This window comes from Hibiscus syriacus, unplaced genomic scaffold, assembly GCF_006381635.1.
Source record: "Hibiscus syriacus cultivar Baekdansim isolate YM2019G1 unplaced genomic scaffold, ASM638163v2 tig00000773_pilon, whole genome shotgun sequence".
Lineage (NCBI taxonomy): Eukaryota > Viridiplantae > Streptophyta > Magnoliopsida > Malvales > Malvaceae > Hibiscus > Hibiscus syriacus.
Genome location: NW_024061823.1, coordinates 55,734 through 127,822, shown reverse-complemented (window position 1 = coordinate 127,822; position 72,089 = coordinate 55,734). Strand labels below are relative to the sequence as shown.

At 34.0% G+C, this 72,089-nt stretch overlaps 1 protein-coding gene and 2 pseudogenes across 1 annotated transcript; 1 reads left to right on the top strand and 2 right to left on the bottom strand.

The window, feature by feature from the left end:
• The first annotated feature begins 32,953 nt into the window (after window positions 1-32,953).
• LOC120217617 lies at window positions 32,954-37,749 on the top strand. The gene is made up of 7 exons (XM_039214701.1): window positions 32,954-33,133; window positions 33,901-34,250; window positions 34,444-34,520; window positions 34,623-34,659; window positions 35,949-36,108; window positions 36,237-36,570; window positions 37,377-37,749. The coding sequence occupies exons 2-7, from the start codon at window positions 33,911-33,913 to the stop codon at window positions 37,518-37,520; spliced, it is 1,092 nt and encodes a 363-aa protein (XP_039070632.1). The 5' UTR covers window positions 32,954-33,133; window positions 33,901-33,910; the 3' UTR covers window positions 37,521-37,749.
• Window positions 37,750-48,947: 11,198 nt separating this feature from the next.
• On the bottom strand, window positions 48,948-50,961 carry LOC120217901 (annotated as a pseudogene).
• A 1,641-nt stretch (window positions 50,962-52,602) lies between these two features.
• LOC120217607 lies at window positions 52,603-54,632 on the bottom strand (annotated as a pseudogene).
• Between the last annotated feature and the right edge of the window lie 17,457 nt (window positions 54,633-72,089).

Below are 72,089 nucleotides of genomic sequence, written 5' to 3'. Positions count from 1 at the left end.
AAAATTAAGACATGTTCGAGTTTGCAACCGCCAATAATTTTTGCAATATACCCGAACCCGACAGAAGAATATATGGCAAAATATATGTTGGTGTCGGTATACGAGGGTTTTTAATAAATGTCTCTAAAATACGATTATTTTCTAATTAATAAGCATTCCAAAAATTTAAAATTAATATAAATTTATGATAAATTTAAATTAAAAATAATAATAAATATTAACATAATTTTTTTTAAAAATATTACCATATCACTAAAATGTCTGAAGATATGGTTTGCATCTAATCGCAGCAGCATTTTACTTTCCATTATAACTGTAGACAAAAAATATAATTAGCACAAATAATAATTAATTAATTAATTTAAATAAATAATAATTATATAAATATTATTTTAATAAAAAATAATATTTATATAATTATAATAATAAAAAATATAACAACTATTTTAAAAAATACTAACTTAAAATAAATTTCTTACCACTAATAAGAAATTTAAAACTCAAATGAAAGGAGAATTTGAGTTATATAAGATAGGAAGAGATGTTTTGGTGTGAAGAATGAGGGGAGTTGAAGGGGTTTATATAGGGGAGAAGGAGGGTGGTAGGTGAGGAAAAAACGGGTGGGTATTAATGGGATTTAATGGATGGCGCGTCCCCGGGGATGCGCCTTACCCCGTGGCATCCGACTCAGCAAAACCTCTTGAAAGCGCGTCCCCAGGGATGCGCCTTATCTGCGTCACATCCCAGTCACCTAAAACCCAAGTAAAGCGCATCCCCAGAGATGCGCCTTTGTGCCACCTCAGCCGAAAGGGTGTTGTTTTAGGAAATATTGGTCAAACGGTGTTAATTCGGGCATATTAGGTTCAAATGGTGTTAGTTTGGTCAAATCGCCTCATTTGGAAGTGTTTCATGCCATGAATCTTTTTCAACCAAAAATTTCCTTTTCCGTTGATTTCATAAATGAAAATTTGTTTCAAGGATTGGATTTTGTATATAAAACATATACACTAACTGAAATCACATTTTTTTATTTATATTTTTATTATTACATTATTATTATTAGAAAAATACATAAAAAGCCAAAAAGGGGCAAATACAAAAAATAAATTAAAAAAAGGGAAATAATCCCGTAAAATATGTTGCCCATTACTGTTACCCCTGCCCGATCAGCACCAGAACCGCTGGACACAGTCTCCAGCAAGCTTTCATCGCCTCACATGCAAGACAAGAAGACAAAAACATATGGATTAATTTTTTCTCTTTTTCTTGTAAGAGGGTTCTATAAAACCCAAAAAATGATGTAAAGGGGCTATCTGATTCAAAGAAAAAACAATATACAACTTCATTTCCAGCATCTATTTTTCTTTAAATTTTTTTATTTTGCATTCATTCGAACAAAACCAAATATCATAAACAAAAAACCAAAAAAAAAACCCAACAAGCCCTTTTTATTATCTCTACTCGAACCAACACGAAAAATAGAAAAAATACGAAACGAAAAAAGAAAACAAAGAGGAAGAAGTTTACCTCTCGGTCAGAACCCTTTGCCAGCGATCAGGACCTCCATTTGCGGATTCGAACGATCATAAGAGAGGAAAAGGGTTGGTGAACAACATATTGAAGAACGGAGTCGATCTGACAGCGATAGGAGCCTCTAAAGACGAGGGATTCTCGACCTGTTTCACGGCGTTTGGAGTCGCCCTTCACAAAACAGACCTTGAATCTATGTAGTCGGCATCAAGATGATACCCTCCCGAAAATTTATTGTCCAACGACGATCGACACGGTGGCTGACGACGATCGATACGACGGTACCATCACTCGCTTCTGGACGGGTTAGAGAAACGAGATAGTGAATTTTTTTGAGGAGAGAGAAGAATACTGCAATTGAGAAAAAAAATGGCAAAAATAGCCTATTTATAGGCTCCGTAAAACTATGTCATTTTGGCACCTGCTCGAACTCCATAAGACGACGTCGTTCCCCCTGAAGTTGTACGTTTTGGGATCCATGGGGGTAAATCGCGCGTGGTCACTCGAGTTTCCTTCGTGTTCATTTTTGTCACCTGTTTCGCTTTATTTATTTAATTAATTTTAACTTTTGTCCTTATTTTGTTATTTTTCTGTTTTATTTTATATTACTAATTTTTGGTTTATTTGCTTGTAGTTCCCTACACTTTTGTCGTTTTTTTGCATTTTAGTCCATGATTATTTATAATATTTCATGTCTAAATTCATTTTATTTCAATTTAATCTCTATTTTGATTTGCTTATTTTATTATGTTTTAACCCCCAAATATTATGTCAATTTATAATTTAGTCCCTAATCTAAAATTGATTTATTTAATTACAATTTAGTCTTTGATTTTATTTATTTTATTTCAATTTTACCCTTATTTAAAATTAGCTTATTAACTTTAATATTTTATATTTTCCTTTCAGTTATTCAATCAAATTACCGACATTATATCTATTCATTTTTAATTGTTTTAATCTTTTAATTTATTTTATTTCCTTAACTTATTTTCTTTTTAACTATTTATTTTAATTAGATTATTTAATAATTATTTTAACTTTATTTTTTATTTATTTCCAGATCCGAGCATTTAGATAATTTCTCGTCAATTTAAATGTAAATTGCTTTTACTAGTATTTTAATATTTTAACTTCAAGTTGGTCCCTACTTTTATGCCTATGGATTCAAATTGACTTTCCGATTAAAATAGTTAATTCGATTAATAAATAGAATCTTAAATTATGTTTTTATCCCTTTAGGATTAGATTTTTACACTTAGGTCCCTAGACTTTAAATTTTTACACTAAGGCCTTAGACTTTAGATCTTTTACACTTTAGTCCCTAGACTTTAGATTTTTACCATCTTAGTCCTTTAATTAGAGGATGATTCAATTTGAGTTTTCGCAAGAAGATGCATGATTGCTCAAATTGATTATCCAATCCAATAATTGGTTAATAAAATCAACTATGGTTAATATTAGAGACTCATTTTCAAGTTTAGTCCTCTAGTATCCTTAATTTCATAATTTAATACTTTAGATTAGGAGAAGCCTTAATGAATTGACCTATTATAATTAGGATTATTTTAATCGGTTGATCGTCGACATTCATTTTCTCAAACATAAGGTAATGTTAACTTATTAAGGAGTCAATAATATATATCCAACAAGTATGCTCATGGGGTGACTACTGATGATTCACGAAGTATGTCGACATCCTTTTCGAAAATCCTGTCATGTTTCCAAAATTCCAAGGCAATGTTCGATTATTGGGCATAATAATTACTTCCACATTCATGCTATGGGCGAATATTATTGACTTAAATAATCAAACATCATTTTTTGTGCATTATAGTGATTTTTTTATTAAATAAAGTTCAAACTCAAAATTTTTAAATTTCAAAATAGGGTAATCAACTACATACCAATTTCTAGGCGTTGTGGGGTGCTTTCTGAATTTTTCACAGACCTAAAAACTCTGTATTTTAGTAAAATAAAATATTTTATTAAAATCATTTGTTTTTTATAATATTCTAATCACATCTTAAATAGTTGGTGACAAATCCTTACATTTCAAAATCTTTTCAAATAAAAACCCTTAATTCATACTAGTTTTTTTTTCATTGGGACAAAAAACAGTGACAATACTAACATTATATAGGAAGTGGAGATTTAAATACCGATCCACTATTAAAATAAATAGTCGTTATATAATGATAATGATATTATCCGAAATTATTCTTGCATAACAGCTATATTTAAAATTATTGTAATAATACTTGTTATGACTGTAATTAAAACAACGAAATCAAAAAAGTAACAATGACTGATTTAAATCCCGAATGAGAATTATTAATTTCATCGGATAAGGGTTTCACTTTTCACAAGAAATGAATGAAAGTTGAATCTAGCAACCACCCTCTGGATTTCATCAAATGGTGAAAGACAAAAAGAGTTGTGTTTATCAGCTTGCAATGAATTTTAGTCTATTTAATCAACTGCCTTGTCCGATCATCAACTTCACAAATTTTACAGACACACAAATTAATGGAGCCAACAATACTTTCTTTGCTAAACTAATGTCGTCACTGTCTTGTCCAATCATCGACCGGATAAATATATTTTTAATTAGGACCAACCCGAATCATATATCTTATATTCCACCCTTTATGGTCCTTCTCCACCTGCTTCTGGGGCACATGCCAAGTCTTAGTGATTAACATCAACTGCTTTGTCAACATTTAAGACAATAGGTGTTCACATTTAGGCTAGGATGTCATTGTTTAATTGGAACAGCGAGCACTCGAGTGAAACATACAAAAGCTGGCACAACAAGTTTTAGTGATGGGTCTATAAAAAAAATTTAGAGTAGGTACAAGTGCATTAATAATATAATTTTTTTTATCTAAATTGGTACGATAAAATTTGAAGATAAATACGATAAAATTTCATGATGAATGTGATAAAATTTTAGGGCGGGCACACGCATTTGTTAAAGAAAAAAATTGTGTTTAAAGAAGAAAATTTGAATTCTAAAAAAAAATTTAGGGTGTGCATCTTTAATTAGTTATTTATTTTATTGATGGTCTTCCCCTGAAATTTTTCGTGTCTACCTTGAAATCTGAGTTTAGGGGTGTTCAATATTAGGTTTTAACCGACCGAACCGAATTAATTCGATAGGAAAACAATTAATGTTTTCTTTAATATTCAGTTAACGATTAATTCTGCTCGAAATCGGTTAATTAATTGAATTAACCGAAATTATTAAATATGATCACTACAATAGAACTGGTCTATAGTGGCTTTTTTTCCTATAGCAGTGTTTAAAAGCTCCGCTAAAAATACTGTCGGCGTAAAGAAAAAACGCACTAATACAACACCGTAACTATTAATGGCGTTTTCTACTAATAAACGCCGCTAAAAGTCAGGTTATGTAGCGGCTTTTGTATACTAAAACACCGCTAAAGGTCAGGTTATATAGCGGCGTGTTAGTATACAAACGCTGCAACAGGTTCGTCATATAGCGGCTTTTTTTGACACAAACGTCATAATAGGTTTCATATTTATAGGCGTTTTCCCGTATGTTCGCTATATAGATGCATTTTTAGTCACAAACGTCGTAATATATTTGATATTTAGCGGCGTTTCGTGCACCCAGTAATATGTTGGTCATTTAACGATGTTTTTTCTTAAAAATGCCACCAAATATACACTCCTTAGTGACATTTTGCCCCTAAAATGCCACTAATCGAAACTGATTTTCAACATATCTTCTTATTATTTTGTATTACCCAAATTTAACATGTAACAATATCCAATAACCATCTTAAATTTAATTACAATTCGAATTAAGTAATAATAGATAAAAACATAAATAAATCAAAGTTTACAAATATTCAAGTTAATTATAATATAGTTCAATATTTTTCAATAACATAAACAAAACATTAACCTAGGATGATGAATTCTTCGTTTGATTATGCTGCATCATCTGCTTCATAGCTTCAATTTGATTTTGAAGTTCTTCATATTTTTCTGAAATGATGCTTCTCTCGCTGCTCTCTCTGTTTCTCTATTTGCTTCTCTCGGTTTAGCTTCGACTTTCATTTGAGCAATTTTTTCATCAACTTGACTCAGTTGTTGTTTTAATCGATTAACTTCTTGTTGAGAAGACTGGTTTTGTGATGGCATGTATTGAGACAAACTAGATAAAAAATATTTGGTTGGAGTAACGAATGATCCCTGATAACAAACTTGACCATATCTTTCAGGACTGAAAACTTCAGTAATAACTTGATTTTCAATCTCGTACGCATTAATAGAAGCATGGGATGAAGTCGTAGCTTCATACTCTATCTTTTTATTGCTCAATTTTTCCTGATAATCAGTTAAGAATTTAGAACAAATTCAAACATTATTTAAAATAAAAATGTTATACTATAAATATAACATAATGCAAATTTTATATCCAGTAAATATACCATAATTTCTGCAGCTTCAGGAGCTATAGGAGAGCCATCTTTTTTTGTATGTGTTATTTCGATGAGCTTTATTCGTCTAACTCTATTGCCTGACGTGATTTCCTACAACATAGAATATAAAATAATACTTACAAAAAAGTAATAAATAATAGAAAAATGTTAATTATTATATGCTACCAACTTAAAATGACTATATGAATAATCATAATTAAAAAATAATACATGTTCATGAGCTACACGAGCAAAGCTCTTCGATCCAGCAGTGTGAGTAAACTTTTATTGTTGTATGCTAGCAATACCAACATGCTCTCGGTCCTACAATTTGAACTCCACGTGACTTATAAAGTCAATAATATAGTGACATAATATTAATTTTAAAGTGTGTCATACTTCTCCTTTCTTTGAACTCCAAAACTTGAATGTATCTTCCCATTGATATCTGAGCATTCCAGGTGTGACATTTTGCATCTTTCCTTATAGGTTGAGATTGTTCTTAAAATATTTTTTTAAGAAACTCTTGTGATCTCCTCATTTCTTTTCTAACACTTGCTTCAAATATTCATATGAGACCTCTAAAGAAAATTTCTCCTATAAATTAAACAAGTGTTGAAAGTAAAGGTATATTACTATTGAACTACAATGAATTATTTATTACAATGAAATTATTACCTTAATGCATTCCACAACCTGGTTTTTGCTACTATTTGACATCTCAAGCCATGACTCATAATTTATAAGTGGAAGACTTGCATTGCGTGCAATAATGCCTAGGTAACCTAATAGAACACGTGCTTCTGTCCCAATAGGTTGACTGACATCGTTACTTGAAACTCTCATGTGGTCCTCAAGAGGAAGTTGGTACAATTCCTTCATTATTGTACGACATATACTTTTGCGCCTTTGACCATTTTCAGCTACAAAAGAAATAATTTAGTGTAGGTTTTCAAAATCAAGTCAATAAGAAAATCAATCACCATTTAAATAAAGAGTCGAACATTACGTTCAATTTCTATAGTTTCTTCAAATGTATTCAAAACTTCTATGGCTCCAACACCAATCGACTCTTCATTATTTGTTTCTTCATCCTCTTTAGGAGCTCGAACAATCCGCATATCACTTAATTTTCTCCTAGGCAAAATATCTACAATAAACAAACAACAATATTAGTAACAACCGACAATAATACTATTAATATATATATTCAACAACATCAACATATATAAATGATAACATTATAAATTAATAAATTAAACTATAAAATCTAACTACATTGTTATGTCATAACAATTTCATAAATATCTTCATCCATGTCATCCCGAACCCATTGTAATTGTGAACTAGTACCAATAATATGTTCATCTAAATTTTTTGCTACAAAAGACAAAGTTTCTGATCTTGTTTCAATTTCATCTCTACTTTCATTCCCGATGTCTATCAAGTCTCTAGGGGTGTTACGAAGTACAACATACCAACCTTCATCCATTGAACTGTGGCAGTAAAAAACTTGTTTGACTTGTGAAGAAAATACATATGACTCATCCATCAATTGCTGGGCATTGTGAATTAATCGAGAAAAGTTCACTATTGTAAAACCTAATTGATCTCTTTTAATACCTCGAGTAGTATTTACATCAACCCAAACACACCGAAATAACATAACCTTTCGTTTGCCATAATAATCCAACTCAATGATATCTATAAGAATTCCATAATATTTTACATCTCCCTCCGCAGAATGGTTGACTTTAGCACTAGCACAACTTATAGTTCAAGAAAATAAATTGTTGAACTATATTTTAATATAACAATTTAAGGCAAAATATTTTTGTACTTGAATTGAATTTATTCAAAGTTTTCAAAAATAATTCAAAGTTCTTAAAAGTGGATTTGAGCACAAAATGATTTTCACGTACAAAAAGTACTGATACTATTCTTACAGTATCGATACCTCATGAATAGTATTAATATTGTTCATATGGTACCAATATCAAAGGTAAGGGAAGTATCGATACTCACCAGGTAGTACGATACTACCAGCAATGTTCAAATTCCAGAATACAAAAATGGTATCGATACCCAAAGGGGTATTGATACTAATTTGTATAGTAGTATCGATACCATAGGCATAGTATCAATACCATCAAGCCCCAATATACCGATACTCCCTTTAGGAGTACCGATACCCTCTGTACTATGTAGTTTTATTTTGCAGAGAAAATATCCCCAAACGGCTCCAAATCACTCCTAACGACTATAAACGGCTACAACTTTATTCTAACATATAAATACAAGTTGAGGACACTTGAAGAAGGGTTATAACATTTATTCAAGCAATCAAACACAAGAGAAGAGTGTTTCAATCTTATTTTATCTCTCTTGTAAGTATTAGTGTTTAGTGAGCTAAATTTTGTAAACACCCTACCTTTGAGAGGTTTTATTGTTTACTTCTTTTTTACCTTTTTTAAAAGGGGATTGGTTCTATCTTAGCCAATTGAAAAGATAGAGAGTTATAAAGGTTACTTTTGATCCTTAAAGAAGAAAGAATAAATTAGTGAATTTGTTATAAAATCCTTAGTGGGGAGCTAAGGTAGTGGAGGTAGACTTAGTTGAGAAGTCGAACCACTATAAATCCTTGTGTCAATTGACTTATCTTTTACTCTCCTTACTCCCTAAACAAATTTTTATTAATTCACCCCCTTTGCACATTTTTCGGTTATTCGAATTGAGCCTTTTCGATCCTAACAATTGGTATCAGAGCTTGACTCGTTAGAAGGCTTTACATCCTTGAGATGATCCTAGAAAAAGCTCTACCGATTCCCGACGTAACCGATAAAGAGACGGCTTCAACCTTCGGTGCCTATTACATTGAAGATTCACAACCGGGCAACAAGTCACCCCACTTCAATGGAGCAAACTATGCCTATTAGAAGAATAGGATGATGATCTTCATTCAAGAAAATGATCTAGGTGCTTGGAACTTAATCATGAAGGGTTACTCCACTCCACCCGGTGAGATGGATGATTGGTGCGATAGAGAGAAGAAGAAGTTCCATCTAAATGCTAAGGCTATTCATATCCACTTTTGGGCATCAGGCCCGGATAAATATGGAAGAGTCTCCTCTTGTTCCAATGCGAAGGAGATATAGGATAAGCTCCAAGTCACTCATGAAGGAACCGATGAAGTGAATGATACCAAGATAAGTCTTCTCAACCATAGCTACGAGAATTTCAAGATGAAACCCGATGAAGACATTAAAGCCATGACGGATAGATTTTTCGTGATTGTCAACGGTCTAAAAGAATTTGGAGAAGTAATCTCTAATGAGAAGATTATGAGGAAGATGATATACTTTCTTCCAAAGTCTTGGCAATCAAAGAAGACGGCGATTATCAAAACTAAAAACCTAAAGTCTCTCACTCTCGACGAGCTTATTGGTTCTCTTCTCACTCATGAGTTGATTGTGAAGGAAGAGGGAAATGATGAAGAAAAGAAGGATAAGAAGAATGAAGAAAAGAAGAATGAGGTTGACATTGCCTTCAAATCCACTAATGAAAGCTATGAAGATTCAAATGAAGAGGTAGATAAAGACGATGATAAAGAAGAAGAGATGGCCAAGCTCTTCAAAAGATTCAAGAGATTCATGACTTCCAAGGAAGTGAAGCATAAATCGAGCAAGAAGAAGAGTCCCCCGTATGCTTCATTTGTTAAAGAACGGGGCATGTCAAGTATGAATGTCCCCTCCTAAAAAAGAATGGATCATCTAAGAAAAAGGCATTTGTGGCAGCTTGAGTGATGAAGATGACTCCAATAATGAAGATGAAGTAGCCAACCTATGCCTCATGGCCATCGAAGAAGATTCAATGGTATCTTCTAACTCAAATGATTTAAATTCACATTCTTTTGATAGTTACAAGATGCTTATAATGAGTTGTATTTGGAATTTGAGACCATGAATTCCAAATATAAAAAATTAATTTCAGAGCTTAAAGTTGAAAATGATTTGGTTTTGAAAGCAAAAATTGATTTTAAAAAACTAAATGAAATTTTGAAAAATGATTTAGAACTTTCAAAAGTAAAAAATCAATTATTTAGAAAAAGAAAATTTTGATTTAAAAGTTAAGCTTGAGAGCTTAACAAAAGAAAAAGAATTAATTTCTAAAAACAACTCATTATGTTTAAAAATGACAAAATGCTCACATTGCCATTTTCATGGTCACAAGGAACATACTTGTCCTTTAAAGAAAGGAAAACATTTTAAAATTAGACAAGTATGGGTTCCCAAGGGAATAAGGGGCATTGAAACTAACGTTCAAGGATCCAAAGAAATTTGGATACCAAAATCTACTTAAATGTCTATTTTAGGAGTGTGGGAGAAACTGTGATGAAAATGAAGAAATCAAGATGCTCTAGCCACACTAAAAAAGGAATGGGTAACCTCTAAGCTTAAAAAAGCTTTTTAATTTTGCATAATTTGTTGCTCATTTGATTTTTTTTTGCATGCATGAGTTTTGATCTTAAATGGTTAAGTTTTGTTTTGTAGACACCCGTTTTTTCCGGATATTATTATTATTATTATTATTATTATTATTATTATTATTATTATTATTAATATTATTTATTTTTATTTTGTAGCTCCCACGTGCTGGTGTCATCCACGAGTAAACCAAGTCTCAGCCATCAAGCTGTCAGCGTCGCACGCCAATCATGCCACCATTGAAGGCATTTTTATCACATGCGAACAACCCACCAAAAATCATCAACAAAAGTCAAGAAGAAAGGAACCTAATCCCGTCTTAATCTTCAACAACCAACAAGGAAATTAAAGAAAATGACAAGAGACTTTCGATGAAGAAACAGATAAAAGGGGAGAGGAAATTCTTAACGAGGGAACCCGGATGAACAAAACAGAATACACAGAGGTTTTTTTCGTTAGAACCAAAGGGAAGAGAAGAATGTAAAGCTTCTTTCTTTTTCTTAGAATATCCGAAATTAGCCATGTAACAGGGATTTCCCCTACTATTTTTGAAGGAATGCAAAGCTATGTATATGTTCATCTTTTATTTTCCATTTGGATTAAATAGAAAATAGCAATTTCCAAATTTTGTTACTAAAATAGAGTCGAGAGAGAGACGTCCATTTTACCTTGGCGGTTCATCGTGACTGTCCGGAGCTCATCTTCAACGATCAATAAAAGCATTCGAACCAAAAACATCACAACAATGAGTAAATCGAGATCTTTTCGAACACAAAATAAAAAAAACGAAAGAGTGAAAAGAGAAGGGACGTTACCTTTCTCGTACGAAGAGCTATGTCACCATTTGGGGAGCCTCGACTTCTTTGAGTCGACAAGGGTAAGGCTTCGATTTCTAGTTTATTTTCGTTGTTGGTTCGAGGTTAATTTCCAATAGGGGTTAGGTTTCTTTGTAAGGCTCAGGTTTAGGGTCGTTTGGATTTTTATTTTCTTAGAAGAGAAGAGAGGTTGGGTTATCCGGTGGTCTGAAGTTGGTTTAACGCTGTTTTGTGGTGGTTTTGTCAGTTTTGAGGTCTCGATCGAGAAGAAAATTAAATAGGAAATAGAGGGAAGTAAAGATTAAAACATTTATCTTAGGGAATTTGGCCCTTCGTTGGGTTTAGTTGTTGTTCTTTCGCCGGCGTTGAGTGAGCATGGTGGCGTTCGTAGAAGGGATGAACAGAGGAAAGGGTTCCATTGGGTTTCGGCCGAGAGAGGTTGTTAGAGAAGAAAGAATGGAGGCTTGACAGGAAATGTTGAGCGGCTGAGTGTCTAGGTTTAGTTTAAAATTAGGATTTATATATAGCTTTAGGGTAAATTATAGTTAAGCCACAGTGACCTTAGGGTTATTAGCATATTAGGTCCAATAGTTTTTAACTCTGTATCTTGGTCCTCAAATCGAGTTTTTATATATCTAATTTGGCCTTTATATTTTAAGCTTATTTAATTTCAGTCCTAGAGTTATGTTATTTAAATTTTGTCATTTTAGACTTTTGACTTTCATTGTTTTGCATGCTACGTTTTAGTCCTAGAATCAAGTCTTTTACAATTTCAATTTGGTGTTTTTATTTTATGTGCGTTTTATCTTAGTCCTAAATGTTTATTTATTTAATTTCTGATCTTTAGATATTATATCTTTAAATTTTTACATGTTGCATTTTGGTTGTGGGTATGTTTGGGTTTGTTATATTTTTAGTCTATTCTATTAATCATAATTTCATTTCGGTTTCATTATGTAAAGGGGTTTGTTCGTTGTTTTTACCTAGATTGTTATGACTTTTGTAGTTAGGGGAGTAAATTTCTGGAATTCGCACTTCGAAGTTTTTTTTATTTATATTTTAGTCGTACTTATGTATGATTTTTAATACACTTGTATATAGAGTTTATTAATATTAGTTAAAATATGTTTATTTATTTATTTTTATTTGTAAATATTACTTTTTCTTTTCTTTTTTTATTATTGATTAATATGTAAATGTTTACTTTTAATTAATTCTTGCATGATAGCCTCATGTGCATCACCGGACCTAGTTACATAATTGAATTAAGGGTAATACCCTTTTAATTTAAAGTTACTTCAATGGCTTTTCTTAACTCACTAGATAGCATTTTCGACGATTTTAAATTAAAAGTGTATCTTGTCAGTAACACTTAAATAAATTTTAATTCATCACTTTAAAATTTGGAAATGAAAGAAAAAGAAATGTTCGGTTATTTAAATTCATTGAGAAAAGATCGTTAGAACTCACCTAAAGGTTTAGTCTCAATATTTGTAAATAATCGAATATTTGTTATCTTCCTAATGGCTTGGTAATTTTAATTTAACCTATTTTGTTTCTTTTTTAATGTTATAAAATTTGCATTTTTTGTTGTTTTAAGGGATCATAAATCAAACTAAACTCGAACTTGTGAAATTCGTGGCAAAGACATTAATTAATTAATTAGGTATCGATTTTAGGGCGTTGTGGGGGTGCTAATCCTTCCCCACACGTAAACGACTCCCGAACTCGGATTTTGGTAACATTGACCGCAAATTTATCGTTTTAATTAAAATTAATTTTTATTTAAAATGACAATGTTTTTGGGTGCCCAATCACACCCTAATCAAATATTGGTGGCGTCTCCTCAAACCATATGTTTTTATCGTAAAAGAATTTCTAAATTTTCGAAACGAGAGGTTTTCTAAAATCGTATTTTTTAATTAAAAATCAGAAATAAAGAGAATAATTAAAAATGATGTGGTTTTCAAAATCTCGACCCTTAAGAAAAAAACATTTCGACAGCTTGGCGACTCCGCTGGAGACCTTTTTTAGAGAGTCATGCCGATAGTTGATTAATTAATTATCTTTGCAAACGAAAGTTATAAATTCGTCCTAATTTGGTTTTTGATCCCTGGTTTGTTTTAAATTGCTGTTTGAATTTTAATTTGCAATTTGATTAACAAATAAATAGTTGTACTAACGTGTGATCTAAATATTTCAATTTTTCTGACCTTCATTTTGGTTTGTTGTGTTTCTTAGATCGGGACAAAGAATTATGAGTTTTCCCTCACTGTCGCTATAACCTGTTGATATTTAGAACCTTCTAACTATGCTCTGTCCCGTTAGGTAGGGGTGAACGCTATGCTTACATGAGAAAAATTGATTTTCTCCGCATGGGCTTTAGCAAGTAACCTCTGGGGTACATGCCTTACGAGTGGAACATTGAGTTTCCTCGCATGGACATAGAGAAATGTATCCTCTCGAATTGAACTTGACTCGTTTAAGCCTATAATGGGTGAGGGTCGAGGGTCTGGCAAGCTCAAGGGGGCACCAGCAAAGGACAATTCTTGGACTCTTTTAGTGATACCAAAACTCTGTTCGCCTTATGCAGAATCTCTGTCCGCAGACAAAAAGGGGAAACTCATTCTAACATTTTCCTCGAAGTTATTTATTTTTGCAAAAAGTATGAGAGCTAGAAAAACATGCGGTTAGGTTTTATATTTTCGTACAAAGTATGTGAATTTGATACCATACGGTTAGGATTTTTTGTGAATGACAAAGCATATGGGTAGATATCATGTTTGGTAGGATCTATTAAATCATGATTGGGTAGCCAGCATGTGAGGGTAGGTTTTAATTGATGTTTACGGTACCTATTATCTTGTTGTTTATCTTATGTGCACTAACCCATTTTTGTTCTGTGTCCATTTTATTTTGATTTTATTGCATTTGCATCCTCATGTCATCGAGGGGTGTTAATTCACAAGTGATTGACTAATAAGAAGGCTGACCATATTGAGGCAAGAAATTCTCCACCATGTAGTCAAAACCGGGAGATCCATAGATGTTCAAACGATCCATGAAGAAGGGTACCCGATGAATTAAGAGATCTGAAACTAATAGAAGAATTCCTTTGAAGATGCAAAGGCCAAGATGTTGACTCAAGGGATAGAGATAGTCATACCTAGGACGAGAAGACCCTTCATAATGACATGAAGACCACTTCACATTGGAGGAAAGAAAGAAGATTTCAAGATTCAATTTAAGGACATCCGACATCATCAAAGGTGATGAAATACTCCGACAACTTTGGGTGTAATGTTAGATTCCATGAAGAGTACGGCCCAAGGAAATGAAGAGATGAAGAATTACAGATATATTTTGACTACATGGTGTACTTACTGGATTCTTTTTGTCTAAATGAAGGTTGTTCTATAAGTGGTCACTTTCGGAATTAACACCTCGTGCATTTGCATTTGCATTCTTATTTTTGCATTAGCTTATTAATTATTTTGCTATTGTTTCTTTTTGTCATTTTGTTATCCTATTCGCATTAACTTGTTTTTTATGTTATTTTTATTTTTGTCTGCATTGCATGATCATGACATAATCAAAAGGTGTCGATTTGTGAATGGTCAGCATAGTAGAAGGTTTTCATGATGGATAAGGGGTTTCGTGATCAAGCAGACTATAACACAAATGAGAAATGACATTCTAAGAAAGCTTCGAGAATAGTGGAAAGATCTGCACCCGAAGATCGCATGGCTGAGGAAGAGCAAAAGGAGATAAGAGAGATAAAAGAGTAGATGAACAGGATGATGGATAGGATATATACTTTGTCCAAAGGAAGAGAGACTTCTATGACAGAAAAGAAAGAGCTCGACGAAAGCAACCTTGAGGTGTCAAATATGCAAGAGACTACTTTAGAGACTGTTGATCCTAGCCAGTATGAGAAGCCACGCACAATCATTGTTCGTATCAACAAGCTATTTGGAAACGCCAAGAAAGTAGTGGAAACCGTAGAAGTTCAGAAGGATTGAAAGAAGTCATGCAATCAGAACTCCTTGGTGTTTGATAGTCTACTCCCCACATCAGGGGCATTAAAGCGGGAAATTCTAGTCCAACCCAAGTCGAGAGGTGGCTCTCATTTTGATCCTATCCCAATATTATATAAGGAGTTGTATGATGCACTGTTTGAAGCCTGAGAAGTGGCCCCACATTATGTGAAGCCTTTGCAGCCTCCGTATCCAAATTGGTATGACATCAATGTTCGTTGTGAATATCATGTCGGGGTTCAAGGACATTCCATTGAGAATTGCACTGCCTTCAAACATCGAGTCCAATATCCTTTCGATCATGAAGTTTTGGAGTTCAAAATGAAAGGTCGACCGAGTTTGGTGACTGATTGTCCTGTTAAGGTGGAGCCAAAAGTGTTCAAAGGTAAGGGTATCAGTGAGGACATCCGAGATAGAAGCCATGCGGGATATTTTTCAAAGGATCAACCAAGCCTTTAAATTTTTCGGCATAAGAAATATCCCAGAGGAGTGGATAGCAGGGGTCTCTAAATTGAAGAATGATGCTGAACAATGGAAAAAGAATTGCAAGGTGCATGAAGGCTGAGCGGATAAGTTTTCTTATGATTTACAGATTACAGAGAAAATGCGCGATACAACTATAATGATTTGGGTAGATATCAAGCCGAAAATCAGACGCTGAATTTATCCATAGCCAACATGGAAATTTCATATCAATGCCACAGACGGGAGAATGAAGCTGAGCTAGAAGCTACTATAGCCAATAACCAAAAGTTGATGAAGATGTTGGATGATTTTAGTAATCTTATGCAAGATTTTTATAGCCACAACGACTTTCTTACAAGGAAAAATCAACAACAATGTCTGCAGCTCCGAGAATCGGCACTCAAGATAGAGAAAATGGATAAAGTTATGTAGGGAGTTATGACCCAAGCAAGTGGTGTGGCTCACAAATTGGTTGATTTAGCTGGCTTTGCAAGAGAATTGAAGCAGATTGACAACTCAACCCCCGAGCATGAGTGGAAGTTAAAATGGCTTTTGAAGGAGATAGAAAAGCTAGGAGTGGAAGCTGTCCATTATCTGTAAAAGTTTGTTTGATGTACCGAAACCTTTGTGTTCAATTAAAGTTATTTTAAGATGGTCACTCTGAATGACACCTTTTGTATTTGCATTTAGCATTTGCATTGCATGTATTTATTTAAGCATTTTTTATGGATTAATTATGAAAACATGGAAATAACTTATGGGAGGTTATGTGATAGTAATAACAAGATCATTCATTCATACCACTTCCTCTTCATCATGAACAAACAAATAGAAGCAATGGAGAAATCTAATGAGAAATCACAAGATCAGTTGCAAGAACAGTTGGTCGGGTTACAACAAGATACGAGGAATCAAGCATCGGGTTCTCTACAAGGCGCATTGAATCAAATGATTCAGGTATTGGTACCACAAGCGGCTCGTAAAGAGAAAATAGAGGATAAAGGAAATCAATCTCATCAGACTGGTACATTAAGAGCGATAATTTACCCTGGAGCATCTAACTCAAACCCATGAATGAGCCTCGTCAATTTTGAGCAAATTGAAGACGAGTTCAGGTGGTTGAATGAAGCCATTAACGATATGAAGGTCGTTAATGCCTCTCACAAGGAGTTAGAAGCTAGGGAACTCAGTTTGGTCCCTGACTTGGTCATCCTACATGAATTTAGGGTGCCTAATTTTGAGAAAAATGATGGCACTAGTTGTCCCCTAATACATTTGAAGATATTTTGAAGAAAGATGGAAGGGTACTTAAATAATGATAATTTACTGATTCATTTCTTTCAAGATAGTTTTGCTGGTCCTGCTGTAGTATGGTATAATCATTTGAACAAGTAGAAAATCAAGACATGGTTCAACCTAGCTGATGCTTTTCTGGGGCAATATCAATATGTTTAAGGCTTAACCCCAAAACGTCACCACCTTCAAAAGATGAGAATGAAAGTTACTAAGAGTTTTAAAGAATATGCCCTAAGGCGGAGAGGAGTGACAGCACAAGTTGAACCTCCTTTGTTGGAAGAAGAAATATCATGTATATTTCACAATTCTCTCTCAGCTCATTTCTTTAAGTTAATGCTGGAAATTCAACGAATGGCTTTAAGAATCTTATACTGGCTGGAGAGTCAATTGAAGATGCAATCAGCAAGGGAAACTTGAAAGTCACTTCCAAACGCCCAACCGATCAAAAGGAAAAGGCTGATGAGATAAATGAATGTCACATACAGAGCTCCCATAACCGCAAAAGAAAAGGGGTAACAGGTTACTCGAGTCGTCCAAAGAAAGTCCCAAGATCAAAAAATACTTTGAAAGTGCTCCAAATTTCTATCTCGGATCTGTATCCCCATTTGGTTAAAGGTCAATACCTCACATCGAGGCCAGTGAAAGTGAAACCAGACCCTTTTGCTCACAACTATGATCAAGATAGTGCATGTGATTTTCACCTAGGGGCATTGGGGCATTCTACGGGGAATTATAGGCCGCTATTGAAGGAGATAGAGATCCTTGTGGAAAATGGGACATTGACACAAGAATTGGTGAAACAGTAGATGACGATCTCAAGTGGAGCACCAGAGCACAATGTGTAGCACCCGATCGAATCAAACACCACTGTATCAGAAGAATAATGGGGCATCCTGACTGCGCAAAAATCATTTCAATCATCATGAAACTTTATGTTGTGTGCAACATCTTGTTTGAACATGTTTTTTGGGCTTTCTCATCAGTTTTTGTAATGATATTTAAATGAATTCATGTCACTTTAAGGATGGTGAGCATTGAATCGATTTTATGACTTGAACTTCTTTGAATATCAATTGAATTAAAAGCTCTAATGATTAGAGTTATAAATCTTTGACAAAATGACAGGGTTAAAACTTGATAAAACAAAGACCTTGACCTTATCCCCAGAAGATACAATCGAACACTGTACCTTTTATTACAGGGATCGATATAGACTTCTCCTATCATAAAGGAATAGACCATAGGCTAGGTATTCAGGTATGCATAGGAGCGGACAACATGGGGCATCTTTTGTGTATGACATCACAAAATTGTCTAGACCATACTTTTGTTGACGACGTTCGATGATGATATTGATCTTCACGGATAGAATAGTCGAGTAGGTGAATCTAGTTTAGGTCATTTGCTTGGAAATTGAACTCTAACGATGAGATTTTCTGACTTTCAACAACACTAGACTATGACAGGTTCTTCTTGACAAGCTTAAGAAATTGAATCTGCATATCCAACAATATATATATATATATATATATATATATATATATATATATATATATAATATATGTATACAATAAAACTGAGCTATTCCGCTAAGGTAATTGGTTATAGAGGAAACTCGAAAGCCCTGGCTTTATGAATAGATTTTATTCAAACCATGACCTTGATCGGGTAGTTGGTAATTCGGTGTATGCTCCACTGTGATTATCAAGTCAAAGACTTTGTGATGAGATGAATCCTTCAGCTAGCCCAATAAAGGCAAATTACAATAAATCTGATTTCAGCTAGCCAGAAAATAGAAAATTAAATCAATTTTATAAATAAGGAGTTGCGGTAAAAATGGACTAAGGGAGTTAAAGAACACCTGTTATAGTCAATTTCACACGAGCACTCAGAAATTTTATTTTTAGATTGATATTTTTACACTGCCTTGGTTAGAGAAGTCTACGAAGCTTGAACAAATGGAAGATTTCAGAGAACTGAAATGGAAGTATTCTAGAAAGTCTAGTAATGGATTATGCTAGTTGTGTCATTTTGTTCGTATCCGATTAAAATACTAAGCCGAGAAAGAAGGGCATATTATGATGTTTACAATGATCAAGAAAGAAATGACATTTTTGTGGTCAAAACCTTAGAAGATAGGAAGCCAACCCCTCAATTTTGATACTTGTCAAAAAGTTATAACCCTGAAAACATTAAATAGCTATTAATTCTTTTGATATTATGTGAACTCATGTTTATGATTTCATTTGATTACAAGCCTGAATTAAGGGGCAATGTTATAAAATTCTTTCATTCTTTGATCTTTGAAATAAGAGAAATGAAAAAAAAACATTTTCAAACAGGACAGTTTAAATGTAAAAGGTCCTTGAAGCTGGTGAGGCTCATTGTGCCTCTATTGGAGAAGAAGAATAAGCAATGTCAGAATATGAAGCATTCCACAATCCTGATACAGCTGGTCTAAGAAATCAGAATGGATAAATAACCCTTTCTTGGGATGTCATCAGTAACCCATCAAGAAGAAGATGATCTCATTGTTCAGAAGGGGAACATATTACAGCTTGTATAAAATACAAGACATTTGGTTAGAAAAATTGACCACTTCTTAAGTGTTTGTGGCAACATGAAGAGAAGCCCTCAAACTATTTGACAACACTATTGTGTAGTGACATCAGAATGAGAACATTCAAGTTAGGATATGTTGGAGCACAACTGAACCCATATCATGTTGAGATGAAAATATTCAGACCAAGGAGGCATGAAGAATGAGCCTTACAATTTGGGGTGATGGGGCATTTTAAAGGCCCGTACCAGTATAAGACAATGTTGGGGCACGACTGAGCCCACATCATGTTGAGATGACAAAATTCAGACCAAGGAGGCATAAAGAATGAGCCTTACAATTTGAGGTGATGGGGCATTTTGAAGGCCCGTACCAGTATAAGATAATATTGGGGCACGATTGAACCCATATCATGTTGATATGACAAGATTCAGAACAAGAAGGCATTGAGAATGAGCCTTACAATTTGAGGTGTTGGGGCATTTTGAAGGCTCGTACCAATATAAGATAATGTTGTGGCACTAGTGAATGTCTGTTTTAGCTATAGATATTAATGTGGGGCATCTTTGGAAGCCTATGAAGACTTGTGGAAAGATCATTGAATTGAACAAATAATTCCAATGGGATAGAAATGTATGAGTGCTAAAAATGGTGAAACAGTGACAGTGGTGTTTACTGTATATAATCATTTTTTCCATCATCAGTTGCATTACTGTTGTGATTTCCACTACGTTTTGGTATCATTATAATACCATACGAAAACTCTGAAGGCTATTCAAAGAGCTTCTCTGATTAAAAGATATGGGCAGAAGCTGCATGAAAAGATGAATATGTTGTCAAATAATTTAAGAACCAGTAAATATGATGCTGAATCAATGTTGTGATCATGTGTTGTTTATATTACCCAAGTTAAAGGTTGTCTTACGCAACTCCAATGTTAAAATGAGAAATGATTTGGTGACATGAAGAATTGGGGCAGATCCTCCTTGGGATGTGCTGCAAGAGTTAAATCAGAATAGATGATGTTATCCCATTGATCTTTGTGGAGTTTGGCGCAGTCATATACGTAGTCTCCAAAAATGGGGCAACACGATCATGTTTATGACCATAGCAAGAAGTTGAGAGAGAAAACGCTTTATCCGAAATGAAGATAGAAAACATAGACGACCAGAAGATAGAAGAAGATCAGATGGCTCTCCAGAAAATCAATTTGGAAATTATGAGATGATTGCAGGGTACCTAAAGCAAACCCTGGAAAGGAATGATCAAGTAGAAGAAGACTGAGTTCACCACTTCGAAGTCAGACGAAGAAGGAATCAATATTTATGCATTCATGAAAACATCATTTACATAAAAGAAAATGCATTACACTGATACATTGAATTGCATTTGTGTTTCATGCATAAATACATTATTTTGATAGATCTTCTAGTGAAAATGAAAGATGCAAGATGTCAAAATCCCAATGTTTGAAAACGCAAATACATGAAATCGTGCTTAGAGAAGAAAAACCTGAATAACGCAGGGGTCAATCCACAGGGGAAGCGTTACTTTGAAGCAGGGCATGTGGCCCAACCATTAAGTTGTTTTATGAAAGGGAATGAGAAAGATTTCTCATTAAAATTTGAAGATTTGAAATTTTTGAAAAGTAAGAAAGGTTTCTTACCTAGTAAACTATTTCCAAAATTTATAAGTCCTTCGGGCCATCAGTTAGTCTTTCGAGTATGATGCTTAAATCCTTAGGGTCATCTGTAAGCCTTTTGAGCAAGATGAAAAGTCCTTCGGGCCATCCATAAGACCTTCAGGTAGGATGTTTTCAAAGGAATTTGAAAATGAGAAAATGATGTTTTAAAGAGACGAAATTTTTGAAAACTAAGAATGCAATTTCCAAAATTTCACACTTAGTAAGTCCTTCGGGCCATCAGTAAGTCATTCGAGCATGATGATTAAATCTTTAGGGTCATCTGTAAGACTTTTGAGCAAGATGATAAGTCATTCGGGCCATCCATAAGACCTTCAGGTAGGATGTTTTCAAAGGAATTTGAAAATGAGAAAATGATGTTTTAAGAAGATGAAAATTTTGAAAACTATGAATAAATTTCCAAAATTTCACACTTAGTAAGTCCTTTGGGCGATCAATAAGTCTTTTGAACATGATGCTTAAATCCTTCGGGCCATCTGTAAGCCTTTTGAGCAATATGATAAGTCCTTTGGGCCATCCATAAGACCTTTGGGCATGATGTTTTCACAAGTTTATCGAAAAAAGAGAAAGATTTCTCATTAAAATCTGAAGATTTGAAAAGTAAGAAAGATTTCTTACCTAGTAAATTATTTCCAAAATTGGTAAGTCCTTCGGGCCATTAGTAAGTCTTTCGAGCATGATGTTTAAACCCTTCGGGTCATCTGTAAACCTTTCGAGCAAGGTGATAAGTCCTTCTAGCCATTCATAAGACCTTCAGGTAGGATGTTTTCACAATAAGTTGAAAAATGAGAAAGCGATATTTTAAGAAAATCAAATATTTGAAAACTAAAAAGGTGATTTCTAAATTTTCGCACTTAGTAAGTCCTTCGGTCCATCAGTAAGTCTTTCGAGCATGATGATTAAATCCTTCGGGTAATTTGTAACTTCACGAAAGAGTAGTGAAGCAAATCCATCAGTAAGTTTTTCGAGCATGATGATGAAATCATTCGGGACATCAGTAAGTCTTTCGAGCATGATGATTAAATCATTTGGGTCATCTATAAGCGTTTTGAGCAAGATGATAATTCCTTCGGGCCGTCTTAAGCCTTCACCGAAGAGTAGTGAAGCAAATCCATCTTAAGCCTTCACCAAAGAGTAGTGAAGCAATCCATTTTAAGCCTTCACCGAAGAGTAGTGAAGTAAATCCATCTTAAGCCTTCATGGAAGAGTGGTGAAGCAAATCAATCTCGAGTCTGATATCCCCAACAAAAATAATGGAGCAGATCCCTCATCAAGTTTTAAAGCACAGAGTTGGAACTGGACAAAAACTAGTTGTCTTTTTTATCTTTGCCCTATTCTTGTTAACACAAGAATGAGCAAAGAGGGGCAGCTGTAGACACCCGTTTTATCCGGGATATTATTATTATTATTATTATTATTATTATTATTATATTATTATTATTATTATTATTAATATTATTAATACTATTTATTTTTATTTTGTAGCTCCCACGTGCTGGTGTCATCCACGAGCAAACAAAGTCTCAGCCATCAAGCTGCTAGCGCCGCACGCCAATCATGCCACCATTAAAGGCATTTTTATCACCTACGAACAACCCACTGAAAATCATCAACAAAAGTCAAGAAGAAATGAACCTAATCCCGTCTTAATCTTCAACAACCAACAAGGAAATTAAAGAAAATGACAAGAGACTTTCGATGAAGAAACAGATAAAAGGGGAGTGGAAATTCTCAACGAGGGAACCCGGATGAACAAAACAGAATATACAGAGGTTTTTTTCGTTGGAAACAAAGAGAAGAGAAGAATGTAAAGCTTTTTTCTTTTTCTTAGAATATCTGAAATTAGCCATGTAACAGGGATTTCCCCTACTATTTTTTGAAGGAATGCAAAGCTATGTATATGTTCATCTTTTATTTTCCATTTGGATTAAATAAAAAAAATAGCAATTTCCAGATTTTGTTACTAAAATAGAGTCGAGAGAGAGACGTCCATTTTACCTTGGCGGTTCATTGTGACTATCCGGAGCTCATCTTCAACGATCAATAAAAGCATTCGAACCAAAAACATCACAACAAGGAGTAAATCGAGAGCTTTTCGAACGCAAAATAAAAAAAATGAAAGAGTGAAAAGAGAAGGGACGTTACCTTCCTCGTACGAAGAGCTCTATCACCATTTGGGGAACCCCGACTTCTTTGAGTCGACAAGGGTAAGGCTTTGATTTCTAGTTTATTTTCGTTGTTGGTTCGAGGTTAATTTCCAAAAGGGGTTAGGTTTCTTTGTAAGGCTCGGGTTTAGGGTCGTTTGGATTTTTATTTTCTTAGAAGAGAAGTGAGGTTGGGTTATCCGGTGGTCTGAAGTTGGTTTAATGCTGTTTTGCAGTGGTTTTGTCAGTTTTGAGGTCTCGATCAAGAAGAAAATTAAATAGGAAATAGAGGGAAGTAATGAGTAAAACATTTATCTTAGGGAATTTGGCCTCTCGTTGGGTTTAGTTGTTGTTCTTTCGCCGGCATTGAGTGAGCATGGTGGCGTTCGTAGAGGGGATGAATAGAGGAAAGGGTTCCATTGGGTTTCGGCCGAGAGAGGTTGTTAGAGAAGAAAGAATGGAGGCTTGAGAGGACAGGTTGAGCGGCTGAGTGTCTAGGTTTAGTTTAAAATTAGGATTTATATTATAGCTTTAGGGTAAATTATAGTTAAGCCACCGTGACCTTAGGGTTAGCATATTAGGTCCAATAGTTTTTAACTCTGTATCTTGGTCCTCAAATCGAGTCTTTATATCTCTAATTTAGCTTTTATATTTTAAGCTTATTTAATTTCAGTCCTAGAGTTATGTTATTTAAATTTTTCCATTTTAGACTTTTGACTTTCATTGTTTTGCATGCTACGTTTTAGTCCTAGAATCAAGTCTTTTACGTTTTCAATTTGGTGTTTTATTTTATGTGCGTTTTATCTTAGTCCTAAATGTTATTTATTTAATTTCTGCTCTTTAGATATTAGATCTTTAAATTTTTACATGTTGCATTTTGGTTGTGGGTATGTTTGGGTTTGTTATATTTTTAGTTTATTCTATTAATCATAATTTCATTTCGGTTTCATTATGCAAAGGGGTTGTTCGTTGTTTTTACCTAGATTGTTATGACTTTTATAGTTAGGGGAGTAAATTTCTGGAATTCGCACTTCGAAGTTTTTTTTATTTATACTTTAGTCGTACTTATGTATGATTTTTAATACACTTGTATATAGAGTTTATTAATATTAGTTAAAATATGTTTATTTATTTATTTATTTTTATTTGTAAATATTACTTTTTTCTTTTCTTTTTTATTGATTAATATGTAAATGTTTACTTTTACTTAAGTCTTGCATGATAGCCTCATGTGCATCACCGGACCTAGTTACATAATTGAATTAAGGGTAATACCCTTTTAATTTAAAGTTACTTCAATGGTTTTTCTTAACTCACTAGATAGCCATTTTCGACGATTTTAAATTAAAAGTGTATCTCGTCAGTAACACTTAAATAAATTTTGATTCATCACTTTAAAATTTGGAAATGAAAGAAAAAGAAATGTTCAGTTATTTATATTCATTGAGAAAAGATCGTTAGAATTCACCTAAAGGTTTGGTCTCAATATTTGTAAATAATCGAATATTCTTTATCTTCCTAATGGCTTGGTAATTTTAATTTAACCTATTTTGTTGCTTTTTGAATGTTATAAAATTTATATTTTTTGTTGTTTTAAGGGATCATAAATCAAACTAAACTCAAACTTGTGAAACTCGTGGCAAAGACATTAATTAATCGATTAGGTACCGATTTTAGGGCGTTGTGGGGGTGCTAATCCTTCCCCACACGTAACCGACTTCTGAACTCGAATTTTGGTAACATTGATCGCAAATTTATCGTTTTAATTAAAATTAATTTTTATTTAAAATGACAACGTTTTTGGGTGCCCAATCACACCCTAATCAAAGATTGGTGGCGACTCCTCGAACCATATGTTTTTATCGTAAAGGAATTTCTAAATTTTCGAAACGAGAGGTTTTCTAAAATCACATTTTTTAGATTAAAAATCATAAATAAAGAGAATAATTAAAAAGATGTGGTTTTCAAAATCTCGACCCTTAAGAAAAAAAACCGTTTCGACATGTTTTTCATGTAATGTATGTTAAAAATGTATTATGATGAACATTTTAAATTTTTTTATGATATTTCATAATTTTTAGTTCATCATAATGAATTTTGGTCAAAATTGGTTTTAAATGCAAATAATATTTCTCTAACAATTGATATCAAATTTTCAAAATATTTCGATTTTAAAATTCTTTAAGTTTTTTACCTAAATTTAAATGTTTTTGCGCGTAATTTAAAAATGCAAATGATATCTCTCTAACAATTGATATCAAAATTTTCAAATGCATAACATTTTTGGAAAGCTTTATGCATATACACTTAATTTCAATTTGGTATTGCATGAAGTATTTTAGACTTGGATATATTGAATTTCATGTGCTACTAACATGTTTGTTATTCTTTGTTGAAATTCAATTTTGTTTGAATGTCAAGCTTTTAAATTCAATTTTTGTTTGGAATGCAATTTTTGAAGGGGAGCTTTGATTTTTCAAATGTTTTTAATGTCAAGTTTATCACTTACTCTCCAATGTTATTTTAAAATTTTAAAGTTGATTTATTTTTTATATGACAAAAAGGGGGAGAAGTATGGTTTGAAAATTTTAATTTATTAATGAAAAAGGGGAAGCTGAAAATTTTAATACATTTTCCAACAATTGGATATTTTTCATTAAATATTTTATTAAGGGGGAGTTTTGCCAAAAACAATTTTTCAAATGCTTTGTTATATCAAAAAGGGGAGATTGTTGAACAATATTTTAATATAACAATTTAAGGCAAAATGTTTTTGGACTTGAATTGAATTCATTCAAAGTTTTCAAAAATAATTCAAAGTCCTTAAAAGTGGATTTGAGCACAAAATGATTTTCACATACAAGAAGTATGGATACTGTAAGAACAGTATCGATACTGTAAGAACAATATCGATACCTCATGAACAATACCGATATTGTTCATATGTTATCAATACCAAAGGTAAGGGAAGTATCGATACTCACCAGGTAGTATCGATACTACCAGCAATACTCAAATTTTAGAATGCAAAAATGGTATCGATACCTAAAGGGGTACCGATACTACTTTGTATAGTAGTATCGATACCATAGGCATAGTATCGATACCATCAGGCCCCAACTGCTAGTGACAACTTGCTGATTTAAAAATAAAAAAAGGTAGTACCGATACTCCCTTTAGGAGTACCAATACCCTCTGTACTGGACAATTTTATTTTGCAGAGAAAACATCCCCAAACGGCTCCAAATAACTCCTAACGGCTCCAAATAACTCCTAACGGCTATAAACGGCCACAACTTCATTCCAACATATAAATACAAAGTTGAGGACACTTGAAGAATGGTTAGAACACCTATTAAACAAATCAAACACAAGAGAAGAGTTTTCCAATCTTATTTTATCTCTCTTGTAAATATTAGTGTTTAGTGAGCTAAATTTTGTAAACACCATACATTTGAGATGTTTTATTGTTTACTTCTTTTTTACCTTTTGTAAAAGGGAATTGATTCTATCTTAGTCAATTGAAAAGATATGGAGTTCTAAATGTTACTCTTGATCCTTAAAAAAGAAAGAACAAATTAGTGAATTTGTTAGAAAATCCTTAGTGAGGAGCTAAGGTAGTGGAGACAAACTTAGTTGTGAAGTCGAACCACTATAAATCCTTGTGTCAATTATCTTATCTTTTACTCTCCTTACTCCCTAAACAATTTTTATCAATTCACCCCTTTTGCACATTTTTTGTTGTTCGAATTGAGTCTCTTCGATCCTAACATAAATATTAGGTTAAATTTATATCTTTAGAACTAAAGAAAATAAATATTTATGTTATTTTATTAAATTCCTTCATATCATTATAAAAAAATGAAAGAAAGAATCTTGATAGTGCTAACTTGCAACAAAAGTACAAACTTTACACCCTTTTTTAAGTCGAAAAAAATGATTTATCAAATATGCTATAACAAATAGTTACTGCACCATCTAAAACAACTCTTAAGTGATTAATTAAAAAAAACACAATATAAGATTTTAAAATGAACTTTATTTTAAAATGAACACCATATTATTAATTCTCATTAGTATTATTGTTAATGAGATGAAATGACACATTAAATTAATAAATAATATTTATTTCATCCATAAATTGCAATTAGAATTTTATTTTGATATTTTTCTAAAATTTTGAAATAACAGTTTTAAAATTTTGAGAAACAATATTATTATATATATATATATATATATATTAATTTGTAAAAGTTTAAAAATATTTTTAAAATTATAATTTTAAGATATTGTTTTTGGAATTTCTAAGATAATGTACATGGGCATAAACTTAATGTTTTAGCATATAATTAAAATGTTTCTAGACAATAAGCTTTATTTTTAGTGTCCCTCATTTGATCATAGTTACACTCACCAGTTGAATTTTTTAGCATATAATTAAAATGTTTTAAGGATCTTAAGTGATGTTTATATGAGGGCAAGGAAATATGCATTGCACTCTTTTTCTCTTAATTAAAGTTTTAATTAGATTTACTTGATAAAACTTTTAATGAGACAATATGTTATGTGTATTAAAGATGTGTGTACTCTTTACGTCACTAAGATATTTTTCCTCACATAGTTTTTATTTTAATAAAGTTTTAGCGAGACATATTATCTTTATAGACATTTAAAGGGAAGTGTTATAAATATTTATTTATATGAATGTCTATTTTTATTTATAAGATACGATTCTGATGTATTTTATTACCAAATCTTTAATATTTGTTAATATTAAAATTATATATTATATCTACTATTTATGATTATAAATATAGTTGTCGAATAAACCTATCTACGCACTTCAATTCAAATCTTGTTGTTACGAATGAAAAAATAGATTAAAAGAATTATTTCCATAATAAATCTTTATAGTATTCAATTTAAATTAATCGATTAATAAATCAGATATAGATGATTTCATAGTAGTAGTAGTATTATTAGGTAGATGATTCCATTTAGATATTGTAAAGGAAATAGAAAACAAGCTTTGTATGGTTTACTCTCCCATGACTAATTGAATTAACTCAAAGTCTAATTTGTTACAACTACTCATTTGAATATATATATATATATATATATATATATATATAGTATATTTGGTATGAAGTCTAGGAAAATGGCACTTTATTGACCTCATATCTCCCATTTACGTGCATTAATGTGATGTTTCGACTCTGAAACAAGGAAATATTGGTGGAATATAAATGACCCTTTGGAACCAAAATCCAATAGGCAATAACCCTATGCATCATTAAGGTTGTTTACCTTCTTTTATAAATCTGTAATCTTCAACAAAAATGTAGTTGGGTGTTCAGGAATAATTTTTTATATAATAACCATTTTTTAAGTGCCTTTTTATATAGCATATTCTTTCTAATGAAAAAAATTAAGAAATAATTTCATGTCGTAATTTTTAAGATATTTGGTCGTATTTTTAAGATGTTTTGAATTCATTTTTTTAAAAATTGACATCTTTGATAATATAATATTATAATATCTATATAATACTCAAACACACTTTCTCTTACTCAAACTTTTTTATTTTTCTTTTAATAGTAGCACTAAACTCAAGGCGTTTTTCTGCTCATTCTAGCCAAGTTCGCTCGTGATCATTCCGAGATGAACAGCTCCGTGGGTGGTTTCCATAATATATTAAAAGCAGGTCTCGTGATAGTTGTATGGCTGTTGTGTTAACTAAATTTAAGGGGGTGCTTGTAAGCTTTGGGGATGACGTTTGTAATATTTTGGGTCGTATTTTGTATGGCCGGAGTGTTATCTTGTTGTATTTGGTTTGAACGTGTTTTTTGGTGGTGTAACTTTCCTTAATTAAGAATATTCTTTTTTTTCATTTAAATTTAAAGATATTTTTAACGAGACTCTTAATTTAGGTTTTATTAATAAAATTAATTTTGCCGAGAAAAAAAAATAGTACTAAACTAACCTTTAAGAGTGGTAGTGGGGAAGCAGGCGATTGATCAGCCGGTTCATGACACCAATAGAATCCGATTTCTGGAACAGTGAAAGGGTCCAAACAGGAAGAAATGGGAACATTAAACAATCATAAGAAACAGACAAAATAAAAACACAGATTACTGATATTAAAGTTGGTTTATGTATTTATCACCATGTCCTTTCTTCACATAGTTTCAATTAAATATATATATATTTCCCGATGCCCTTATGGGCAGTGATGGTAGGTTGGATGTCTTTATCCTGGAAAATATGATACAAAACAAAGATGCAATAATTCTTTGAAAGATTCGCTATGGGGGTTTTAAACAAATAAAAATATCGTCAACTCCCCCATGCAAACAAAGACAACAAACTGTAGTGTTTTCTAGCAACCCTAGGGTTGTTTTCTTTATATAATCAACACATAAGATTTTAAATAGTAGAACAAGAATTAAATCTATTTTATAATTAAAATAATCTCTCCATCTCTGTTTTTAGAACATAAAATAAATTAAATTTCACAGATAACGAGCCAAACTTAATCCTATTAATTATTCCTCCAAAGACAAAACAGAGAAGACAAAACAGTCCAAATTATCTCCCATTCAGCCTCGGAAAGTAAACCCTTTTTCATGTTACACAGAAAACAACACGCATACGGCTGGTTACTACAATTTTAATATTAGGTTAAGGAAAAGACGTTATCAAAAATATTATTATTTTTTAATATTTACGGTAAAGTGTTACATGAAATATTATTTTTTACTGAAAATATTATTTTCGCTAACTAATTTCCGGTAGAACCCAATATTAACATTTTTGATAGAAAAAACAATAATAATATTTCCGGTAACGCCTTTCTTTAGCCGTATATTAAGGCTTCCGTACCTAAGATATTCCCCCCTATATATATACATTGGAAAAGTTGTGCCGTAAAATTGCCTAATTTAAGACTAAAGAATGGTAGAAAATGGGCGTAACAAAAAATGTGATAAAAATCATACATTTTCGGTTAGGTATAACTTATAATATTAAATTATCTCTAACATTTTAAGTTCAACTAGAAATATTAAAAAAAGTTTACGTTTTAGATTGTGCCTAATTGAAAATATTATTTTTTTATCACATTTTCGATTGGACCCATTTCCGATCGTTTTTTAACCTTTAATTAGATGATGTTCCTTGGAATTTCCTATATAAGTGTTTTCGTTACATCATTAATTTGACCATTTATGAAATTTCATTGACGTTAAACATGTATATGTATGTGCATTTTTCACACACACAAATTTCACTATTTCTTTATTATAAATAATAATAAAATATTTCACTATTTCATTGACACTAAATTGCTTTCAAAATTTTAAAAATTCTAATGAAATAATTTTTTCTAATTAATTGAGCTAGCACCTTAATCATAGGGTTCAAATCATATCAATAATCTTATTTTCTTTCATTAAAAAGTATATTTGTTCCTATCACTGACATTTAAGTATAAGATTTTGAATCAAAGTTTATACAATTTTATGTTATATATATATATATATATATATATATATATAAGAGAATCATTGTTTTAAAATCTTTGTATATGCCAATTAGTGTTGAGAGCTCATTTACTCAGCTGTTAGAAGAGCAACTTGGCTTGAATAGCGGAGACGAGATCCACCGAAATTGATTAAAAAGTAGTAATTGTTGCGACCCCACAATAATTCCTACACGAATCACTTTTTTTTTTACAAAAAAATTTATCTCTCAATATGGGGTTAAGGCATACTTAAGATTCATTTGGGATTTACATAAGAATTTACAGATCTCGTATAAAAAATGACAGTGATAAGATTCGAACTTAATCTTACAAACTCAAATTCTTAAATCCCAACCACTTATACTAACGCTCGTCGGATATAATGAAACTATGTATACATTTGTCAAAATCATATCAATAATGTACGTATATTTGCACTGAAAATTAAGACTCTATACATGGTACAAGGCAAGAATATGTTACTTTTAGAAATAAAAAGGATAAACTATATATGTAATCATTGAACTTTTAAATCATTTATACTTTAATCACTGAAATCGATTTTTAATTTAATTCATTGTCGTTAAGGGATATTTTCATGTCAGCCACTATTATAATTTTCATTGCAAATACATATATTTTAGGGAAATAAAAAGAGTTAATTCAAACTCAACATTAATTATAACAGTGATTGAATTTGTTACTCTTTAAGTTGTGGCTCTTACTTATTTGTGTTGTACTCTTTTTTCTCCATATAAGTTTAGAGAGATTTTTAACGAGGCATGCAATTTAGGTTTTGGGATTTTTAAATCCTTAATAAAATTATATTTGTAGTTTAATTACTATCATTGTAGTTTAACCAATAAACGAAAAGTCCTTGTTTAGGTAGGAAGAGATTTATGGGTTTTGATGAAGAAAATGATCCCTACATTTTTTTTCACAATTATCTCATGATGTTATTGATAATAATACTTGAATTAGCATTTAACACTGTAAAAAGAGTGGCTTAAAGACCCTATAAACCAAGGTCAAACAACTAAATTTATGAGTAAATTGCACCACATATCTCTTTGACTATAAGTCTAAATTGCTTCTCAAATTTTTGAACATTCTAATTTCATCGCTAAACTATCAATGTTTTAATCATGTCCCATATTAAACAAATTATTAAAAAAAATGTTAACTGCTATATAAACACTGATATGCATTATGTAATAATATGAGTTCATTAGCCGATTGGGAAATTGAAAGGTTCTTTGTTTTTTATTTATATTCTCTCAATTTGTATCTTGTCCTCCAAAATCATTTTTTAGAATGAAATTGAAAGGTTGTTTGTTTTTTATTTATATTCTCTCAATTTGTTTCTAATACTTTCTATGTTTCAAAGTTAAATCATTATTTTATTTAAATCCAACATTAATTGTTGTTAATATCATATCATATTATTAGATAATACATATTAGTGTTTACACGACATTTAATAATATTTAAACTAATTTTATTAATAGGAGACATGATTAGCATATACTGATAGTTCAGAATGAAATTGGACCATTTAAAAGTTTTAAGACCAATTTAAAATGAAAGTCATAGTTTAAGGGTAAAATTAAAATATTTAAAGGTTTAGAAACTATTTTAAAATGAAAATCATAATTTAAAGTGACAATTAACTCCAATTTTAATGACCAAAAGAGGAAAAAGGGAATAAAAAAAGGGAGACAACTGTCAACGGAGAATTCATTATTCATGGAAATAAGAGAAAAATAATATGGATGAACAGACACATGATTTATGCTACAGTTAATCTGTTTCCTACATTGTGTCAATTTTATTTTGCGTGTAAAATCAAGAAGATCAAGTTATATATATTTTTTGAGGGCAGATCAAGTTATATATATATATATAACAGTTTATAAATTTTGAGGATCAAAATTGAATGAAAAACCTTACCCACCTTGTTTTGCTCTTCTTTCTCTCTCTTGATCATCGGTTTGAAAGGAAGATCTTGTTGAAGCCTCTCTATCTCCATATATATATCGTCCTCAGAAATTCTGAAGTTGAAGAGTTTTCTGATGATCATCATCATGAAAGGAACATAGGCTTCAGGAATCTCCAGCATCAATGGTTTGTATCTTTGACACCAAATAAAAGAAAAAGATATCCTTATTTTGTTTTAGCTAGTTGAATTTGTTCTTCTTTCCTGTGCCTACTGATTGATTTGTTTTCTTTTCCTTGAAACTGGTATATATATATATAAGTGATTTTCTATAACTATTCTGAGAAAGAACTGAAAGGGTTTTCTTGGCTGAATCATTTGTGAAACAAAACTTTTATTTTTATCATTATTATATTCCCACTGTCTTTCGCCTATATAGTTCATACACAACTGAAAAACTTTTATTAGATCAGATCCAAACTCCATTGATGTTTTGTATTTTTCCCTTACCTACACAACATATAATTAATATCACTGCAACCAAAATATCTTCCTCCGACAACATTGGATGTCGGTTTCACTGTATCTTTCCCATATTTTTTTTTCTTCGGTCATGCATTCAATGTTTGTACAACATGTATTTAATAGAGAGAACTTGTGAAATGTTATGATTTGTCAAAGTTTTGAAGAGAAGAAAAGGAAAAAAAAAACTCATGAAATTTGAAACTGCTTTCATTTACAAAGGTGGATGATGATGTTTAATCTATTACCTAAATCACGTCCTTTCCATTCATAGAAGGTCGAGTAAGAGAGCAGTTGAAACTTTCTAAACCCATTTATAGACGAATTTCCGATGGAAAATTTTATTTCAAAACAACTTCTACAATAAAGCTGGAATTGGTAGGTTAATATAGTAAATATATGACATTTATATATACGATTCATTTCTCCTCAGACTGAAGCAAATGATAGAGATGGAAGATAAAGAGAAGAGGGGTGGAGGTGATCAACAAGCTGAAAACTTATCTGCTGTAATGTCCATTTCTTCCCAGAAATGTTCATCCTTTGACTTGAATGAAGAAGCTAGCAGTGAGGAGGATTATTATTATAAGATTAATGGCGAAGAAGGGGAAGACGATGAAATCGAGAAAAGAACCAAAGGGAGTTCCGGCGACGCTGGAGAGAAAAGTAATGGTAGAAGAACAGCAAGGCAATACGTTAGGTCGAAATTGCCTCGGCTTCGGTGGACTCCTGATCTTCATCTCTCCTTCCTACATGCTGTTCAAAGGCTTGGTGGCCAAGAGAGTAAGCTCAAATATTAGTACCATTACATACGGGATGGACCGATGGGGGTGATGGAAGGGTCGTCTCCCTAATTTTATCCATATTTTAAAATTCTACGCCCGCTCCCGATTACATACACATGTGAATGTTTTCTTGAATTTATTATGATTTTGAGGGTTTTTAAAGTTTATTTGCTGTAATTTTGTTGTTGCAGGAGCAACTCCAAAGTTAGTCCTTCAATTGATGAGTGTTAAGGGACTTAGCATTGCCCATGTAAAAAGTCATCTCCAGGTAAAAAGACACAGCATTTTCATTTGCTATTTCAATGGTTAGTTTTAACCTTTTTTGAGTCAATCATTTCATAAATTTGTTAACTTTACATTATTGATTCAGATGTATCGAAGTAAGAAACTTGATGAAGTTGGACAAGGTGAAGTTCTTTTTCCCTTTTTATGATCTATCGGGAAATAGACAAATCAGGGATTGATTTTCTGTTTCATGCAGTAAATTTGATTTATTACCCAACAGACAAATTGTTATTATATAACAGTGTATACAAAGCAACAACTTCACAACAAATACATAGAAGCATGGTCCTTTTTTATGTAAGGCATCTAGTCACTAAAGGCACCTCAAGACTAATGTTAGGGTTCAAACCCACATATAATGAGATAATACGAGCATTCTTAACCACTTAATCAATTAATGAATTTTTCGGTTCATAAACACGACTGGTAAATTATATGATTCGAATTTTCTTAAAATATATCCCCAATGTAATGAATAATTCTTGATCAAGGAGGATATTGTTTTTTATACTAATTCTTTTAATAAAAGCATATTGATTCTACAAGAATAATTCTTAGTAAATAACTATTCATTCTTTTAACTATTATTTTAAATTTATACCTACATTTTAGATTTTTAGGATTTATATAAAAAAACATAATTTTACCAAGCATTGTACTAAAATTTAATATAAAAGTATCATATAATTATTCATAATACTGATGTGTTATTAAAATTTAATATCGTTAATAAAAATATCAAAATAATAATTGAAATTAAAATTTTAAATGAAAATTTAGATCAGAATGTTCCTTATATCAAATCTAGTGAGCTACTTTAGGATATGTAAATCCTCATAAATAATTATTTCATAAATAATTCTTAACAGTATTTCATAAATAACTATTTTATCTTATAAAAGTATTATGTAGGGATTCAGTTCTTCCTAATATTGACATGTTATTAAAAGTTAACATCGTTTATAAAAGTGTCAAAATAATAGATGAAATTAAAGTATCAACATAGAGAATTTAATTCTTAATGAATCATTTATATATGTTATTAGGTTTAATATTTTAATTGTTGAATTTTTTTTCTCTTATTATAAAGAAATTTACATATTAACTTTTATCTTAATATTATATATAATACTTGAATTTAATGATTTCATATCAAAATTGTTCATAAGAGGCCAATAAAAACTGTTTTCCTAATACCGTAAGGATTTTATAATTAAAATTAATAAAAATAAATTCACTTGAAAAATAAAAACTGTAAAAGCAATTTGCAATTCAATAGGTACAAAGAATTTAGGGTATATATATATATATATATATTATGATAAATTTGAAGTGAATACAAGGTAATATATGTTCAAAGACTTTTAACTATTTAATAATTAAGGCTCATATTCTTGTATTTATCATGCAGTTTTGAGCCAAAGAAATATAGGAACTCAAGGAGGGGATGAATCCAAAAGCATGTTGCAGCAGTCCTCAACTCACCATCTACATTTCAAAATGGAAAATGGTGGATTTGTTTACTCTCCTTGTTACCAACCACCGTTAGATTTCAAAGCTACCTTTCCAAGGTTATCCATTCTACAACAATACACACATCATCCAGACATAATTATTTGGATCTGTATCTTTTAAGGATAACCACATTCCTTTGTATCATTGAATCCGCTCAATGAGTTCTTAATTTCTTTTTATATAGACACCAGACAAACCAAATTCATGGAATGGATATGAGCATGCGAATCGGAGCGATGAAAACTGGGCGAACACTTGATGGGAAGAGGTGGCATCCTTTTGAAACCATGGGTGATAGATGGAGGTTCAATGGAAATATGCCCAAGCTAGGCAGCTTTGCTGACATTTTCTCGCAATCTCCATCACAATATTTTTGCAGAAGACCAAGCTCATGTGGAAGAGGTTACTTCACATGGCCAACTGAAGGAAACAAGAAAGTGGTGGCACCCTACAAGCACGATACCTTGAGCAAGTTCGATAGATGTAGTACGGAGCTTGAGACACCGATTTTGCTCGAGGTAATAACTCTTGCTGGACTTTGACCTACAAGATGCTTAATTGCTTATTCATGATCATGATAGCTACAATGCTATTTTAGGACTTCTTTTTAGGGTTTATATTTTGATACTATGAATCTATGATTATGCATGCACTGATGCACATGTGCATGCCTAGTGCATAACTTCTATGACTGGATATTACACGGATTTAGATTAGACATATTGATGATGTATATTCGTACATTATCGCTGAAAATACAGTGTTAGAAAATAAAATTGTTGTAAAACAAAAACGTTAGTATTGATTAGTAAATAATAATAAAATAATAGAAAAATTCTACGATTTATTACGACGTGGTACAAGACTTCATTTTAAAAATAACTTCGTTCGGATGTGATTCCAAAAAATGGACGTTGCCCTTTAAGGTCAGTACAACCTTACAAACTTTGTACATTCAAAATAAGGAAGTGAAATCTACTTGTATTGGTCTCTCCAACAAAAAAACCCGATAAGAAAAGAAAGGAGCCATCCAATTATATTCCAACTAGAGAGAGGGCATGTCCTTTTATAAAAATAGTAGAAGAATAAGATTATCAAATGACAAATAGTCCTTCGAACCACTCCTAAATAGGGTAACCCACTCCCGAAGTTTAGGTACCCATTATTCGCAGTACCAACATATAGTTTACATTTTTCAGAAAAAAGTTCTTACACAGTTTTTGTATCAGTAATTAAGAAATTCATTTCACATTTATCTTCTTCTTTTTTTCATTAACAAAACTGCTTTTGAAATAACTTATTGGTTACATTCTTGGAACTGCAGTTGAAGCAGGATAAAAAGCTGAAAGACAGGGATTGGTTGCCGGATCTGCAGTTAAGGCTAAGCCAAATAAGTGGAATTGAAGGTGAGACGAGGACCAATTGCAAAGGCCACCAGGAAATCAGCACCCACCTCTCACTTTCGTAACCTCAATATTTTCTCAAGGTTCAATGGAATTGCCCTAAACGAATAGATCTTGGACTACACGCATACACAGATTAATAAAAATGTTGCGGACAAGGCCGAAAGAGGGTGAGTACTTAGTGAAGGATCTGGCCATGTAAGATATAAACCCACAGCATGTGAGATCTTTATAAGTACTTGTCCTAGAGCCAATTTATAAAGCAGTGTTTGTTTTTCATTTTGAATCTTTGTGTTCAACGTTGATTAGTTGTCGAAACCGTTTCATTACGTTCGAAACATTTTTTTTGACAATTTATTGTTTTTAATTAGGTATGACTTAATACATATAAACTCACTTTTTAGAATTTTTTAAAATCTTTTATGAAAAAGATAATTTTGATTGTTTGGTTTAAAATCGGAAAAGTTGAGCTCAGAAGTTGGTTTTCCTCCGAGAAATTTAAAGAACCCTCACTGTAACCCCAGACCGATGCGGGTAACCAGATTCGATCTGGGGTGTTACATTTGGGCCACCGGAGCGATCCACTATAAAAATAGCAGAAAATTTAAAACTTTTTTATCAGTACATGTAAACTAATAAAATCAGTTGTCACTATTTAAAAATAAAACAGATTTCGAGACTCGTATATAAATCAAAATACAATTACATGCCCCCTAATTACATGTACCATACTTTGCAACAACGCCGGAAGAACTCCCTTACTGAAGTCGATAGATGCACTGGTACAATTCTTTTAACCTGAAAAGGCGAGTAATAGAGTGAGCTTCGAAAAGCTCAGTAATACAGAAATACCAGATGATGCTGAAGAACGTGCAGATACAGATAAACATACATATCCTTATTATTTCCGAAAATTTACAGATTTTTATGTTGAGCAGAGATCCTACTGATATTTCAGATGGTAACAGACAACGAGCTTTCAGTTCAGACAAATATTTTGGATGACCGAGTTCAGGAGATCAGAATAGGTTATCTAGTGTTTCCCGTAAAACCAGTAAAAAGATACAGATCTTTTAAAACATATATATATATACCCCCATCCCATCTCATCAAAATGTGTAGGTTCCCCAGAACCATACACCCAACCCAACACATCATATAAGGCCCTAAGCACAAAGCCGAGGAATCTGCGGAAATACTTCCTTCAACAATATCCCCCAATTAAAACATTTTTCCGTCATTAAACGAAGAAATCAAAAATCAAAATAGAATTCAGAACAGATATCATAACAGAATCCAGATCAGAAATCAGAACAAAATTCAGGTCATATATCAGAAAAGAATTCAAGTCGAAAATCAGATAAAATATTTATATGATTAGGGAACACACCAGAGTTTACAGATATTATTCAGAGATATTGGATAATCTTATCGGGTAGAGAGACACAAATCTTCAGTTTACCGATAGAATGTCGGAAGTTAGAAAAACTATTTGAAAAGTTCATTAACTGACAGAATCATCAGTTATTCAGGATATGATTTATCGGGATTATCTTATTCGAACACTTTTTCTGAATCTCTACGAAATTAGAAGGTATTCAGAATCTTTACAATCTATGACGATTAATCCAATTATCGAAAAACTCCACATGAATAGCTCCCAGAACCAATACTTACCAACTTGTCAATTCATTAACCTTCCAGGGTATTTACTCTTTAATACCAAATATTCTTATCCACATATCATTTTCTGAGTCATCACTGAATAAATCTTAAGGAGACAAACAAATATTCTAATGGTCTTTATTTCATTTACATGTTTCAACTATACCAGGAAATGCTGACGTACTTGATTTGTGGTTCATAATCCATAGGGATAATACATCATATAAGTTCATCCGAGTTTCCAAACTTATTCCAATCTCTTACTTAATCCTCGGTCTTTGAGGTTACTTAGTTCATTTAGTATTCAAGTCCATTTTAGATACTTCGGGGTTTTCTAGGGTAATCCAGACGTTTCTGAAATTCGTAAACATATTGTACTTTCGTTCAATTCAATTTGGTCTTCGAGGTTTATTTGTCTAATGAATATATATATTTCTTAGTACCGAAGACGATATAGAGTTGGGCCGGGCTGAGTACTTCCAAAATTATCATCGAACCAAACTTGAGAAGGCGAATAAACATTCAAGTAACATCTATGCCGTACAGGTACTGACATATCATTAAGATTGATGAACTCACTTAAGCTCTGTTCCATAACTTCTAAAGGTAGTCTAACACCTATCCTTATTTGGATTCCTTAATTAATCCAAGATATTTACTTAATATAGGCCATAAGGGTATTTTGGTTATTTTGATGCTCAGTTTTATTCTATTCATTTCAGAGCTCGAGGATATCTAATCATTCCTGAGCTTGGTGATATTCTTGGGTCATTTCCATGATAGGGGTATTTTGGTCATTTTATAGATTTACAGTATTTCAATCTTTTCCCTCCATCCGGTCTTATTATTTAATTCCAATTTATCATCTATTCCAGTCCTTTCGAATAATTCTGATAAAAGAGCACCCTCTGATAAATTGTTCTTTAGGTATTTACTCATAACTCGGATATTTTCGGGTCAAGTGCCTTCTCGGATTTTACAAACGAAAAATCTTGAATTTTTCTTTACAAAGACAGTATCTTAATAATTAAATTCGTACTTAATCGAGTTAAGTACAAATCCTCAAAGTACTTTCTCCTTCATGGTCAACTCTGACTATTTTACCTCTAAAGGGCATTTTTGTAATTTCTTAACCAGATAATTTCGATATTAGCTCTTAACGAAAATAATATAATATAGAGATCATGTGATTAATTGCTTCCTCGAACATTCTTTGATCTTGAAATGATTCCTAAAAAGACTTCTAGTATCTAGCATAAACCTTCTTGGGGTTAAAAATCGGTTATCCATAATTTCCAGGTAAAACTAACATTTCTTACGCACATCAATAGTTTTAGCAGATCAGTAATTCTTTTCAGATTTATTAATCCACTTCCAGGGACAATTCTTGTCATTTTCCAACATAAGGGTAATTTCATAATTTTACCTAATCGAAATATTCTCATAATTTATCATCTAAGTACCTTTAATGAGATAAATTATAATCTACATATCTATGGTTGATTCTTTTATCACTTAATTCCAGAACTTGTAATTTAATTCCAATTGTCCTTCAATTTCTTATAATAGTCATCTGAGCCATATTTAGTTACCTACTTTCTACCGTATTCGTATCTAATATAGATCTTCATTAATTAATATATGAGACCAAATATTTCCATTCATGCATTTACCAATACCAACATGTTCTATAAAGCATAAAGAGGTAGTAAAGTATTACCTCGATTTTCATGCAATACTGATCGACCAATAAATTCCATTTGAACCCTCTCGATCTTGAATTCAACTTCCAATAATTCCTCAGATACATATAAACATAAATTATATAAAAACGGAGCTTAATTACGATAAACGGATCGAATTGGGTGATAAATCAGTGAAAAATAGCTTACCAGTTTCGAATTTGGCGAAACGGACTTCGGATTCGAATTTAGGACGTCGAAAGCATAAAATACGACCTTTCAGGAAATTTGGAATTTTCGGTCAAAATCAAAGTCAACGGGTTTGACTGCCAATATCGAGGCCTTCTGGTCTGAATTTCGAAAAACGGACTACGAAATTGGATTTGGAACGTCGAAAAATGTCAGGATAGGTATACACGGTCAAAGTCAAAGGTCGTTTAATGACAGTCAAAGCCTGTCAAAGTTTTGGTCAACAGTGGTCAATGGTCAATGGTCAACGAATCGGGTCGGGTCAACGGATCGGGTCAGGTTGTGACCGGTCAAAACAGTTCCAAAACCGATCAAACCAGTCAAAACAGTTCCCAAAACCGGTCAAACCGGTCACTTTTTCCTTCCCCACGCGCAGTGGTGGCGCATGGGGGCACGTGAACAGTGCTAAATTCTCGGAAAAATTCCTAAAAATTATTTTGAGCGATTTCGAGATACTTACAAAGCTCGATTCACAATTTTGAACGGCGGAGAGCTCGATTTCAACAAATCAGAAACTTTGACCGCTTCACCTCCTCATGTGCCGCCGTCGACGGAGACCAAGGATGACACTGGCAGACTCAGAACGATGCAAGGAACACGATGATGCGGGAGGTGTCATAAACGGATGCTCGGATCGTCGTGAATCGACGAAAAAACCAATTGAAATTGAGTTATTACCGACGATACTTCCGACTAAAATTAACGACAAACGGCGACGATTCACGACAAAAGCTTTGAGGGGTTTTATTCCTCGCTTGACAACGAACACGATGGTGGTTTCAGTTCGTCGATCGGAGGTCGGACGGCGAGTAGATCGGAGTTGAAAGAGGGGTTGATGGGAGAGGGAAAACTGGAAAAATTTCTAGAAACATACGGGAAATTGGGGGTTTATATCATCTCATAATTAAAAATGGTTAAACCAAGAGTTTAGCCACTAAACTTCCTGCACTTCATAAAACGGTCTGCCAACTTTAAAATTTTGCAATTTAACCCACTATTTCTTTCAAAATACCAAATTAATTTTAGCCCCTAAATTGAGGTGTTACAATTCTCCCCCTCCTTAAAAAGAATTTCGTCCTCGAAATGCATTCATGTCACATAATTGCAGAAATAAAACTTTCATCAGTTCTCTCATATCTTTAAGTAGCTTTTACAAAAGTACGGATCCTCCACTAATCCTTAACCAGCTGAGCATACATTCTTATCATAACTTTTCCTCATTTCAATAAAAGAATCTGAATGAAAATTTCCTTGAGTAATCAATTCAGTCTTTGTCACGAGAATAGGCTCATAGAGCAGTAGCATATCCCAATTTCATTTCCGGAGTCAAGTCAGAATTTTTCAGATAAATAACTCTCACATGGATCGTGAGGTACTTCACAGCGTTTAAACCGATATTACGGGTATTCCTTTTTGTACAAGTATAGCCTTAACAGATAGAAAATTTGGTTTACTCGCTACAGATAGGGACTCAGCCCAGGAGTTCCAGCTCAGAGAGGTACGATTGCAGTCTAGGGGCATGTACTGATCAGACATATTTTGACATTCGACCGGCCGGTCTATCTTGAAAAATTTTGACTCAAACCAAAGCTCTGATACCACTAAATGCAACCCCCAGACCGATGCGGGTAACCAGATCCGATCCGGGGTGTCACATTTGGGCCACAGGAGCGACCCACTGTAAAAATAGCGGAAAATTTAAAACTTTTTTATCAGTACATATAAACTAATAAAATCAGTTGTCGCTATTTAAAAATAAAACAGATTTCCAGACTCATATATAAATCAAAATACAATTACAAACCCCCTAATCACATGTACCATACTCTGTAACAACGCCAGAAGAACTCCCTTACTGAAGTCGATAGATGCACTGGTACAATTCTTGTGACCTGAAAAGGTGAGTAATAGAGTGAGCTTCGAAAAGCTCAGTAATACAGAACTACCAGATGATGCTGAAGAACGTGCAGATACAAATAAACATACATATCCTTATTATTTTCGAACATTTATAGATTTTTATGCTGAGCAGAGGTCCTACTGATATTTCAGATGGTAACGGACAATGAGCTTTCAGTTCAGACAAATATTTCGGATGATCGAGTTCAGGAGATCAGAATAGATTATCTAGTGTGTTCCCGTAAAACCAGTAAAAAGATACAGATCTTTTAAAACATATATATATATATATACCCCCATCCATCACATCAGAATGTGTAGGTTCCCCAGAACCATATACCCAACCCACACATCATATAAGGCCCTGAGCACAAAGCCGAGGAACCTGAAATACTTCCTTTAACAATACCCCCAAATTAAAACATTTTTCCGTCATTAAACGAAGATATCAGAAATCAAAACAGAATTCAGAACAGATATCATAACAGAATCCAGATCAGAAATCAGAACAGAATTCAGGTCATATCATAACAGAATTCAATTCGGAAATAAGATAAAATATTTATGATTAGGGAACACCCAGAGTTTACAGATATTATCAGATATATGGATAATCTTATCGGGTAGAGAGACACAAATCTTCAGTTTACCGATAGAATGTCAGAAGTTAGAAAAAACTATTTAAAAGTTCGTTAACTGACAGAATCATCAGTTATTCAGGATATGATTTATCGGGATTATCTTATTCGAACACTTTTTCTGAATCTCTACGAAATTAGAAGGTATTCAGAATCTTTACAATCTATGACGATTAATCCGATTATCGAACAACTCCAGATGAATAGCTCCCAGAACCAATACTTACCAACTTGTCAATTCATTAACCTTCCAGGGTATTTACTCTTTAATACCAAATATTCTTATCCACAGATCATTTTCTGAGTCATCACTGAATAAATCTTAAGGAGACAAACAAATATTCTAATTGTCTTTATTTCATTCCATGTTTCAACTATACCAGGAAATGCTGACGTACTTGATTTGTGGTTCATAATCCATAGGGATAATACATCATATAAGTTCATCCAAGTTTCCAAACTTATTCCAATCTCTTACTTAATCCTCAGTCTTTGAGGTTACTTAGTTCATTTAGCATTCAAGTCCATTTTAGATACTTTGGGGTTTTCTAGGGTAATCCATACGTTTCTGAAATTCGTATACATATTGTACTTCTATTTAATTCAATTTGGTCTTCGAGGTTTATTTGTCTAATGAATATATATATTTCTTAGTACCGAAGGCGATTTAGAGTAGGGCTGGGCTGAGTACTTCCAAAAATTATCATCGAACCAAACTTGAGAAGGCGAACAAACATTCAAGTAACATCTATGCCGTTCAGGTACTGACATATCATTAAGATTGATGAACTCACTTAAGCTCTGTTCCATAACTTCTAAAGGTAGTCCAACACCTATGCTTATTTGGATTCCTTAATTAATCCAAGATATTTACTTAATATAGGCCATAAGGGTATTTTGGTCATTTTGATGCTCAGTTTTATTCCATTCATTTCAGAGTTCGAGGATATCCAATCATTCCTGAGCTTGGTGATATTCTTGGGTCATTTCCATGAAAGGGGTATTTTGGTCATTTTACAGATTTACGGTATTTCAATCTTTTCCCTCCATTTGGTCTTATTATTTAATTCCAATTTATCATCTATTCCAGTCCTTTCGAACAATTCTGATAAAAGAGCACCCTCCGATAAATTTTTCTTTAGGTATTTACTCATAACTCGGATATTTTCGGGTCAAGTGCCTTCTCGGATTTTACAAACGAAAAATCTTGAATTTTTCTTTACAAAGACAGGATCTTAATAATTAAATTCGTACTTAATCGAGTTAAGTACAAATCCTCAAAGTATTTTCTCCTTCAGGGTCAACTCTGACTATTTTACCTCTCAAGGGTATTTTCGTAATTTCTTAACCAGATAATTTCGATATTAGCTCTTAACGAAAATAATATAATATAGAGATCCTATGATTAATTGCTTCCTCGAACATTCTTTGATCTTGAAATGATTCCTTAAAAGACTTCTAGTATCTAGCATAAACCTTCTTGGGGTTAAAAACTGGTAATCCATAATTTCCAAGTAAAACTAACATTTCTTATGCACATCAATAGTTTTAGCAGATCAGTAATTTCTTTTCAGATTTATTAATCCACTTTCAGGTACAATTCTTATCATTTTCCAACAAAAAGGTAATTTCATAATTTTACCTAATCGAAATATTCTCATAATTTATCATCTAAGTACCTTTAATGAGATAAAATATAATCTACATATCTATGGTTGATTCTTTTATCACTTAATTCTAGAACTTGTAATTTAATTCCAACTGTCCTTCAATTTCTTATAATAGTCATCTAAGCCATATTCAGTTACCTACTTTCTACCGTATTGGTATCTAGTGTAGATCTTCATTAATTACACATATGAGACCAAACATTTCCATTCATGCATTTACCAATACCAACATGTTCTATAAAGCATAAAGAGGTAGTAAAGTATTACCTCGATTTCCGTGCAATACTGATCGACCAATAAATTCTATTTGAACCCCCTCGATCTTGAATTCAACTTCCAATAATTCCTCAGATACATATAAACATAAATTATATAAAAAACGGAGCTTAATTACAATAAATGGATCGAATCGGGTGATAAATCAGTGAAAAATAGCTTACCAGTTTCGAATTTGGCGAAACGGACTTCAGATTCAGATTCAGGACGTCGAAAGCATAAAATATGACCTTTCAGAAATTTGGAATTTTCGGTCAAAATCAAAGTCAACGGGTTTGACTGCCAATATCGAGGCCTTCGGGTCCGAATTTCGAAAAATAGACTGCGGAATCGAATTTGGAACGTCAAAAAATGTCATGATAGGTATACTCAGTCAAATTCAAAGGTCGTTTAATGCCCGGTCAAAGCCTGTCAAAGTTTTGGTCAACAATGGTTAACGCTCAACGGTCAACGGGTCGGGTCATCGGATCGGGTCGGATCAATGGGTCGGGTCGGGTCAACGGGTCGGGTTAGGTTGTGACCGGTCAAACCGGTCAAAACAGTTCCAAAACCGGTCAAATCGTTCACTTTTTCCTTCCCCATGCGCAGTGGGGGCGCGTGAACAGTGCTAAATTCTCAAAAAAATTCCTGAAAATTATTTTGAGCGATTTCGAGATACTTACAAAGCTCTGTTCACAATTTTGAACGGAGGAGAGCTCGATTTCAACAAATCGGAAACTTTGACCGCTTCACCTCCTCACGTGCCGCCGTCGACGGATACCAAGGATGACACCGGCAGACTCGGAACGATGCAAGGAACACGATGGTGTGGGAGGTGTCGTAAACGGATGCTCGGATCGTCGTGAATCGATGAAAAACCAATTGAAATTGAGTTATTACAGATGATACTTACGACTGAAGTTAACGACGAATGACGATGATTCACGACAAAAGCTTTGAGGGGTTTTGTTCCTCGCTCGACAACGAACACGATGGTGGTTTCGGCTTGTCGATCGGAGGTCGGACGGTGAGTAGATCAGAGTTGAAAGAGGAGTTGACGGGAGAGGAAAACTGTAAAAATTTCTAGAAACATACAGGAAATTAGGGTTTATATAATCTCATAATTAAAAATGGTTAAACCAAGAGTTTAGCCACTGAACTTTCTGCACTTCATAAAATGGTCTGCCAACTTTAAAATTTTGTAATTTAACCTACTGTTTCTTTCAAAATACCAAATTAAATCCACCACTTTATAATTTCTTAATTTTAGCCCCTAAACTGGGGTGTTACACTCACAACTCATAAAATTGGTACCTGTTCTAGAAATTCATGTATTGCCTTGATTTTGTAAATTTAAGAATACAAATTCGAGTTTGATTTATGATCCCTTGAATTTAAATATAAATACTACTTAAATTCATCAATTACATAATGTCATAGTGAACAAATCTTTAAACCCTTACTCAAACTCGAATTAAACTGAATCCGAACTAGATTGATCGGAATTTGAAAATGCATTCTCCTAGGATTACATGTAAGCGTTTGACAAGTAATTTTATCTAGGGGTGGATTTAGGATCAAAATCCAATGAGCTTCAACCGGATCTTATAGGGTCGGGTTTTTTATTTGAAAATTAGGGTTTAAGTTGGATTAATTTTTTTTAAGAATAAATCAAATCTGGTTTGAGTTTAGGGTAAAAAAATATCTGACTTGACTTGATATAATAATATAATTATTATTATATATTTAAAAATGATTGTAATAATAGTACATTCTTTATATTTTCTTAATTAAATATCTATTTACTAATAAAAATGAAAAATATATAAATATCAAGTTTTTTAATTAAGCTAAAGTAATTATAAAGAAGTATATGTTCTAAATATTCTCAACCATTTGACAATGAAACTCAATCACCCGTGTTGTAGTTGTTGATGCTCGAATCCATGACCTCTAAGAATAACAATCAATAAATATCAAGTGGGTCAGTGAAATGTGGAATTTTAGTTTAAAAATTAAATTAGATTTTAGATTAAATGAAACGTTGCCAAATTTGAATCAAGGTTGAATGAAAAATAGAGGTATATAATACTTGAATCAAATTAAGTGATTAAAAATCTGACCCGATCCAACTTGTGCCGATCTTTAATCTTACCCTACGAAAGGTCTAAACCGATATACATGGAAGGCAAATAACATTGTTTTGATTGAGTATTCTCATTTTATTGGCTGGATGCAGTGACTGTAATCCTTAAAATTTTATGCAATCTACAAATTATAATTCAACATTAAATCTTTCATTAATATCACGTGATCGAATCTTGCTTTCTATGTTATTTTGCATTTTAGTTGACAGACGGTTGAGTCATAAATTCTACTGAGAGATATCCGTTTTTATACATAAAAAAGGGTTAACTAGTTCAAATATCACCAACCTTTAAGCGTTTATTCGTTTATATAACCAACGTTTTAATTTTACCAATTTTGGCATTAACGTTTATGTTTAAGTGCAATTATACCACTCCGATATTAATGGTTTAACATGACGATGAAATGACGACATATTGTGATATCGATGACGTTGATGCCTCATCTAAACGACATCGTTTTGACGTTATTGTTTTAATGTTCAAAAGACCCAAAATGAAATCATTTTGCTTGAACCCTAATTTTCTCCTAGCGACTAAACTCAAAATTTCCAATTATATTCTTTTCTCTTCTTCCATCTCATCTTCATCTGCATATCCATCTGTGGCATCTGGCATATGTGACCCGAAATGGCAGTGTATAGAGCAGAGGACGACTACGATTATTTGTTTAAACTGTTTGGAGACTCGGGTGTTGGGAAATCGAATTTGTTGTCGAGTTTAATCTCGAGTTAATGCTTGGATTTGCAGACGAAGATGAGGAGGAAGAAGAGAAAAAAATATAATTGGAAATTTTGAGTTTATCCCTAGGAATATTAGGGTTCAAGCAAAACGATGTCATTTTGGGTCTTTTGAACACTAAAACAGTAACGCCAGTTTTGATTAAGCATCCACGTCAGTGACGTCACGGCATGTCATTACCATGTTATCGTCCCGTTAAATGATATAATTACACTTAAACGTAAACGTTAGTGCTAAATTTGACAAAATTGAAACGTTGGTGGTATAAACGAGTCAGAGCTCAAAGGTTGGTGGTATTTGAAGTAGTTAACCCTAAAATAAATAGTGGCTTTTAATTATGTTATATAAAGAATAAAAAAATAAAAAAATATATTATTGTAATAATATTAATGGATCCGTTTCAAAACTCTTCATTGAACAAACTTGTGTTGGTGAATAATTCCATCCCTAACATTCAAGAGTAGAGTAGGGTTTTTGCATTATAATGGTCCTTCTGATTCATGGTTTTGAATCTGTTGCTGTATAGTATGAATAAGGCAAATTGTAGGACTCTAACGGACCCTTACTTCTTTAATCCAAATATGAATACATATTTCATTTTAGAAAAAGCCTAGATGAACAACGACAACATGTGCTCATCATGAAGCAAGCCTGGGAAATAAAGAACAACCTTGAATGTTTTCAGAGACTATTTGTAATTTTCACTGTTTCAGCGCATTGCAGCAAAACGGTTCCTTTTCCATTGCAGTGGTTGGTATGTCTTCTCTGTTTGCTCTGTTTTCGTCCATGGCAGCTTGTGTTGTGCCATCTTTCGCTTCCTAGCTGCTACTCCCAGATAGTCTTCTGTTTTCTGAAGCATAATTGTTGCGGACAAATGAGTTACTTACGATGAATTCGAATGAATTTACGGTTAAATTTGGATATTGATTATTGGTTTTTTGGTACCTTGAGGCATAGTCCTTCTTGGACATCACAAATGGGGTAATCAGCAGGGCAGCAGTACTCGGTTCCACTACAGCAAACAGCGTTTTCATATGCACAGCAACCGTATATGAAGCAATGACCATAGAATTCGAAAAGGCAACAGCATGTCTCATCACTGGGACAATAGGAAAAGTCCACACATTCACTTGGTGAAGGAGCTGGCGGCGGTGGTGGTAGTGGTGTTGGCGGCGGGGCGGGACACTCGGAGATGGATAAGGGGATGGTGAAGAGGATGTTTAGTTGGATAAGAAGCCATAGCATTGACAGCACAAACACCATTTGGTAAATCAGCATCTCTCTTTAGATAGAAATATCCATCCATCCCCCAGCTTGTTCCCCATGAATTCTTCACTATCCAATACTTTTCACTGCCTTCTGAACCGTAACCGACGATTAAAACAGCATGATCAATGTCGTCGGGATTATCTGAGCAGCTGCCGTCGAATATTCCCTAGTCATACATGCCACAGAAATACGAATTTCATACCCGAGCATATAGGTTTCAAAAAGGAAACACCGGGTTCAAAACAAATACTTACACCGGTGTAAAGTTGAAAATTGATGGAGGAGGCATCAATTCCCACACTAACAGGCTGCTGAGCAACAGCACATAAGAGAGCACTGTCTGATTCCTCTACATCTTCATAGCCATCAATAGAAACAACCTTGGTTTCCTCCTGATTAAAAAGTGCCAATACAGATCAGTCAGAGTAGGTAGAATGGAAGAACTTGGTTCAACTATTGCAAACCAATGAACCAGACCTTGGTGATGTTACATTTGCCATCCACACCAATGTAGGGGTAGTCGCTTTCGGTGTCTATGCCGCCGTTGTTTATAACCCATTCGAAAGCATAGTCCATGTATCCTCCATCGCATCCGTAGTTACTGCTATCACAATCCACGAGTTCTTGTTCTGAAATGCTAACAAGGTCTCCGGTAACCAAGGCATTTATTCCTTCCATGGCTCCGGTCGATGAGAATGCCCAACAACTTCCTATAAACATAGGACAATGGGCTTAAAACACACATGAAGAGTAGCTAAATGCATGATTTCTATACAGTTGTGTATTGGCAAAAAGAAAACTTACCACAAGAGCCTTGATCCTTGACGCCGGTCACAATTCCGTGGTTCCTCCAATCCAAGGAGGATGGTAAATCACAAGATTGCACCTTTCTCCTCGTGGTCCTTGACCGAGTTTTCGTCCCTTTGTAGATGGGCTTTTTCACCTTTGACAAGTAAGCTTTTCTGAACTCCTCGTTGCTCATATCAGCAAACTTGTTCAATCCCACATGATGTTCCCCTTCGTTGGAATCTCTCTTTGCATTCCTCTCGAGTATATATTTCAAGTTCCCCTTGAAATTTTCAAAACCTTTTTCGGCCTCCTCGGCGTGCCGGTACACTTTCCGATGCTTATCTTTCCATTGTCGAAAGATCTCCGACACCCTTTGGTCCGAAAGGAGTGCATCAACGTCACCTTCAACTATGGAGTATTCAAGAGGAAGGCTAGAACAGAGGCATGTTAGTGAAGCTAATATCAAGAAAATGGAACCCAAACCCATTTTTCTCAACTGGGTTGCTATTGATTTCTGATGTAAATCTTACACTTTCTGTATTGTACATAAGGTGGGAAAATTCTTGCCAACCAAACCATGCCTACCAGTCAGCTCAAGAACTTCTCCGATTTCAGAACATAACTTATACATCTTATGAATTAATCAAACGATTTATGAATAATTTAGTGGAACAACAATAAATTTCTTGAGTAATACCAAATTATTCTTGGTGGTTGTGCTTCTTGACTGGTGAGGTGGTGCAGTGGTAGAGGTAGAGAAATCTAACAGTCAACATCTTGCTTCTAATTTTCCGGTGGACCCTTAGAGTAACACAAATAATCAGCTGTGGCGGTGGCCATTACAATAGTTTAACAATCGGGTTATATAATCTGTTGATGCATCCAGTTCTGTTCTTCACGAATATGTAAAAACATTAACTTGGCTTAATTAGAAGGGTTAAACTGGTGGCCTGAATTCATAAATTATCACAAACCGTTCTTAACAGTGTGGCTCTAACCGATTGGTAAACAAAATATAAATTTCTAAAAATAATAATTAATTTTTGTTCATTGATTTTGGCATTTTTGTTGCGTCTATTTCATCTTTTGTTCAAAGACTGTAGATTAAAATTTTGATAGAAAAAAATGCTTAGATCTGTACTATGTATGCAGAAGCCCTTAATTGTTTACCTCTGCCACCTACTAGTCTTTTGCTTGCGAAGAAGAGCAGCTCTGAGTTGAGTTTTTTCTTTTATCTTCACTTTCGTTACATATTTTTCTTTTAATAAGATTAAAATTTTGCTTCCACGTGCTCAAAGCTAAGCTTCATGCATATTTTAATACTTCACTACATTTTTTCACTTTACCCTATCTCGTTAGGGATGGGCATGGATCGGATTTCGATCAACTTGACCCGACGTGAAAATTTTATATCCTTCGCCCGACTAATCCAACTCGAAAAATGTATACCCTCCACTTAACCCGACTTTTTGAGATAAAATCCGAACCCGATTCGACCCGACTCGAAATAATAAAAAATATTATTTTTATTTAATAAAAACAATGATTTAATTGAAAAAAATAATATATATAGGGGTATTATTGTAATTATTCTTAAATATATAAGATAAAATTATAATTTTTTCAGATCAGTTTAGGTCGGATATTTCTCACCCTAAACTTGAATCCGATCAACTCAAACATCACCTTAAAAAAATATGACCCGATCCAACCCGAATTCAATTTTTTTATAAAAAAATCCGACCTAATCAAGTTAAATCAAATCGAAACCCGTCAGATTCAAGTCTCATATCAATCTCTAATCCTCGTGTAAGATGGAAATTGGAATCCCACAGGAACAACGGGGATTCACACGCTTTACCATGGTCCACCTAACACTTTAACCCACATGTGTTCAAGGTTAGCCCTTTTCTCTTTTTATGGACAAATAGTTGTATGTTTTTTTTAAATTGAATTATAAAAATTGAACAATAAATAACCATAGTACACGCATACCTTGCTTTAATCATAAATTACCCTAGTACGTACATACCTTGCTTTAATCATAAATTACCCTAGTACGTACATACCTTGCTTTAATCATGAAGTTCTAGTAATAATATGCATAAGCATTTTGGTTTATTGGATAAGTCTGCAAAGATTTCTAATCAGGAATGTGACGGTTGATGCTTTTAAGAGCATCCTCAAACCGCCGGCAGGATTCGGCTCTCATCTCCGTGCACATATCATTCTCCGGCGCCGGATAATAATCTTCTCTGAGTTGAACATCCCTCAGCGTTGGGATTCTCAGCAGGAACATCATGAAGTGTTCATTTGCTGTTCCATGGATGAAGAGTTTCCTTAGGCTCCCACATTGCGCTAGCAACGCCGCTGCCGGCAGAAAAAGGCTTCTCTGGTTCACATCCATGTCTTGTGCCGGCCAATAGTTGAGCTCGTTGAGGTTCAAATTCTCGATTCCGTAGAGAAAGAACCGCTCCCACAAGCTTAGGTCTGGGTACCCCGGTGGAGCCGTGAGACCATAACCTATGACTCCACTGCAGTCGAGGAGCATCCTCGAAAGACTCGGATAACGGGCCAAGTAACGCAGACCCAATGAACCCGTGCATGGCCTACGTTCACCGCTGCAATCGCCTTCGATCTTTATTTCGATCTCTAAGAGTGATGGACAATCGTCTAAACACCCATGGATAATGGGGTGAGCATCTCACCTACAGCAATCCAAAGGGAAAGATGCTGTAGCTTAGACCAAGTCCTGGAACAAAACGAATTGTCGCGGGACTTGTTTTTCTTTTTCAACCTTGTTTCTCCATTGGAACTAGCTGTCTGTTTTACTGAATTGTCAGCATTTTTCCACACGCAATCTATGTGGAGTCTTTCGATCCGGTCTCGAATGGGTTCCATTGTTTGCAACAATGAAACTACATTGAGGTTTTTGCAGGAAGAGATTTTGACATCGACCAAAGTGTTCCTAAGAACATGAGTTAGTTTCCGTATCCCTTTGGCTGAGATTTTCTTACATCCTAGGACCTCAAACTTGGACAGTTTAGGACAGCCTAGAGAAATGGCTTCCAAAGAGTTATCGGTTAAATCGGCTGAATTCTTGATCGACAAAGATTCCAACCCGTGGCATAGGGCGATCCCATCTGGTCGAGAATCTACCCCACTGCAGATTCCATGGAACTGTCCCAGCTTTAATGATTTGAGCCTGGGGCACTTGGAATTAAGCAACTCCAACGCTGGCCAAGCGTCCCTAACATTGTGGCAAACATCGAGAACCAACACTTCAAGCAGCGGCAATCCCGCAAATACATCACAGAGTATAGAACGGCTGATACTTGCATCTTCAGATGTGTAACCGTCATCGTTCAAATCGGGCCGAACGTTGGATAAAGAAGTAGCATCAACAAGATGAAGTAGTGAAAGGCTAGGACAATTCGATGCAAGAGCCAACAAAGTTTCATCACTGACAAATCCGACGAATCGGTGATCGAATATACATGTTGCAAGCAGTTCACGGAGGTTCGGGCAGGAAGCAGTAATGGCTAAAAGCTCATGGGACTTGAATCCCTCAACTGAGGAATGTTTGAGGATATTAAGCTGAGAAAGAGAAGCTGCAAGCATAGGGTAAGCTTGAATGGCCGGGGGAAGATCCTCGGTCCAGCAATGAAAATGCGAAACATCGAGCGACGAAAGCATACGACAATGCTCGAAAAGTGCGACGAATTCGATCCCTAGAGGTAGCGTCGGCAAGCGCTGGTGCCAACGTATGAGCTTAATATGTCTCAAGTCAGGCCATTGGGGAGCTAAAAGATGAAGAGTTGAAGGGTTCCGGACATAAACAGTGAGAGACACAACAGATGGAAATGCATGACGAAGGAATTGAGCTAGAAGAAGCGGGTTCGGGAAGGAATCCAGAAGAGGGTGTCCCCATGGGGATAACAACGAGAGGTCGAGATCGGTAACGGCTCGAAAGCAAGTCGGGAGGAGGAAGAGATCGCGGACATTGCCGCGGAGGGTGAGAGATTTGCGAGTGGAACGCTCAAGCAAGTGCCATTTGAGACACACAAGGGACATGGCATTGCGAGTGCGAGTATCAGCAACTAAGGAGAATATGATAGTGAGAACCACATCAGGGATGTCAAGAAAATGAGTATCGCTTGAGGTTACAGCCATTGTTGTTTGGCATATACCGCCTAGGGGGAAGAATGTATGTATATATAGTGTTGTGAAGGTGGCTACTGTGGATAACATCGGAGAGAAAAACATGTGGAATCTGAATCTTAATTTTTATAATTTGGGTTGTATGGCAATAAACGCTGTATCAAAAGAGAAGTGTATAAACCAAGATAAAATCACCCCTATATTCTTTTTCTCATAGAGAATATATGCATACGTGGGTTGTTGTTTTTATATATAATTTAGAGTAACGAATTTTTTTAATAGTTTTGGATGATTATAAGATATTATTTGCTCAGAACTTTCTTACCCTATTGACAAGGTGCACGCATCCTGTAAGTGCAACTGCTTGAACCCAAGACATCTAAGAAGTTGTGAATCATAATGCATAATTTGTAAAGTATATATAACTAAATTAGATTATTCTCACGTTAATTATTATTGGAAATGAGAATAAAACAATTAAGTATGAATCATAAAATAAATATAAGAGTAATAAAATACAAATTAGATTATCACAAATTCTTAGAATTTCTTTTTTGACAAATACATTTTTGGTATTTAAAATTACCTATGTTTCTTACTTTGATTCTAAAAGAATTTTGTCAGCATGATATATCGAATTATGTGTATCTTCCTCTCCACTTTTAAATTTAGTCGGTTCTTATGTTTCTGTCTATATACAAAGATTACTGCCCATTACAGACGCGCATATGATATTAATGATATTAATGACTGCATATGAATAATGTACAACTATGTATTTATGTATTTATTTATACATGCATTGTATTTTATCTATATTTTTAATTTTCTGACTGCCGGAGGTCTTCCACGGAAGCTACTCTCAACCTGGCGTTGGGGGCAGCCTACTACCCTACCTCCCCCTTACCCCATTGCATATGGGAATTGGGTTTTGTTGTTGTTGTTGTATCACTATTAGTGCACCATTAATGTCATTTGTAACATAACATAACTAAAGAAAGTGTCACATGGTAACATTATTTAAAAAACTGAAAATAAAAAATATTTTTTCAAAAATAAAAATATCAAAATAAAAAGTACATAAAATTCAAAATATTTATAAATTATAATTAAAAAATTTAAACATTTTTCATTCTTAGATTGAAAATTTACTGATTTTTTTCTTTTTAATTTATTTTGGATATGTGGTTTTAGCGTAGAACATTAGTGGTGATTGGGGAACTAATGATTATAATTATTTATAATTCCATATACCAAAGAAAATATTGATAATTCTAAAACAAATATATATTTAATCCTTTTAAAAATTATGAATACATATTTGATATATTAATAAAAGATTTTAAAAATTGAAGGTAATAAAATGAGATAATCTAGTTCACTTAATCATGAATCTACCTACACGAAATAGAGACTTATATCGTGTAATTATCATAATATAACTTATATTTATGTAAGATTAACTAAAATGCTATATATATAACTTCATTAATTAACCAAAAGTTCATTCATAAAACTAGCATAGCATATAAGTTTATTGTTGTTGATGTTGGATGCTTTGAAATAAATAATCATACATGACTAAAGTTTAACGGGACGAAACACTAGATACTTTAAATAAGATCAAAGACTTGATCGAATTTTGATGTTATGAATGGAATGAATTGAGTAGGGAGGGTCGCTTCCCTAATGAATACTTACAATATCTGATTCGAATTAATCGATTATTGAATCAGATGATGTAAGTTAAACTAAATAATCATATATGCATGGACAATATTAAATTGAGGTTGGGAGAGACAATGGCCTCCGGTTTTTTGATTCAGTAGTTCCATTCTGGTACATATGCATCTTTAAAATTGAATTGAATGAATATGAATTATAAAGGTCAAGATTCAAGAAGCCAAAAGAAAAAGCAGGTACGTGGATGTGTATGGACAAGAGAGATAGATTGAAAATAAGTAGTTAATTAACTGGTGGCACACAAAAGAGAGATCTTTCATGTGGTTGGAAAGGGAAGATCAAAAGTGAATCAAAACTGGGTTACAAAATAAAAGAAGCAGTGCAGATATATAGGTAAACCTGGGAAGTGCAGCGTGAGGGTGAAAATGAAGGTCCAATGAAAGGGAGGAACTAGATGATGAGGAATCCGGATATCAAGGTGAGGAAATAAAGAGCAATCTGCACATATGGACCGAGCGAATATTTGGAGGGGGGAGACGATCAAAACAAGCGTATAGGTTTAAAGTTATTTTAAGACACAAGTTTTAGGTATGCCGGAGTATTCCACGTGGCTCCTGTATTCTTAGTTCATCATCATCCACTTCTCAATTATGCCAATTCCCTTTATTCCCTTTTTCACTTTTCCAAATCTCTTTTCTGCCTTTTGTGTGTGGATATTTCAACGTCTATATTTCCTTTAGTTTTTCTTGGTGAAAATGTATATGGATATATATCATTCTCGCAAGTGCAATCAAAAGCGACGCTTCTCCTTTAGTCTTTATTTAGTTTATGGCCATTTACATAAGGAATATATACATTTTCACTTATCCAAAAGACAAAAGCTCTTTTTTCACGTCTTGTCCAAGAGAACTAATGAACCAGTAATGTTGGTGCATACAATTTCCGGTTGTCTTTTTATTTTTCAGAATTTTCCAACTTCAATCTTTGTTTGTGTTATTTTCCTTTGATACAAGCCTCATAACATTGATTTGGAGGATTAATTTATGGAAATCTATTTAATAAGCTTGTTTTCGACAATAATTTTCACATCATAGTTTGAGGATGAAATTTGAATATTCAAAAGTTAAGGACTTTCTTTCTTTCAACCTAGTTTTCTTTCAATATTTCTTTGTCGTCTTTCTTTTTTCTCCTTGATTTTTGTTAATTCTCTTTTTTTATATATTATGTCTTTTATATTTTTTGCTTGATCTATTTAATTTTGAATAAGATTTTCTGTCCTTGTTACATGATTTTCCTCTGTCTTGTGGCATGTGTTTTCTCTGCTCCTGTAACACGATCCTTATGATTATTGGTACGTTTTTCTCATACCTTTGTGGTCGTTTTGGTTCTCACACAAAAACCATCACGACATTTATTTTCTGTTTGGTTAGTCGGTGATCACGTATAGTCAGATCCTCTCTTTTAGTAAAAGGTTGTTGGCCGATGTAACCAGATTGTGTGGCGAAGCAACCTGTCAGATTATTTGGTTCACTCTCTACTCCTTTATCACTTCGTCAAGCGTCTCGTTCGACAGAGACAATGAGTTTTTATGAATGTTATTGGATTTTGATGTTGGTCGTCATTCTCATTGGAATGTTTTAATTTCCTTGTAACTTTAGTTTTAATTTTTACTTTTGTACGAGTATTTTGATGACTATTGTCTCCAAATTTCTCTCTATATTTTGATGCGTTGTAATTTTGATTCCTTCCATTATTAATAAAATCCAGTCATCATTGTTCAAAATTTAAGGACTAATGTAGAATAGGAGTCATAGTTTAGAGATGAAATTAAAATATTAAAAGTTTAAGGACCGATTTAAAATGAGGGTCATAGTTTGGGGACATATGATGCAATTAACTCAACATATAATAATATAACTTGGCCCTAACAATTTTATCAACAAGGGATATGATCAATATATAAGTATAGTCTGAGATAAAACCGAAACACTCAAAAAGTTTAGGGACTGATTTAGAATACAAGTCGTAGTTTAGGAATGAAATTGAAAAATCAAAAAGTTTGAGGACTGATTTAGAATGATAGTCACACTTTGAGGGCGTGTGATGCAATTAACTCTCGATATTATATCCTATTTTCAAAATAAACAAACATTCAAGTGAAGCAAAGAATTAGGAATTTTACCAATCAAAGAGTTTACAAACAAGGAAAATATGGTCCACATAATAATTCTGCTTTTGTATAACTATTAATTAATAAACTAAAAAGGAATGAGAGGTCGAATTCATCGATCGTTCTTAATAATATTGTGCCATAACATGTAAAGTTGAGTGGGGAATATATAATATAGTAGGATACTAGTTAAGTTGAATCAAACACAATGAGAATTATAAGCAAATGTGATTAGATTCGGTGATGGATTGAGACAGTTTACGATCATCTCTTGAAAAATTTAAATTATCATATATTTTAAATAGATTTTAAATTTAATATTAACATTATATTTTCTTTTATCTAAAATTTTATAAATTTATTTCACCTTATGTAAAATTTTAGATTCGTCCCATAATATATGATTTGTTCCCATCTCTAATTAGATTGGTTCATGTCAGACACATTCCCCGACAGGCTTTATGAACAAGTGTAGACCCTGAACTTGATTGACATGCCTTGTTCATATCTGTTACATCTTTTATGGGGTTCGGTTCATCTGCAGTAAATTAAGGGATATGATTCGTGGTTAATTGATACTTCAATTTACACGGAATCTCGGAAAGATAGGCCAGTGCGATTTGCTTTTATTACTAATAATAATGATTGCGTACATAAATTATTTGTACTTGCATATATGATTTCTTTTCGATTGAGGAAAATATGGTAATATTATTGTACGATAGTCTAATATAAGATTAATAAATGACGTTATCGTAAATATTAATAATTTTTTAATATTTTCGGTAGAACGTTACCTAAAATGTTATTTTTTTCTACATTAAATATTAATTTCGTTACCTAAAATGAATATTTCAGATATTAGCATTTCGATAGAAAAAAATATTTTAGGTAACGACCGGTATTAATATTTTCGGTAGAAAAATAATATTTTGGATAGCGTTTTACCAAAAATATTAAAAAAATATTAACATTTCTAATATTACCTTTTCTTAACCTTATATTTAACTATTTTTCCTTATATATCTCCAGAAAACTAACTTTACAACCGAACAGCAAAAACAAAACTAACATGACAGTACTACTCGAAAATCGAATAAAATTAATAGAAATAAACATAAGTGATGGAATAAAGATAAACAAGAATTTTATTTGTTAATAGAAAACAAAATCTATTATTAACAAAAATAATACTGCGAATAAAATTAAAAATACATTTCATTATTAGAAAGATTCTTGCATTTATATGAACTCCAATAAGGGCCAGTGGTTTGTTTGAATCCAAATATGGTTACTGATTTGATATTTGGGTAAAGTAAACAAATTTTCTCTTAATAACGAGAGATTGCTTTGTTGAGTCCTTCGACTATTAAAAGTTATAAAATAATCATCTGATTATAGGACGCTGCTTTGATAAGTCTATGATTATTAAAAAGTTACAAAATGGTCACCCGACTATTCATATGTTTCAAACTTGTTCTTTTCGTTAAGAAACTGACGATCGTTTGACCTGGGGCTTAACATATTGACTGGGATATGATAAAATATAATCTCAGAATCGTTTTAGTTGTATAGTTGTTTGACATTTTAGAATCATATTTTATCATATCTTAGCCAATAGATTAGTGTCCAACTTAAACTACTATCAATTTTTAATGAAAAATGACGAGTTTAGAATATATGAATAGTTGGGTAACAATTTCATAACTTTTAATAGTCGGGGAACTCAACAAAAGAATGTCCTATAGTCAAGGAACCATTTTGTCACTTTTAATAGACTAAGGACTCAAAAAAGCAACACCTTATAGTTGGGGGACTATTTGTGTACTTAACCCTTGATGTTTAAAGTTTATTGAAAAAGATTTTAGAGTACCTAAATTATTATTTTTGTTCCATTTTGATACCTAAACTTTATTTTTTTTTCAAAACCATGCATAATATTTAGTTTATGTTTCAATTTGGTATCATGCGGTTAAAAAAATTAACAAAACTGTAGAGGAGATTGATAATTAAATTAAACTTGATAATTGACAACCGGATTCGTTTATGAGATAGCATAGCTTTATATCTAAAGACACTTTTTAGATGTTTGTTAGGGACATTTCTCAAGTTTAGGGTTACAAATGAGACGAGATAGATAGCGAGCTACTCGAGTTTGACGTAGTTAAACTTCAGTCAACACTAGAATGAAATAGACTCGACTCGAGTTCTTAACGAACAAAAGCAAGCTACTTGATAATCGACTCGAAAAACTCGCAAGCAACTTGAAAAAGAAATATTAATTTTTAAAATTAAATTATTAATAATATTAACATTTATATAATATTTTTTTTAAAAATGCAATATAAGGTTTTTATGTACATAAGATTCAGATTTGAGCTTCAATCGAGCTAAATCTGATAATGTTAGAGTTCAAGTTTTTTGAACTTGAGTCGAGTTTCAATTTTTGATTTTGAATTTGAGTCAAATTTAACAATTTTAAGCTCGAGAACTTTCGAATCGAATCAAACTTAACAATAATTAAACTCAATTTGACACATTTACAACCCTACTCATATCCCAAAGTATTTTTCATGGACATGCTTCTGAAGGATCTTCCACAGACATTTACCTGAAGGCGAGTGTAGATGCTCGATTTGTCCGGGGTTTTATTCGAAGTTAATTCGTGTTTATTATTATTAATATATTATTATAAGTAATTTTTAATATATATATATGCAATAAATAATTAAATATTTAAAACATGCACTAAATATTTTATTGTTGTTACAGGCCTACATCAATATTAAACTCTGAACAGGCCGTACCAAAATGGCCCAAGCCAAAGCTACAAGCCCGGGACTCGATAGCCTAGTTGTTACAGGCCTAATTCTGGAAACCCTAAACCCATTAGGGTTCCTTACCAGCAGCTCCCAACGCCGTAACAGTACGACCGTTGGATCTGGCTTCACAATCCAACGGTTCATAGTACTTTAGGGTTCCCGAGTCGACGCGCGAATCCACCTAGCATCGATCTATGCTTGTCGGCCACAACTGAGCAGACCACGGCAAACTCCACTACTCAAGCCCATACCTCCGCCCATGCTAGCGTGACACCCAAGGGCACGCCCATACTCTGCAATCGACGATAAGGGAACACGAGGGGAATGGGTCTTCCTTTTCTGCATCGGGAAAACAAAGCCAGTAAAGAAATCATCCATTATCAGCAAGAGCAGACACAAAATGAGATTAAAAAAGGGGAGATCTCGGGGTCAAAAAAAAAGGAAAAAAAGAAGAAATCTAGATAGAAACTATACTCCATTAGCAAACAGCAAGCAGAGACAAGAGAAAAACACTAAAACGAAATACCCAAAAAAAACCCATTCGTCAGCAACCATAGAACATAAACAAAACGCAATAAACTTACCTTCCCAATCCAGTAGCTTTCGTCGCCTTGGCTAGGAATCCATACCTCGTCTGTGAGAAGGTAAAGTCCTTCGTCTCCCGTCGATTTCGAGTTGTGCATGTCTGTTTTAGGCTTCGGGTTCGTCTGGGTTAGCAGTGGATTCGTGGCTGTGGTGTCTAGGTTGTTTGTTTAAGAGTGAAGGTCTAGGTCTAGGTTCGTCGAGGTTGAGGGGTTCTTCATCGGAGCCGTGGGGTATGGTGGAGGCCGTGGAGGCTTTCGTTTCGTCTGGGTTTTGAAGAGGATATGAAGAGTTTATGTTCTTAGGGGGTTAGATTTTAGGGTTCACACCGGTGTGACTCCTCGTCGGGGCCGTTAGAGGGCGGAGGCCGCTGAGGCTTTGGGTTTTTAGGATCGTAAATGGGAAGTGTTAGAGAGAAAGGAGAGAGACGAAGAACGGCTGAGGGGTTCGTCTGGTTAGAGTGGAGAGGAAAATGAGTTAGGATTTTAAGTTTACCCTAGGTTATCTCATATTGAAGCATCAAAACGACGTAGTATTAGGCGGGGATGAAACGGTGACGTTTTGGGGTTAGAACATCAGCCGTGTCTTAGGTATTAGGGGGAATCAGGCGCGAGGTCCATCAGTTCTATATCTGTTGCATTTTAGTCCTCGAATAGAAGTTTTGTGCTGGTAATTTGGTCTTCTTATTTTCCGTGCATTCAGTTTTATGTCCTAAACTACCGTGTTTCTTTAATTTATGTTTGTTTCGATTGTAACCTATAATTTTGGATACTTGATAATTTAGTCACTCATCAGGTTTATTTGTTTCAGAGATTGATTTCTATTTTGCATACCCAGTTTTTGTTTTCTGTCATTTTTGTCCTTCAATGCAATTTTGCATACTTAATTTTATATTGTTTTATTTGAATGCATGTTTATTTTGTTGTATGCATGTATACCTTGGTATCATATTTTATTTTAGGCCCCGGTAAATAAGATAAATATTAATTCGGATGTTAATTGATTTAGAATAAAAGCCTTTGTAGCGTATTAATATGAACGTGATAGTTTTAAAACGTTAAGAATAAATGATTCCTTTGTAAAGTAAAATTCATAAATGCATCATAAATATTTTTATAGACTTAGAAGTTTGTTTGAATGCATGGCATATTTTAATTAGTTTATGCATGGTATTCTCATGAGCATAACTCGACATTTTTACATAATTTGACTAAGGGTAATACCCTTTTAATTTAAATTTGTTTAAGTGGGCTGTCTTAACTATTAGAGGTCCGCTTCTAACGCTTTTAAATTAACAGTGTATCCCATCAATGACACCTAAGAAATTGATTCATTACTTTAAAATTTGGGAATGAAAGATAAAGAAATGTTCGACTATTTAAATTTATCGAGAAAAGGTTGTTATAACTATTTAAGATCTGGTCTCGATATTTATAAATAATCGAATATCCTTTATCTTTCTAATGGTTGGGTAATTTTAACTTAATCACTTTTTTGTGCTTTTAAGTATAGTAAAATTTGTATGTTATTGTTTTGTTGGGGATTATAAATCAAATTAAAATCGAACTTGTAAATTTCATTGCAAAGACACTAATTAATCGACAAAGTACCGATTTAGGGCGTTGTGAGGGTGATAATCCTTCCCCACACGTAACCGACTCCCGAACTCGAATTTTGGTAACGCAAACCTAAATTTGTTATTTTAATTAAAATTAATATTTTTATTTAAAATGGCAAACCATTTTTGTGTGTCCAATCACACCCTAATCAAAGATTGGTGGCGACTCCTCGAACCGTTTTTATCGTAAAAGAAATCCCAAATTTTCGAAACGAGAGGTTTTCCAAAATCACATTATTTTTAATAAAAAATCAACATAAAGATCATAATTTAAAAATGATGCGGTTTTCAAAATCTCGCTCCCTCAAAGGTTTAAAAATCGTTTCGACAGCTTGGCGACTCCGCTGGGGACTTTTTTTAGAGAGTTAAGCCTATAGTCGATTAATTAATTGTCTTGGCAAATGAAAGTTAGAAATTCTTTTTAATTTGGTTTTTGATCCCCTATTTGGTTTTAATGTGTTTGTTCAGAATTTGATTAACCAATAAATAGTTGTACTGATCTGTTTGTTAATGGTTTCAGATTAATTACGTGTTTAAAGAAGTTTGATCTTTTGAGTGTTTAAGTGAATATGTGTTGTTTTATTTTCACTTTTCCTCACACACTGCACAGTTGCATTTGCATAACATGAGCTAAAACCCCGCTCTATCCTATTTAACTAGGAGTGAGAGACTACTCCCTCGTGTGGTTTTCACCTCCGCATGGGATAGTGGATCACTCCTGGAGCTCACACCTTATGGTCCTCATGATGGTATTCACCTCCGCATGGACATAAGGAGGTGTGTTCCCTCGAAGTTGAACTCGATCCCTAAAGCCTATGATGGGCCAGGATTGAGGGTTCGGCAGCCCAAGGAGGCACCGACAAGGACAATTCGAGAACCTAATACTTTAGAACCCAACCCAACATGTAGTGAACATAGAGCTTGAACTTAGGTTGAGCCTAACCCGAACCTTAAGAGTCCCGTGAGGAGTGTACACAAGGAAAAGTTTTCGAGTCATTTATTTTCGCTTTTTGAATAAATGTATGCGAACTAGAAATCATGTGGTTAGGTTTATTTTTTCGAACAAGCATGCGAATTAGATATCATGCGGTTAGGATTATTTGTAAATAACAAAAGCTTGAGGGTAGATATCATGTCAGGTAGGATTTTCTAAGCATGATTGGGTAGTTAGCATGTGAGGGTAGGTTTTATTTGTTACGATACTCATCATTTTGTTGTTTATATTATGTGTGCTAACCCATTTTGGTTTTATGTCTATTTTTATTTTGAATTTATTGCATTTTTCATATTCATGTCATCCAAAGGTGTTAATTCGTAAGTGATTGACTAATAAGAAGGCTGGTCATAATGAGGCAAGAAATTCTTAACCATGTAGTCAAAATCGGGAGATCCAAAGACGTTCAGATGATTCATGAAGAAGGACATCCGATGAATGAAGAAATCTAAAATTGATTAAAGACCGATCTATGAAGAAAGACATCTGATGAATGAAGTTTGAAATTGATCGAAGACCTCTTTCAACGGGGCGAAGACCAAAGATGTTCCAGAGATAGATGCAGTAATGCCAGGGACGAGAAGACTCTTCACAAAGACATGAAGACCACTTTGCATTGAAAGTAAAGAGAAGATCCAAGATTCAATTTAAGGACGTCTGACATCATCAAAGGTGATAAAATACTCCGATAACTGAGGGGTGCAATGTTAGATTCCACGAAGAGTACGATTCATGGAAATAAAGAAATGAAGAATCATAATTGTATTTTGACTACATGGTGTAATGAAATCTTGTTGTCTAAATGAAGGTTGTTCTATAGTGGTCACTTTTGGAATTAACACATTTTGCATTTGCATTTGGCATCCACATTTGCATTCACATTGCTTTAATTTAAGCATTTTTACATGCGTCAATCATGAAAACATGAGAGTAACTCATGAAAGATATTGTGATAAAAGCTTTGAAAGATAATTAAAGTTACCCGGTGTGTGTTTTCTGGAAATATAAAGAACAATGAATGAGATATTAGCGCATATTGATAGGATCGAGAGAATTCATGAGTAAAAGTTGGAAAAGGGTTAGGAAGTCAATTGTAAGGATTGGTTAATCCAATTTACCCTATTACTAAAAGAGACAGGTTTGGTTTAGGGTATCAGTCGACTTTGAAGAAAAATTGAAGGGCATCAAGAAGATTCAGGAATTGAGAAAGACAAGATTGATTAGTGAAAACCCGAGCTGGGAACCCACGACCTTCCCTCCATTAAGCAGCAATTTCATATCAGGAAGGCATATGTTTCGAATTTGAGGAACAATAAGGTGATCGTTGAAAATGCCTTGGAGGATTTAGGCATTAATGTTATAACCGATGAGGGGTTCGAAGAGATGAGAGCTATGGGCATTTACCCTGCGCCACCGGGCTTTGTGTTGAACAACTGGACTGCGGAGGGACTGCCTGTAGTTTACAAATCTCTTGCAGAGTAATACACTAGAACTCTTCCCTATTGTTCATACCCTAGGGAAATAGGTGATCTGATGTAAAACGTTAAGTTGTGTGTTTTTACTTGCTTTCAAAAAAGGATGCATTCCATTGATCCAAAATGGCAAACATTCTCCCATGCATTTCATTTTTGGTTGTATAATGTATATATTATTTCTTGTTATTATTTATATGGGAAAAGATTCTCCATATATATGTATTATATATTCTCTTCCGTTATTCTTTCAGGAACTCAGATATCAATGATACAAATACTAATGACTCTGACCCGGAGATTGATTTCGAGATGCCCATATGTCAAGGGGAAATCGAAGGTTGATATGATAATGAGGGATGTGAACTACCTTCTGAATTGCTAAAGATTGTGGAACAGGAAGATAAACAGATCCTGCCTCACGAAGAGCTTACGGAGATCTTGAATTTGGGCACAGATGAAGATAGAAAAGAAGTAAAGATTGGTACTACCCTATCTATTGAGGGAAGACAGAGTTTGATAGAATTACTTCAAGATTTCAAGGATGTTTTCTTGGTTGTACGAAGATATGCCAGGTTTGGATACATAGTTGGTTGTCCATAAACTGCCGATAAAGCCTGATTGTAAGCCCATTCAACAGAGATTGAGAAGAATGAGACCGGAGATGCTGTTTAAAATTAAAGAATAAGTGAATAAACAATTTGAAGCTGGTTTTCTTACGGTGGCCAAATATCCTGAGTGGGTAGCAAATATTGTCCCAGTGCCGAAGAAGGATGGGAAAGTACGAATGTGTCGACTCTAGAGATCTTAACAGAGCCAGTCCGAAGGACAACTTTCCTTTGCCTTACATAGATACGTTGGTGGACAACACTGCCGGAAATTCCTTATTCTCATTTATGGATGGATTCTCCGGCTACAATCAAATTAAAATGCACCCTGAAGATATGGAGAAAACAACGTTTATCACTATGTGGGGAACGTTCTGCTATAAAGTCATGCCGTTTGGATTGAAGAATGCAGGGGCAACCTATCAGAGGGCTATGGTGACGTTATTTCATGACATGATGCATAAAGAAATTGAAGTCTACGTCGATGATATGATCATCAAATCCAAGACAGAGGAGGAACATATCGAGAATTTGAGGAAGCTTTTTCAAAGATTAAAGAGGTGCCAACTAAATCTTAACCCAAATAAGTGTACTTTTAGGGTGACCTCGGGAAAACTGTTGGGATTCGTAGTGAGCAGAAAGGGAATTGAAATAGACCCTGATAAAGTAAGGGCCATTCAAGATTTTCCAGCCCCAAGAACACAGAAAGAGATTCGAGGATTTTTGGGAAGATTGAATTATATAGCCCGATTTATCTCACAGTTGACAGAGAAATGTGATCCCATATTTTACCTTCTTCGGAAGAATGATTCAGGAGAATGGAGTGAGGATTGTCAAGAGGCTTTTGAGGTGGTAAAGAGGTATTTGTCGAATACTCCGATCCTAGCACCACTCATCTCAGGCAAACCTTTAATTCTTTACTTATCAGTGTATGAGAATTCCATGGGATGTGTGTTGGGGCAACATGATCAAACTGAGAAGAGGGAGAGGGATATATATTATCTCAGTAAGAAGTTCACTGAGTGCGAGGCATGATACTCACCAATTGAAAAGTTGTGTTGTGCTTTAGTATGAGCTACCAGAAGACTTAGACAGTATATGTTGTATCATACTACTTGGCTCATATCCAAACTGGACCCTTTGAAGTATCTAATGGGTGTACTTGCTTTGTCGGGGAGATTAGCCCGTTGGCAAATCCTGTTGTCCGAATTTGATCTCCAGTATGTAAGCCAGAAGGCGGTTAAAGGGAGCGCCATAGCAGAATTCATTGCAAGTAGGGCTTCTGAAGAATATGAACCGTTGAACTTCGACTTTCCAGATGAGGATTTAATGGCTATCTCAGAGGAAAAAACAATTGCACCCACCGATAAATACTGGAAGATGAACTTTGATGGCGCTTCAAATGCCTTAGGGCATGGGATTGGGGCAATTTTGGTTTCGCCAGATGAAGATCATTATCCGTTTACCAGTCGGCTTAATTTTGATTGTACAAACAATATGGCTGAGTATGAGGCCTGTGTTATGGGTCTTAAAGCTGCAGTTGAACTCAGAGTAAAAATGCTCAAAGTATACGGGGATTCAGCTTTGGTAATTTACCAACTCAGGAGAATGGGAAACAAAAGTTCCTAAGCTTGTGGAATACCGTAAATTAGTCTTGGAACTCATTGAAGAATTCGAAGAAGTGACTTTCAATTACCTCCCCAGGGAAGAAAATCAAATAGCAGATGCCTTGGCTACTTTGGCAGCAGCCTTTAAGATGAACGAGCATTCAAATATGATGTCTATTGAGATGAAGGCTTATGAGTATCCAGCCCACTTCTTTAACATTGAAGAAGAAGAGGATGGAAGACCTTGGTACTATGATATCTTACAATATATAAGGTATCAAAGTTACCCCGAACAGGCAACTGAGAATGACAAGAGGACTATTAGGAGAATGACAGAAGGATATGTGCTTAATGGTGAGACATTATACAAGAAAAGTATGGATCAGGTCTTATTAAGGTGTGTGGACACTAAAGAAGCCAAAATGATCCTTGAAGAAGTACATGAAGGGATATGTGGCACCCATGCTAATGGGCATGTAATGGCCAGGCAGGTTATGAGATTTGGGTATTATTGGTCAACTATGGAAACTGATTGCATTAATTATGCCCGAAAGTGTCGCAAGTGTCAAATTTATGGGGATAGAATACATACCCCTCCTCATCCGTTGCATGTGATGACAGCTCTATGGTCGTTTTCTATGTGGGACATGGATGTTATTGGGCAAAGTTTGGCCAAAAGCGTCAAATGGCCATCGCTTCATTCTGGTAGCAATAGATTACTTCACTAAGTGGGTAGAAGCAGCTTCCTACGCAAGTGTTACCCAGTCAACGGTATGTAGGTTCTTGAAGAAGGAAATCATATGCAGATATGGCTTACCGGAGAGAATTATCTCTGACAATACATTGAACTTAAACAACAGGATGATGAAATCTGTATGTGAGCAATTCAAAATAAAGCACCATAATTCCACTATTTATCGCCCAAAGATGAATGGGGCCGTGGAGGCGGCTAATAAGAACATTAAGAGGCTTATAGAGAAGATGACTGAAACTTATAAAGATTGGCATGAGAAGTTGCCATTTCCTCTGTTAGCCTATCGGAATTCTGTACGGACGTCAACTGGGGCAACTCTGTTTTCTCTAGTGTATGGGATGGAAGCTGTCCTCCCTGTTGAAGTGGAAATTCCCTCACTCAGGGTTTTATCGGAGGTGAAGCTAAATGAGGCAGAATGGGTACAGGCCAGATATGACCAATTGAATTTGATTGAAGAAAAGAGACTGAAAGCTATTTGTCACTGTCAAATGTACCAGAAGTGGATGATACGAGCACACAACAAGAAAATTTGCCCTCGAGAAATTCACGAAGGAGATCTGGTGCTTAGAAGGATGTTGCCCATTCAAAAAGATTTCCGAGGGAAATGGATGCCCAAATGGGAGGGACCCTATGTTGTCAAGAAAGCCTTTTCTGGGGGAGCTCTACTCTTAACTGAGATGGATGGGTTAGAATTACCCTATCCGGTGAATTCTGATGCAGGTAAGAGGTATTTTGCCTGAAGATAAAAAAATGAAAAACAAAAAAAACAAAAAAAACAAAAAAGAAAAAAAGAAGAAAGAAAATAAGGGTTCAGGATGAAAACTCGAGAAGGGCGTCTTGAAACCAAATGAGGCCTCAAGTTGAAAACCTGCAAAGGGCGGCTTGAGTTTTAAGATTCAGAATTCATGTATGGTGGAGGTTCTGAATTGTTTTTAGAAGTGGAAAAGAGCTCTTGACATGAGCAGCAACGACAGTGGGTGATCAGGATTGAGACCAAAGATTAATGAGTCTCGATGGAAATAACTAGGGGAGAAATTGAATGCACCTGGGATTCAATACTGGTTTAGGGCATCCGATAATGGGAAATTTTGGAGTTCAGAAAAAGCTTCTCACTCTTAGGCATCATCACAATGTTGGAAGTCTTTTTGACAGAAGCTACACTCGGGTCATTTTAACAGCGTGCCAGTTCAAAAACATTTGTGTTATTGATATTTGAGGGCACCTATCCCTTTGGTTTTCAAATCAAAGTTTTCCATATAGTTGCCAAAGATTCTCTGCATTTATATCAATAAAGAGATATTTTTCCCTTTTCAATTTCCTTTTTTTACAAGCATCTAATTTTGAAAAAGTTAAAACACATAGCTTAGCTTGTGGTACATGAGATCATTTTGTATTATTATGCAAAAGGTTTTGGAAAAGGCAGGTATTCTGAAGCTAATAATGGTTTTGACGTGTAAGCTTGTATGGTTGTGGGAAGCTAGAACCTGGGAATTCATAGAAAATCCCAATCATTAAGAGATAAATCAAAGAGATTGTTATTTATCAAGAAGTGGTCCTGAATACTGACAGGTTTCAAGAAAGAAAGAAGTCAAAGCCCTGTCAAGTCGAAAGTCATGGTATTGAGATTGTCAACTGGGGTGAACTGGCCAAATGTTCTGTGCCCAAGACGAAACCAAGGTCCATCAAGATTAAAGGAGACAGTGTTCCTTTGAAAAAGAAAGTGCATTAAATTGCATGATTGCATATATCGTAGGCATAAACAGGATCATAGCATTGCATGATGATTTAAAATGGCTACAGGTTTCCCAATGATAGTTGAAGATTGAAGATATTGAAGTATGAAGATGAGGATAACTAGTTTGGTGATCTTGAAAAGATTGATGACGACGATTGAGCCCGAATAGATTCTCGTATCTAATGGATCTTAAACAAGTTTCAAGATGAAGATAAATTTTCAAAAAAAATCTTGAACTCTGAATTGTTGAGTATAATATTTTAAAGCTTACATTAATGAGTGATAATGTTTGATTTTCAGGTTTAACCTTCGAAGAAAATCAAACTTAAGCCTTCACAAGAAAGTAGTGAAGCGGAAGAAGATGTTCGAGTTTCATACTCCCTAGAGAAAGAGTGAGTGAACCCGTTTGAAGATGTCCGAGTTCCATACTCCCTAGAGAAAGAGGGAGCAAACCCATGTGAAGTTATTGGAGTTCTATACTTCCTAAAGAAAGAGGGAGCAAACCCGTTTGAAGAAGATGTCTGAGTTCTATACTCCCTAGAGAAAGAGGGAGCGAACCCGTTTGAAGATGTCTGAGTTCCATACTCCATAGAGAAAGAGGGAGCGAACCCGTGTGAAGTTATTGGAGTTCTATACTTCCTGAAGAAAGAGGGAGCGAACCCGTTTGAAGAATATGTCCGAGTTCTATACTTCCTGAAGAAAGAGGGAGCGAACCCGTTTGAAGAAGATGTTCGAGTTCCATACTCCCTAGAGAAAAAGGGAGCGAACCCGTTTGAAAATGTCCGAGTTCCATACTCCCTAGAGAAAGAGGGAGCGAACCCATGTGAAGTTATTGAAGTTCTATACTTCCTGAAGAAAGAGGGAGCGAAACCGTTTGAAGAAGATGTCCGAGTTCTATACTCCCTATAGAAAGAGGGAACAAACTCGTTTGAAGAAGATGTACGAGTTCTATACTTCCTGAAGAAAGAGGAAGTGAACTCGTTTGAAGAAGATGTTCGAGTTCCATACTCCCTAGAGAAAGAGGGAGCGAACTCGTTTGAAGATGTTCGAGTTTCATACTCCTTAGAGAAAGAGGGAGCGAACCCGTTTGAAGTTATTCGAGTTCATACTCCCTAGAGAAAGAGGGAGAGAACCCGTGTGAAGTTATTCGAGTTCTATACTTCCTGAAGAAAGAGGGAGCGAACCCGATGTCTGAGTTCCATACTCCCTAGGGAAAGAGGGAGCGAACCAGTTTGAAGAAAATGTTCGAGTTCTATACTCCCTAGAGAAAGAGGGACCGAACCTGTTTGTTAAAGATTTTCGAGTTCTATACTCCCTGAAGAAAGAAGGAGCGAACCCGTTTGAAGATTTTCGAGTTCTATACTCCTTGAATAAAGAGGGAGCGAACCCGTTTAAAGATTTTCGAGTTCTATACTCCCTGAAAA

What these genes read in the sequence shown, in the direction of transcription:
- LOC120217617 (XM_039214701.1), top strand. Translation starts at nt 33,911, where the DNA reads ATGATAGAGATGGAAGATAAAGAGAAGAGGGGTGGAGGTGATCAACAA. An exon ending in ATGTAAAAAGTCATCTCCAG is followed by an intron (nt 34,521 to 34,622) that starts GTAAAAAGACAC and finishes TTATTGATTCAG; the next exon opens with ATGTATCGAAGTAAGAAACT. An exon ending in AGACACCGATTTTGCTCGAG is followed by an intron (nt 36,571 to 37,376) that starts GTAATAACTCTT and finishes TTGGAACTGCAG; the next exon opens with TTGAAGCAGGATAAAAAGCT.